This window comes from Oncorhynchus clarkii, unplaced genomic scaffold, assembly GCF_045791955.1.
Source record: "Oncorhynchus clarkii lewisi isolate Uvic-CL-2024 unplaced genomic scaffold, UVic_Ocla_1.0 unplaced_contig_165_pilon_pilon, whole genome shotgun sequence".
Classification (NCBI taxonomy): Eukaryota; Metazoa; Chordata; class Actinopteri; order Salmoniformes; family Salmonidae; genus Oncorhynchus; species Oncorhynchus clarkii.
The window spans coordinates 2,974-64,595 of record NW_027258596.1 but is presented as its reverse complement, the minus strand read 5'-3'; the positions used below and the strand labels follow the sequence as shown (position 1 = coordinate 64,595).

Genomic DNA, 61,622 nt, shown 5'->3' with positions numbered 1-61,622 from the left:
TGTTGTATGTAACCGTATCAATGTTGGACCCCAGGAAGAGTAATGGGGATCCGTAATACATCTAAATGACCAAAGAATTCCAGGTGCAGGCTGGTAATGCTTTCACAAGCTGATATAACTAGTTTAACCTAGGCCCAGTCGTATGGTGTTTTACACTATAACAGGTGAAATTTAGAAGCCACTCAAGCAATTGTTACATTTTGGTTTTAAGTGGAACCATTTTGTGCCCTCTTGAGTATCATGTACCATATTCTTCAATTCTGAATTAAATAGTTGTGAACCTGTAGAGATTTACCACTAGACATTCTGTTTGACGTTCTGTCTGCTAATGATTTCTTTCCCCCAGTCTGTTCCACCCTGATTACCATATATACACGCACAGTGCTGGAGTAGTGTCAGAGAGAGAGAGGCAGACTCTGCCCCATCCATCTGGATGTGGGAGGCCAAGGCCTATTTGTTCCAGAGTGATTGTCTAGGAGTGTGTTTAGACGGTAACTATCTAGGAGTGTGTTTAGACGGTAACTATCTAGGAGTGTGTCTGTAAATTGGCCCTGTGTGTTGACAGCACTCTGCCAGACCTCACCCTGGGCATTCTGCTGGAGTCACCAAGGACACCTCTCTACCTCTCTCCTCTACTCCTTTCCGCCCCTCCACCCTACCTGGTGACCAGTTTGTCCGCTTCACCTCAGAAAGAACAGCTGTTTAGAATCCAAACTGAACCATGCACACAAATATCTCACTTTGTGTGTGTGAGCAGTTAATTAAATACAATTACCACAGTCCTCATTCTCATTCATTGTATTTTTTTTCGTCATATATTTCTTACGTTTGATTTTATAAATATACACTGCTCAAAAAAATAAAGGGAACACTAAAATAACACATCCTAGATCTGAATTAATTAAATATTCTTAAATACTTTTTTCTTTACGTAGTTGAATGTGCTGACAACAAAACCACACATTATCAATGGAAATCAAATGTATCAACCCATGGAGGTCTGGATTTGGAGTCACACTCAAAATTAAAGTGGAAAACAACACTACAGGCTGATCCAACTTTGATGTAATGTCCTTAAAACAAGTCAAAATGAGGCTCAGTAGTGTGTGTGGCTTCCACGTGCCTGTATGACCTCCCTACAACGCCTGGGCATGCTCCTGATGAGGTGGCGGATGGTCTCCTTAGGGATCTCCTCCCAGACCTGGACTAAAGCATCCGCCAACTCCTGGACAGTCTGTGGTGGATGGAGCGAGACATGATGTCCCGTCTGGGGAACGGGCGGGCCAGTCCATAGCATCAATGCCTTCCTCTTGCAGGAACTGCTGACACACTCCAGCCACATGAGGTCTAGCATTGTCTTGCATTAGGAGGAACCCAGGGCCAACCGCACCAGCATATGGTCTCACAAGGGGTCTGAGGATCTCATCTCGGTACCTAATGGCAGTCAGGCTACCTCTGGCGAGCACATGGAGGGCTGTGCGGCCCCCCAAACCGGTCATGCTGGAGGATGTTGCAGGCAGCAGAACGTTCTCCACGGCGTCTCCAGACTCTGTCACGTCTGTCACGTGCTCAGTGTGAACCTGCTTTCATCTGTGAAGAGCACAGGGCGCCAGTGGCGAATTTGCCAATCTTGGTGTTCTCTGGCAAATGCCAAACGTCTCGGGCCCTCATGGAGTCTGTTTCTGACCGTTTGAGCAGACACTTGCACATTTGTGGCCTGCTGGAGGTCATTTTGCAGGGCTCTGGCAGTGCTCCTCCTTGCACAAAGGCGGAGGTAGCGGTCCTGCTGCTGGGTTGTTGCCCTCCTACGGCCTCCTCCACATCTCCTGATGTACTGGCCTGTCTCCTGGTAGCGCCTCCCATGCTCTGGACACTACGCTGACAGACACAGCAAACCTTCTTGCCACAGCTCGCATTGATGTGCCATCCTGGATGAGCTGCACTACCTAAGCCACTTGTGTGGGTTGTAGACTCCGTCTCATGCTACCACTAGAGTGAAAGCACCGCCAGCATTCAAAAGTGACCAAAACATGAGCCAGGAAGCATAGGAACTGAGAAGTGGTCTGTGGTCACCACCTGCAGAACCACTCCTTTATTGGGGGTGTCTTGCTAATTGCCTATAATTTCCACCTGTTGTCTATTCCATTTGCACAACAGCATGCGACATTTATTGTCAATCAGTGTTGCTTCCTAAGTGGACAGTTTGATTTCACAGAAGTGTGATTGACTTGGAGTTACATTGTGTTGTTTAAGTGTTCCCTTTATTTTTTTGAGCAGTGTATATTATATCTATGTCCATTTTATATTTCAGGTAAACAAGACTACAAGAAGACCAAGTCAGCTCTGAAGTTGACGAAGTTGAAGGCTGAGGCGAAGAAGAGTGCTCCTGGAATAAGGGTCTGTATGTCTCACCCTCCTCTCTGTGATGAAATGGTTTTATGCCCACTGGTCACGAACACACACACACCGTCTAATCTGCCATTTTATATTAAGAAGCATTATCTATTAACTTCCATTTAACCGTTGAAAACACCTTGAGACTTAGGTCTCATTTGCCCCGGGAAAAATACAGAAAATGTAATAAGTAGCATATATTATATAAACATGACTAATATTATTTAGCTCCTTTGTTAGCAGTAAGCTGTAGTTTATATTATAATCTGTTCAGGGTTTCTGTTAGCCGCTTTTGGCCCCCAAAAGTAGATGCAAAGTGTTGTTTTTTAAAATTATATGACTGTGTCGTCTGACTATCATTAAATGTGAATACTTATTTTATCAAATCAATTCTCTGTGTAATAATAATTCTTATTACGTGATTAACTAGGACGTCGGCACCACGGGAAAATGTTTTCCCGAATCTACTATTTTCATATCTTCTCAAGTCTTCTACTAATGTATTATTATGACATCATCAGTTCTCATTACTGAACGTCGCAAACCCTTGGATATCTGTACAAAATTATGAATCAGCAAAATACAAAATTGGCTTAATTATTAATTTACTAACTTACTAATCAAATCACAGAAATACATGAAACACACTCGAGCGGGAAACTCAGAACTACACTCATAGAAATTGCTAATACCTTACAAGAACGACCGCTCATTCGAAAATAAATTGCAATTGACATATTTACGAGTATTTGTCTTTTCTCTCTCTGTGGTCGCTGGTCCATCTGCTGGAGAGTATTGACAGAAAGGTGTGTTCCCCAGGAGTCACAGTCTATCGTAGTTGTTATAATGGATACTTCAGAGTACCATTCGGGAACTGTTCTTAGAGTGGCTGCTTTTACTAAAGTATTTGAACAGTTGCAGTCTAAATAATTGTTATTTTAGTTTGTAGATTTATTTTCCATTTCAACGTGGGAATGATCTCCACGTTCTCTGGTCTTGTCCTTTTGGTAGAGTTATCGTGCCAACCATTTCAACATGGGAATGATCTCCACGTTCTCTGGTCTTGTCCTTTTGGTAGAGTTGTCATGCCAACCATTTCAACATGGGAATGATCTCCACGTTCTCTGGTCTTGTCCTTTTGGTAGAGTTGTCGTGCCAACCATTTCAACATGGGAATGATCTCCACGTTCTCTGGTCTTGTCCTTTTGGTAGAGTTGTCGTGCCAACCATTTCAACATGTAGCTACCGCTTCATATCTTCTGGTCTTAAAAATTCAACCATTTTGCAACCTTAGTTTACACCGTGGTCTGGTGTGAATTGCGTCACGTGTACATGAATAGAAAAGGGGCGGGTCTCATCATGTTTGGGCACACCTGGGCGTGGCTACTGACTGTGAATAAATTACCATAAAACATCCAATTCTCATTTAGAAGACTGAATCACATTTGGTTTTCTTTTGAAAAGTATTCTTCTACTTATTCATCCATTTTTGTATACAACATTCAGAAGTAAACCTGACAGCTGGGAAATGTGCACTTTAAGAGATATAGTTGTGGGTTTCCTGTCCTACATGAGATCACCAAATGAAACATACTCGACATGACTGTCCCTTTAGTGTCCCAAATTCTCAAAAATAATTAGGAGTTTTCTAAAGAGAAGCTGTTTGTTCTCTGTAGGCTCTCTCTCTCCGTGCTCTCTCTCCGTGCTCTCCCTCCGGGCTCTCCCTCCGGGCTCTCCCTCCGGGCTCTCCCTCCGGGCTCTCCCTCCGTGCTCTCCCTCCGTGCTCTCCCTCCGTGCTCTCTCTCCGTGCTCTCTCTCCGTGCTCTCCCTCCGTGCTCTCCCTCTGTGCTCTCCCTCTGTGCTCTCCCTCCGTGCTCCATGGCAGCGAAGAGAGTTTCTAAGCAGGAATTTATGACTGTTGTAAAACTTGATGTGGGTGAGTGAGGGGGCGGGGGGGGGGGGGGTCCACAATTTACACCCCGAAAGGGCCACCTTGTGACATCTGTTGCTGCCCAAAATGACCGAGAGGGAAAAAAAACAACTTTGCTTTTTATTCACTGATGAAAATACCAGTTGAAGTACAATTTTTTGACCACCATGCTTATCTGTGTGTAGGTTCATTTGCATAATTAAATTTGCCTTTCGTTAGCCATCATGTATCTTATTTATCCAACACCACCATCACACACTCACAGCATACAGAGCCTGGGAGAGATTTCTCCTGTTGCTGCCGGAGTAGAACATGTGCAGCAATTCCAGATGCAGTCGCACGTTAACAGTTTTCATTAAAAAAAAAATAGCTGCGATTTTTCAATTTCTCAACTGGTAATTGAAGTGCGTCTCCCATTTCACAATTCAACAGTCCATCAGAGCGTCATCCACCACTACAAGGTTAGCTGGAGGCATTTTGAAAACATACTTCATTGTTTTGAAACCTGAAAAGTTTTTTATTTCATATTATCAGGCTATATACAAAATCCAACCATGGAAACGTGGAGGCAATTATTTTATAAAGACTTTGTGTTTTAACGGGAAAACGTCCAATTTATCCCACCGTTCTGCATAACAGTTTGTGCTTTTCCATCTGTGCATTTTTCTGGAACAGTTTTCATATCAACAACGTTCATCAATGTCACGTTGGTTAATCTGAAACATCTTCATTTAAAATGATAAATAATAAAAATTAAAGTCAATGTGAGATCCTCCGTGTCGAAGCGTTGATCCGTTGGCGACTAAAGAGAGGAGAGCATTTCTCAAAATGCTCGGAGCAATTATTTTGTTATTTATCAATCCGTATATTTGAGTTTAACCATAATAGTTGTATTATTAGTTGTGTCTTTTTCTGGAGGATAACATTCATTGTAACCAGCTTTGTATGGATTGTTTTTAGGAAAGGGTGATATGTTGAACAAAGTTTAATTTTCAGTTAATTGGAAAATGAGAAGTTGCGGTAGGTATGAAGGCTGAGCCTTATAATCTACTGGCAAACCAATTAATGTGAAGCTTTTAATGAGAGGTTTAATGCTTTAATATTGTATAATTTAATAATTTCAGCCTCCAAAATTATCATTATATAAATATGCATGTTTAATCCTGTCTGGTTTAGCATTCCAAATAAAATGAAATATTTTTAAGTTGTCTGGAGTAGGCATTAGCAAGTAAAGTGTGATCGGACCAGAGAGGTAATCATTCCATAAATAGACAATATTTTCTAGTTTACTTTGATACTGTAGTTATATCGATACGCATAAAGGCGTTTCCCGTATAATACGTGTTACAGAAACAAATGGATCCCACCATGTCGAACAAACAAATTGTCTGTCTGCATTTATAAAATCGTATTTCATGTTTCCATCAGCTATTACTTTCCTATGTATTTCATCCACATGACATGGAAACCTGGTTATTAACAAATAAAGTAAAAAATGTGTTATTATTATTATTTATTATTGTTATTATTATAATAGTACCAGTCCACAAGGTGGCACAGCACCTATCTTAGTCTTTAGGGAGAAACCTTGGTGAAATTCAGACACCTTCCATATTCATGAGAGCAGGGTTGGGTTGCTGGGGTTGGTAAGTGTTGTCTCTCCTTTTTTCTCCTCCTGGGTGTATATAAATGTTACTCTTGAGCGATCAGGAGTTTTGTCTTTGTTCCTTGTGTGTGGTTGGACTCGCTAAAAACTAAAGCTTCCATGTCTCCATTAAAACTTCTCGACTGGCGTAGTGGTATGTTTGGGGACTCTTCCATCAGTCTGTTTTTGCTTGTTTTTTATCTTCAATATATTGACAGCACAGAGATCCTTGATGAAAATGTGCTCAGACTGGGGCGAAGGTTAACCTTCCAACAGGACAACGACCCTAAGCTCACAGCCAAAACAATCCAGCAGTGGCTCAGTCTCCTTGAGTGGCCCGGACTTTTGCTTTGTCATTGTGTTGTGAAAAAACAATTTAATTTAATTAATTTTAGAATAAGGCTGTAACGTAACAAAATGTGGGAAAAAAATTGAGGTTTGTAAATACTTTCCGAATGCAGTGTGTGTGTGGGGACACCCCTTCAAATTAGTAGATTCAGCTATTTCAGCCATACCCGTTGCTGACAGGTGTATAAAATGGAGCACACGGCCATGCAATCTCCATAGACAAACATTTGCAGTAGAATGGCCTTACTGAAGAGCTCAGTGACTTTGAACGTGGCATCATCATCACCTTTCCAACAAGTCAGTTCGTCAAATTTGTGTCCTGCTAGTGCTACCCCGATAAACTAAGTGCTGTTATTGTGAAGTGGAAAAGTCTAGGAGCAACAACGGCTCATCTGCAAAGTGGTAGGCCACACAAGCTCACAGAACGGGACCACCGAGTGTTGAAGCGCGTAGCTCATGAAAATCGTCCTCGGTTGCAACACTCACTACCGAGTTCCAAACTGCTAGAACTGTTCATCAGGAGCTTCATTGCCACCACCTGTTGTGCTGATCAAGGCTTCCTGGCAGAGGACAGCCATTGACCCGATTGGTGCTGCCACCTGGGGATGGAAGTGTATCCTGGTGTTGCCTAACCGTGTGCTATATATCAAAACTGTGTGTGTGTGCGTGCGTAAACTGTGCAACTTTTATATCACTACATCGCAGTGACTGAGCAGCCGCACACAAGCCGAAGATCACCATGTGCAATGCCAAGCGTCAGCTGGAGTAGTGTAAAGCTCGCCTCCATTGGACTCTGGAGCAGTGGAAACGCGTTCTCTGGAGATATAAGTCACGCTTCATCATATGGCAGTCCGATGAACTAATATTTGGCGGATGCCAGGAGAACACTACCTGACCCAATGCATAGTGCCAACTGTAAAGTTTGAAGGAGGGATAATGGCCTGGGGCTGTTTTTCATAGTTCGGGCCCCTTAGTTCCAGTAAAGGGGAATCTTAATGCTTCAGCATACAATGACATTCTAGATGATTCTGTGCTTCCAACTTTGTGGCAACAGTTTGGGGAAGGCCCTTTCCTGTTTCAGCATGATAATGCCCCCGTGCACAAAGCGAGGTCCATACAGAACTGGTTTGTCGATCGGTGTGGAAGAACTTGACTGGCCTGCACAGAGCCCTAACCTCAACATCAGTGCCCGACCTCACTAATGTTATAGCAGCAAAGGGGGGACCAACTCCATATTAATGTCCATGAATTTGGAATGAGATGTTGGATGAGCAGGTGTCCACATACTTTATACAGTACAGTGTGACTGGTACACGGGCGAGAGGACGGGGGGGGTACACGGGCGAGAGGACGGGGGGAGGACGGGTACACGGGCGAGAGGACGGGGGGAGGACGGGTACACGGGCGAGAGGACGGGGGGAGGACGGGTACATGGGCGAGAGGACGGGGGGAGGACGGGTACACGGGCGAGAGGACGGGGACGGGATACACGGGCGAGAGGACGGGGACGGGATACACGGGCACGAGGCGATACACGGGCGAGAGGACGGGGATGGGGGGGGGTACACGGGCGAGAGGACGGGGATGGGGGGTACACGGGCGAGAGGACGGGGATGGGGGGTACACGGGCGGGATGGGGGGGTACCGGTCAAAAGTTTGCTTGCACCTACTCATTCAAGGGTTTTTCTTTATTTTTACTATTTTATTATTATTTATTTTTCCTACTTTGTATTATAATAGTGAAGATATAAAAACTATGAAATAACACACATGAAATGTAGCGACCTAAAAAGTATTATGACAGCTTTGCACACTGTTGGCGTTCTCTCAACCAGCTTCATGACATAGTCACCTGGAATGCATTTCAATTAACAGGTGTGCCTTGTTCAAGGTTAATTTGTGGAACTTCTTTCCTTCTTAGTGCGTTTGAACCAATTAGTTGTGTTGTGACAAGGTAGGGGTGGTATACAGAAGATGGTATTTTACCAAATAGGGATAAGTCCATATTATGGCAAGGACAGCTTAAATAAGCAAAGAGAAACGACAGTCCATCATTACTTTTAAGACATGTAGGTCAGTCAATTCTGGATCATTTCCATAACTTTGAAAGTTTTTTCAAGTGCAGTCGCAAAAACCATCAAGCGCTATGATGAAACTGTCTCTCATGAGGATCGTCACAGGAAACCAAGACCCAGAGTTACCTCTGCTGCAGAGGATACGTTTATTAGAGTTAACTGCACCTCAGATTGCAGCCCAAATAAATGCTTCACAGAGTTCAAGTAGCAGACACATCTCAACATCAACTGTTTGGAGGAGACTACAGCAATTTGACCATGAAGGCCTGATTCACACAAAGAAACCTCCACTAACCACTACCGTGACGGAACACAGAGGAACCGCCCGACCGGGGCGGAACGCAGACACACATTAACACACAGCTTCTACTTCCTGAACTGTCCACAGTAGTGTTGGGAGGGAGGGTTCATGAAATGTAACATCCAATTCAATGTTATTAGTTGTATGTGTCATGGGTACAGGTCATGTTAAAGTTGATATATGCTGGTTTGAGAGATACTGGTCTTCATCAAGCATTCCCTTAATCCCATTAGATTAGTCGTGAAATACTAATGTTCTTAGTGATCAACTGGAACGGGGAATCAAAGGGAACAGTATTCCTCTGGGAGGAAGATGGAAGCTATTTAAATACCCAAATATTGGTTTGGAATGTAGATAATGGAATGGATATGGCCTCCCCTTCAATTTAGTATTTTAACAGAAATCATGTTTTTACATTTATTTTAGAGCGGTCATCTCCCTGTTTGTCTTTGAGGCCGTGGGCTTCATTTTTTTATTACATTGTTAGCCTGATTTTGGGGAACACCACCCTCTCTCGCTGACGGTTACGGCTTTGTTGGGCCTGTTTTTTGTGTGAGACGATTTGAGGACCCCTTTTCTCTGTGTGTTCTGGTCTCCGCTGCAGCTGGTGTCTCCTAGGGTTCCAGCTGGCCAGGCAGCCAGGCGGGCAGACAGGCTGTCCTGGAGCCCAGAGCGTGTGTGTGGCAGGCAGGTACGGCCAGCTGCTCCATGGGGCTGGTGGATCTTGGCATGCTCCGAGAGCTGCTGTGCTGTGACCAGGTGGTGTGGTGATGTTCGGCGAGCCAAGGAGCGGGAACCCACCTGCTGTGGTCTCTCTCTCAATTCAATTCAGTAAATGCTTTATTGGAATTAATGGCTGGTTGCCACTGTTGCCAGAGCAATGTATTGTGCATGAGTGCTATGGGGCGATAGTCATTTAGACATGTTACCTTGGCATTCTTATGCACAGGGACTATTGTTGTCCTCTTGAAACATGTAGGTATTTCAGACTGGGTCAGGGAGAAGTTGAAAATGCTCTCGCATGGTTCAGTGTTAATTGGCTCGGAAGTGAGCATAGAAGGCATTTAGCTTGTCTGGTAGGCACGCATCACTGGCCAGCTCACGGCTGGGTTTCTCTTTCTACACCATGATAGTTTTTAAGCCACATGCGACGAGTGTCAGAGCCGGTGGATTCCTTCTCAGCCGTATTGACACTTTGCCTGTTTGATTGTTCGGTGGAGGGCATAGCGGGATTTCCTAGAAGTGTGTCAGTGCGGATGTTGCCTGTAATCCATGGCTTCTGGTTGGGATATGTACGTACGGTCACTTTTGGGACGACGTTGTTGATTCACTTATTGATGAAGCCCGGTGACTGAGCTGGTAATGCCATTGGATGAATCTTGGAACATATTTCATTCTGCTAGTGAAACAGTTCTGTAGCTTAGTATCCGCTTATAAGCAGGAATCAGGAGGATTTATGGTCAGATTTGCCAAATGCGGGAAGAGTGAGGGTATATATGTGTCGCTTTTCTTCGCTGTTCGTTTTTTTTTTTTGCCTCTAGTTGCATAGATGACATGCTGGTAGAAATGATAGATTTCAGTTTTCTTGCATTACAAGAAATGTTATATTTTTGTTCAGTATAGTTGAGAGAAAAACACTGCTCTTACTAGTATCTCTGCTCTTAAGTTTTACACATCGGCCTTTTTAAAATTTGCACCCTTAAGTAGGCTCCACCCACATCCGTTCACAATGCGTTTTCATAAATAAGATCAAGTCAAACGTTTGGACACCTCATCATTAAAGGGTTTTTCTTTATTTTTAGTACTTTCTACAATATAGTATTTTGAGCTTTTTTGAAGCTGGTGTACAAAACCATAAGTAAAAGATGCAATAACAAAACTTAAGAACGGGAAACACAGACATAGCGTACAGAGTAGATCTACCACTTCTTAGACTGGCTTTCAATGAGAATGATAGATCTATAATGCACATTTCTTTGTGAATATGGGTCGCCCAAAAAAAAGTAACATTGACTTTTTACATTTTTTTTATTGCCCCCCCCCGACGCAGCCGTTCTGTCCTGCCGATGTAAAACACGGGATATGATGCTTCCCACGGGAGCATCCTATGTCTTAGACCATTAAACCATGAGGAAATTCCCTGTTGTCTGAAAAAAGAGACTGGTTTTGAGGTACGCAGGAAGGGCTACCACATCATGTGACCATGAGCAATTATTCTGTACAGGCTTCCTTCTTTTCACTCTGTCATTCAGGTGTCGTGTCTTTACTATCATTAACTGAAGACTTTTAGTTTTTTTTAAAGATTCTCTGTAATTAGCATTTCGTGATTAACTAATCAGGCAAATGTAATTAACTAGGAAGTCGGGGCACCAAGGAAAATATTCAGATTACAAAGTTATAATTTTCCTAATATAACTCTTCAGATATTTTAATACCTGATCAATTAGTCTTCTTAATGAATGAATTATTTATTTTACCTCACGTTAGTCTCATTCCAAACGTTGTAAATTGTTGGTTATCTGCACGAACCCAGTCTTCACTATGAGTCATCCATACATCAATTGTCTTAAATAATTTATTTACTAACTAAATAAATTCACAGAAATGCATAAACCAACAGTAGATAGTTACAAGGAAATGATGACGGAGTTTCCCAAGTGGGATAAACCAGCATCGCGGCTAGGTGCACAAAAGGGAAGTGGGGGTCGACTGAGAAGACGACACACAGTTGATAATTATAACAATTGAAATGCTAATCCTTTGCACATGAACGCTCACTCATTCGGGAACAATTGCAATCAATATATATTTACGCTCAGTGTGTCGTCGGGGTCTCTGTTGAAAAGTTTGTTTCTGTTGGAGAGTGTCCGTCCTCTCTGTTGTGGTTAGAATGGGTAGTTCAGAGTGACATTCATTCATGTCGTTATAGGATAGATGTTTCGGCGGTTGTCGGTCTTCGCGTTCAATGATACCGAATTCCTAGCTGCAGACTAGTAATTAATATCAAAGACTTGTTCTTATTCTGTCGGTATCGATAGTCTAAGAGTTTAACCACGTGGGATGGTTAAAAGATTCAGCAATCTACTTGAACCTTATTTCCCTCTATGATAGAGGTACTGGTCTCGTCTCAACCCTTAGCGCTCTCATAATTTGAGGTAAGCTCGGTCTCAAACCTTGGCCCACGCGTTATCGAGGTAAGCTGGTCTGGTGATAGAAAAACCCAGGTGGGGGTTTTATTCGGAACATAGAAAAGGGCTCATGACGCCGGGTCCTGTCTGTGCCCCTGGGATTTTATTCGGAACATCGAAAAGGGCTGTCTCATGACGCTGGGTCCTGCCCCTGGGGGCGTGCCAAGGATTTAGTGAAACTTTTTAGGAAATTGGAGTTTCCTCCATTAAACAGTCCAAAATCACATGACACAATTTCACAAACAGTTCCATCCTCACTCATTCATTTTATACAATAATTAGATGTAAGCCTCATATCTGAGGCTATTATATAAACAGCGTTATGTGGCCGTATTGTCTCCCATGAGTTTCACAAATTGTACCAAACGGACCAGTTCTTAGCTTCACCAATCTTTTATACCTTCTCCAGAACATAAATGTTGTTCGGACCTCAAGTTCTGTGAGGTGGAAGAAATTCCTTTGTTCTCTCTATGAAACTTCACTCTCTTTCTATACTGTGGCCATGAGGAGATAATCCCCGGCAACTGAATTAGGAAGGTCGCCTGTATTTTTTATTGACTGGGTGTATTGATACACCGTCTAAAGTGTAATTAATAACTTCACCGTGCTCAAAGGGATTTCCAACGGCTATTTATTTTTTCCCCATCTACCAATAGGTTCCCTTCTTTGTCAGTCATGGAAAACCTCCCTGGTCTTTGGATGAATCTGTGTTTTTAAATGCATTGCCTTATAGATAATTGTGGGGTACAGAGATGAGGTAGTCATTGAAATTGGTACTCCTGAACTTATTTATGCTTGCCATAACAAGGGGTTGAATACTTATTTTTTTTTATTTTATTTAATTCATTTATAAAATCATAAACCCGCTTTGACACTATGGATGTGTGTGTGTGTAGGCCAGTGACACAAAATATTATGGACTAGATTCAAGACTATATTTCAGATGCATCAAGACATTTGGCGCTCTTTTTTGGAGGGGATGTCTATCAACGTAGACCGGCCTAATTCGGCCCTACATGCATTTGTTGGCGTTTCAAATATTTCTACAGTATCTCTGTTGGATTGCTTGTCCCATTTAGTGTAGCTATGATACCACACGTCCATACAGAGCAGTGAACTGAATAATACTCTCTTCTCTGAGTGAACACAAATTAACTCCACACTTGTTTTCCGAATACTTACATGGCAAAAGTTTAGACACACCTACTCATTCCTTGGTTTTCCGTTATTTTTGCTTATTTCTACATTGTGGAATAATAGTGAAGACATCAAAACTATGAAATAACACATATCGTGTAGTAACCCCCCAAAAAGTGTTAAACAAATCAAAATATATTTTATATTTTTGATTCTTCAAAATAGCCACCCTTTGCCTTGATGACAGCTTTGCACACTCTTGGCATTCTCTTAACCAGCTTCATGAGGAATGCATTTCCAACGGTCTTGAAGGAGTTCCCACATATGCTGAGCACTTGTTGGCTGCTTTCCCTTCACTCTGCGGTCCAACTCATCCCAAACCATCTCAATTGGGATGACGTCGGTTGATTGTGGAGGCCAGGTCATCTGATGCAGCACTCCATCACTCTCCTTGGTCAAATAGCCCTTACACATCCTGGATGTGTGTTGGGTCATTGTCGTGTTGAAAAACAAATGAAAGCAATTTGACCGTGAAGGACTGATTCACGCAATCTCCTCTGAACAGTTCATGTGTCTGTTACTTGAACTCTGTGAAGCATTTATTTGGGCTGCAATGTCTGAGGCTGGTAACTCTAATGAACTTATCCTCTGCACCAGAGGTAAATCATGTCTCTGACCTACTCATCGTCAGCCTTGTCATTCCACCCCGTCTCTGAAAGATGGCAGTACTGCTGCAGCATATTGACGATTATGTAGGTTTAGCTAGAGATGTGAATATCAGCATTACACTTTTGTGTGTGTTGAAAATAACTAAGCTTTATGATTGCAGATATGTGAATATTTAGAATAAATTCACATCCTTTTTTATTAGGGCCTTGGTTTGCATTGTATACGTCTAAAAAGAGCGATAATGTAGGTGCTGGTATCTTTCTGCATATTGAAATGGTCTCACCATTTTAGTACATTTTAATGAATAACATACTTGAATGAAAGGCCTGCTTGAATGAAAGGCCTTCTGCAAAACAACTAGCCCAGAGCAGCACCTTTTCAGCTATCTCGACACAGTATAGCAATGCCCCTGAATGAACCATTTGAATGAACAAAACACTTGAATCACTTCAGTTTTAATTACAAAGTTTGGTAATGACTTCTTAAAACAAAGGTTGAGAGGAGAGTGGACCCATGTGGACCCGTGTGGTCTCTAGTGGACTCTAGTGGACCCTAGTGGACTCTAGTGAACCCTAGTGGACTCTAGTGGACCCTAGTGGACCCGTGTGGTCTCTAGTAGACCCGTGTGGACTCTAGTGGACCCGTGTGGACTCTAGTGGACCAGTGTGGACTCTAGTGGACCCGTGTGGTCTCTAGTAGACCTGTGTGGACCCGTGTGGACCCGTGTGGTGTCTAGTGAACCCGTGTGGACTCTAGTGGACCTGTGTGGACCCGTGTGGACTCTAGTGGACTCTAGTGGAACTGTGTGGACTCTAGTGGACCCGTGTGGACCCTAGTGGACCGTGTGGTCTCTAGTGGACCCGTGTGGTCTCTAGTGGACCCGTGTGGACTCTAGTGGACCCGTGTGGTCTCTAGTGGACTCTAGTGGACCCGTGTGGACTCTAGTGGACCCGTGTGGTCTCTAGTGGACCCGTGTGGACTCTAGTGGACCCGTGTGAACCCGTGTGGTCTCTAGTGGACCCGTGTGGTCTCTAGTGGAACTGTGTGGACTCTAGTGGACCCGTGTGGACCCTAGTGGACCGTGTGGTCTCTAGTGGACCCGTGTGGTCTCTAGTGGACTCTAGTGGACCCGTGTGGACTCTAGTGGACCCGTGTGGTCTCTAGTGGACTCTAGTGGACCCGTGTGGACTCTAGTGGACCCGTGTGAACCCGTGTGGTCTCTAGTGGACCCGTGTGGACCCGTGTGGTCTCTAGTGGACCCGTGTGGACCCGTGTGGTCTCTAGTGGACCCGTGTGGTCTCTAGTGGACGCGTGTGGACCTGTGTGGTCTCTAGTGGACCTGTGTGGTCTCTAGTGGACCCGTGTGGTCTCTAGTGGACCCGTGTGGACCTGTGTGGAATCGTGTGGACCCTAGTGGACCTGTGTGGTCTCTAGTGGACCCGTGTGGTCTCTAGTGGACCCGTGTGGACCCTAGTGGACCCGTGTGGACCCGTGTGGACTCTAGTGGACCCGTGTGGACTCTAGTGGACCCGTGTTGACTTTAGTGGACCCGTGTTGACTTTAGTGGACCCGTGTGGTTTCTAGTGGACCCGTGTGGACCCTAGTGGACCCGTGTGGACTCTAGTGGACCCGTGTGGACCCGTGTGGTCTCTAGTGGACCCGTGTGGACCCGTGTGGTCTCTAGTGGACCCGTGTGGACTCTAGTGGACCCGTGTGGTCTCTAGTGGACCCGTGTGGACCCGTGTGGACCCGTGTGGACTAGTGGAACCGTGTGGACTCTAGTGGACCCGTGTGGACTCTAGTGGACCCGTGGCTGGTGAGAGTTGTAATGTGGTGTAAAAGGTATTAAAGGAGCACATAGAAACCCATTTGAAGTTGGAAACCACTCAGTTCCAGCAACCATCCAATTAACAGCACAATTAAACACTTCAACTCTACTTTTAAATTATGAAAATTGATTTGTGAACATTGAAAAAGTTCATCTCAATCAGTGTGGGACACAAATAATAATATTAATAATGACTACTATTAATAATGACCTCTAGATTAGTTGTGATATGGTGTCCTCAGTCACTGTTTAATACAGTATTAATAATGACCTCTAGATTACAGTTGTGATTCGGGGTCATCGGTCACTGTTTGATACAGTATTAGTATTGACCACTAGATTACAGTTGTGATTCGGGATTAACATGAGGTCGAAAAACTTGAGCACCTTGCAGCTCAGAGCTGTTGTTCAAGCATCTCATTTTTGATGCTGTTAAAACCACAATGTTTTTAGTGATTTGATCTTAAGTGCTAATTCCTCATGTGGAATTGGAAAGTGGGTTTTGATTTAATTCTAATATTTAGACGTTTTTCTTAAATCAGATTTTAATTTTAAGTTTATTTCTTTGTCGTTTTTTTTCCAAAATGTTGTTTCCAGATGTTTGTCATCCCTCTCTTTATAAATCCATGTGGTCTTTGTACCTTAACTTTAGGCACGACAGTTTTACACTGAGTGTACAATGCATTAGGCACACCTTCCTAATATGGAGTTGCACCCCCTTACCCCCCCTTTTGCCCTCAGAACAGCCTCAATTTGTCGGGGCATGGACTCTACAAGGTGTCGATAGCGTTCCACAGGGATGCTGGCCCATGTTGACTCTACAAGGTGTCGATAGCGTCCCACAGGGATGCTGGCCCATGTTGACTCTACAAGGTGTCGAAAGCGTCCCACAGGGATGCTGTCCCAAGTTGACTCCAATGTTTCCCACAGTTGTGTCAAGATGACTAGATGTTCTTTGGGTGGTGGACCATTCTTGATTCAACAGTTTCCCATGTGTATGTGTAAAACCCTGCAGCGTTGCAGTTCTTGACACACTCAAACCGGTGTGCCTGGCACCTACTACCATACACGGTTTAAAGACAATTCAATCTTTTGTCTTGCCCTTTGAATGGCGCAAACACACAATCCATGTCTCAAGGCTTAAAAATCCTTATTTAACTGGTCTCCTCTTCATCTACACTGATTTGAAGTGAATTTAACACATTCAGCATCAAACAATTTCTCTTTTTGAGGCTTCCAATTAGAACGGGTTATTTTTCATAAATTTGCATAAATGTGCTTTTTGTTTTTTGCTTTATGGTCTCATTGATTTTTTTCACAACCACACTTACACCATTCAAAAGTTTGGGTCACTTAGAAATGTCCTTGTTTTTGAAAGAAAAGCACTTTTTTTTGGCCATTAAAATAACAGTGTAGACATTGTTCATTTTTAAAATGTTTATTTATCCGTTATTTTACCAAGTTGACTGAGAACACGTTCTCATTTGCAGCAACGACCTGGGGAATAGTTACAGGGGAGAGGAGGGGGATGAATGAGCCAATTGTAAACTGAAGATTATTAGGTGACCGTGATGGTTTGAGGGCCAGATTGGGAATTTAGCCAGGACTCCGGGGTTAACACCCCTACTCTTACGATAAGTGACATGGGATCTTTAATGACCTCAGAGAGTCAGGACACCCGTTTAACATCTCATCCGAAAGACGGCACGCTACACAGTGACATCAATAAGGGATCATAGCTTTCACCTGGTCATTCTATCTCATGGATATATCATTATTTTAAAATCGCAGATTGCCTTTTTTTAACTATATACTTGTCTCTCCCCTTTCTGTGATTGCAGGATGCTTTCCTGGTCGTCTTAGCCATCCTGGTGTTCATGCTCTGTGTGTATGCGTTCTTCTACCTCAACCTGAGCACTGAACTGGACATGGACCTGGATGTGGACTAAAGCAGGAGAGGACAACTTAACCTCGGGCTCGGGGTCTTGCTGGGCTGGGCTATTGTCAGTCTCTGTCAACGTGGCTCATTGACTATTGTCAGTCTCTGTCAACGTGGCTCATTGACTATTGTCAGTCTCTGTCAACGTGGCTCATTGACTCATCTGGATGCAAATTTGACTCAATTATTTTTTTTGTCTGATTCCGTTTCATTTTTTTTTCCTAATTTCTGTTTTCTCCATTTTGTTTTCCCTGGGTTTTTTTTAGGCTTTTGTTCTCAAAATCACACTTTTATAGAACATTCAATTTTAGTTGTGGTCCAGAACGATGCTTAAACCATGTCAGGAGACCACTTGAGGTCTGGGAAAAATAAATAAATATATAATTTTTCGATGTAAGCGCACACCAGCAATAGACTGTTTGATAAGCGATGATACTGTAGCGTTCATGTGATGGCAGAGTTTGCAAAACAATTGGCCACTGGATTGTCGCGATTGTCATTCTACCAATTAGGCATAATCTACTTTTTGTAGTTAACATTTAATTGATAAGTTGTTGTTGTTTTTTGGTGGGGGGAGCTTTATCATCTACCAAGAAGACTGTTGACATTAGCATCATCTCTAACAGCTACACAGAGACACATGCGCGAACACAGACGGGGCTGTTGCCTCTTCAGAAATATGAATCACTGATGCGTTTTTATTTCATGTCTTTATATGAATGAATATTAATGAATGTTATAAGTTCAATAAATTTTGTAATATTGTTGAATTCGGTTTTTAATATCTGCATTATGTCTGCTGTTCTCCGCAACAGAGATTTTATACATACATCCTGTCCCGGACAAACTCCTCTGGATCACCATCTGAAGAGTCTTTCTGATTAACAGAGGAGACTTCCCAACCTCTACCTGGCACTAACAGAAGGGGAAACACGGATATGGTGTTCTACGTGACACTAAAGACCATCTGCCTTTGTAGGAGATGATGGTGATGATGATGATGATGGTGATGATGATGGACCTTGGAGATGACCGTATCTTGATTGTTCGAATACCCACTACACTGGCCACTCTTCTTCGCGTTTTCATTATTATACATATATTTTTATACAGATTTCTTGTTTTTTTTTTCATTTTATTTATTTATTTCACCTTTATTTAACCAGGTAGGCTAGTTGAGAACACCTTTATTTAACCAGGTAGGCTAGTTGAGAACACCTTTATTTAACCAGGTAGGCTAGTTGAGAACACCTTTATTTAACCAGGTAGGCTAGTTGAGAACACCTTTATTTAACCAGGTAGGCTAGTTGAGAACACCTTTATTTAACCAGGTAGGCTAGTTGAGAACACCTTTATTTAACCAGGTAGGCTAGTTGAGAACACCTTTATTTAACCAGGTAGGCTAGTTGAGAACACCTTTATTTAACCAGGTAGGCTAGTTGAGAACACCTTTATTTAACCAGGTAGGCTAGTTGAGAACACCTTTATTTAACCAGGGAGGCCAGTTGAGAACACCTTTATTTAACCAGGTAGGCCAGTTGAGAACACCTTTATTTAACCAGGTAGGCCAGCTGAGAACACCTTTATTTAACCAGGTAGGCCAGCTGAGAACACCTTTATTTAACCAGGTAGGCCAGTTGAGAACACCTTTATTTAACCAGGTAGGCTAGTTGAGAACACCTTTATTTAACCAGGTAGGCTAGTTGAGTGCAAATGAGGTAAGTTAAGGCAATAAATAGGCCATGGTGGCGAAGTAATTACAATATAGCAATTAAACACTGGAATGGTAGATCGGCAGAAGATGAATGTGAAGGTAGAGATACTGGGGTGCAAAGGAGCAAAATAAATAAATAAATACCAGGGTGAGGTAGGTAGATAGATGGGCTGTTTACAGATAGGCTAAGTACAGGTGCAGTTTCATTGCCCCCTTTTGTTTGACTGTAATACCATCTGAATAGTAACGTTGTCCAGTTGCCTTCATAAACTATTAACACCTCTTGACTTTTCCTGCATTTTGTTGTGTTACAAAGTGTCCTTAAGAGTCTATTGACGCACCCGTGTGCATCAATCGAAATAACATAACAAAATCCCCATCAAAATCTGTTTGTTTAAGAGATGTCTGGGTTTTTTTGTACTGTGTCTCGATCCACCGACTCCATCTGTCAGACATCCTGAAAAGCTTATTATTAGGTCTAAAAAATTGCAGATCCGTGTCACATTGGGCTAGGCAGGTTACCGGAAGGTTTATTTAATTTAAAAATGGAAAAGAGATTGAAAACAAATTGAAATATATACAAAAAAAATGAAAAATGTAAAAAGTACAAACCACGTCTGCACTGCTACGCCATCATGTCCACTTGGTAAGCAAGTCTAGTGTAGATGTGGCTTTATGTTTTCGGTTATTGTCCTGCTGAAAGGTGAATTCATCTCCCAGTGTCTGTTAGAAAGCAGACTGAACCAGGTTTTCCTTCTCCAGCTGCTGAGTCAGGAAGGATGCCTGTATCTTTATAGTGACTGGGTGTAATTGATAACTTCACCATGCTCAAAGGGATATTCAATGTCTGTCTATTTTTGGGTACCCATCTACCAATAGGTGCCCTTCTTTGCGAGGCATTGGATATACCTCCCTGGTCTTTGGTTGAATCTGTTAATGAAATTCGCTGCTTGACTGGGGGACCTTACAATTATCTGTATGTGTGGGGTACAGAGATGAGGTAGTCATTCAAAAATCATGTTAAACACTATTACTTCACACTGAATTCATGCAATATTTTTTGTGACTTGTTAAGCACATGTTTACTCCTAAACTTAGGCCTGCCATAACAAAGGGATTGAATACTTATTGATTCAAGACATTTCAGCTTTGGATTTTTTTTAATAATAATTTGTAAAAAATATCAAACATTTGTGGGTATTGTGTGTAGGCCAGTGACAACAATGTAATACATGTTATATTCAGGTTGTAACTCAACAAAATGTGTAAAAAGTTAAGGAGTGAATATTTTCTAAAGGTCCATTGAAACTAGTTTTGTGTCCCGCATGCCTCCCTATATAGTACACTACTTTAGACCAGAGCCCTATGGAACCCTATTCCCTATATAGTACACTACTTTAGACCAGAGCCCTATGGAACCCTATTCCCTATATAGTACACTACTTTAGACCAGAGCCCTATGGAACCCTATTCCCTATATAGTACACTACTTTAGACCAGAGCCCTATGGAACCCTATTCCCTATATAGTACACTACTTTAGACCAGAGCCCTATGGAACCCTATTCCCTATATAGTGCACTACTATAGACCAGAGCCCTATGGCACCCTATTCCCTATATATTACACTACTTTAGACCAGAGCCCTATGGAACCCTATTCCCTATATAGTACACTACTTTAGACCAGAGCCCTATGGAACCCTATTCCCTATATAGTACACTACTTTAGACCAGAGCCCTATGGAACCCTATTCCCTATATGGTACACTACTTTAGACCAGAGCCTTATTCCCTATATAGTGCACTACAGCCCTATGGCACCCTATTCCCTATATAGTACACTACTTTAGACCAGAGCCCTACGGAACCCTATTCCCTATATAGTACACTACTTTAGACCAGAGCCCTATGGAACCCTATTCCATATATAGTACACTACTTTAGACCAGAGCCTTATTCCCTATATAGTGCACTACTATAGACCAGAGCCCTATGGTACCCTATTCCCTATATAGTACACTACTTTAGACCAGAGCCCTACGGAACCCTATTCCCTATATAGTACACTACTTTAGACCAGAGCCCTATGGAACCCTATTCCCTATATAGTACACTACTTTAGACCAGAGCCTTATTCCCTATATAGTGCACTACTTTAGACCAGAGCCCTATGGCACCCTATTCCCTATATATTACACTACTTTAGACCAGAGCCCTACGGAACCCTATTCCCTATATAGTACACTACTTTAGACCAGAACCCTACGGAACCCTATTCCCTATATAGTACACTACTTTAGACCAGAACCCTATGGCACCCTATTCCCTATATAGTACACTACTTTAGACCAGAACCCTATGGCACCCTATTCCCTATATAGTGCACTACTTTATACCAGAGCCCTATGGCACCCTATTCCCTATATAGTACACTACTTTAGACCAGAACCCTATAACACCCTATTCCCTATATAGTACACTACTTTAGACCAGAGCCCTATGGAACCCTATTCCCTATATAGTACACTACTTTAGACCAGAGCCCTATGGAACCCTATTCCCTATATAGTACACTACTTTAGACCAGAGCCCTATGGAGCCCTATTCCCTATATAGTACACTACTTTAGACCAGAGCCCTATGGAACCCTATTCCCTATATAGTACACTACTTTAGACCAGAGCCCTATGGAACCCTATTCCCTATATAGTACACTACTTTAGACCAGAGCCCTATGGAACCCTATTCCCTATATAGTACACTACTTTAGACCAGAGCCCTATGGAACCCTATTCCCTATATAGTACACTACTTTAGACCAGAACCCTATTCCCTATATAGTACACTACTTTAGGAGCCCTATTCCCTATATAGTACACTACTTTAGACCAGAGCCCTATGGAACCCTATTCCCTATATAGTACACTACTTTAGACCAGAGCCCTATGGCACCCTATTCCCTATATAGTACACTACTTTAGACCAGAACCCTATTATTCCCTATATAGTACACTACTTTAGACCAGAGCCCTATGGAACCCTATTCCCTATATAGTACACTACTTTAGACCAGAACCCTATGGAACCCTATTCCCTATATAGTACACTACTTTAGACCAGAGCCCTATGGCACCCTATTCCCTATATAGTACACTACTTTAGACCAGAACCCTATAACACCCTATTCCCTATATAGTACACTACTTTAGACCAGAGCCCTATGGAACCCTATTCCCTATATAGTACACTACTTTAGACCAGAGCCCTATGGAACCCTATTCCCTATATAGTACACTACTTTAGACCAGAGCCCTATGGAACCCTATTCCCTATATAGTACACTACTTTAGACCAGAGCCCTATGGAACCCTATTCCCTATATAGTACACTACTTTAGACCAGAGCCCTATGGAACCCTATTCCCTATATAGTACACTACTTTAGACCAGAGCCCTATGGAACCCTATTCCCTATATAGTACACTACTTTAGACCAGAGCCCTATGGAACCCTATTCCCTATATAGTACACTACTTTAGACCAGAGCCTTATGGAACCCTATTCCCTATATAGTACACTACTTTAGACCAGAGCCCTATGGAACCCTATTCCCTATATAGTACACTACTTTAGACCAGAGCCCTATGGAACCCTATTCCCTATATAGTACACTACTTTAGACCAGAGCCCTATGGAACCCTATTCCCTATATAGTACACTACTTTAGACCAGAGCCCTATGGAACCCTATTCCCTATATAGTACACTACTTTAGACCAGAGCCCTATGGAACCCTATTCCCTATATAGTACACTACTTTAGACCAGAGCCCTATGGAACCCTATTCCCTATATAGTACACTACTTTAGACCAGAGCCCTATGGAACCCTATTCCCTATATAGTACACTACTTTAGACCAGAGCCCTATGGAACCCTATTCCCTATATACACTACTTTAGACCAGAGCCTACACTACTTTAGACCAGAGCCCTATGGAACCCTATATAGTGCACTACTATATAGTACACCCTATTCTTATAGACCAGAGCCTTATGGAACCCTATTCCCTATATAGTACACTACTTTAGACCAGAGCCCTATGGAACCCTATTCCCTATATAGTACACTACTTTAGACCAGAGCCTTATTCCCTATATAGTGCACTACTTTAGACCAGAGCCCTATGGCACCCTATTCCCTATATAGTACACTACTTTAGACCAGAGCCCTATGGAACCCTATTCCCTATATAGTACACTACTTTAGACCAGAGCCCTATGGAGCCCTATTCCCTATATAGTACACTACTTTAGACCAGAGCCCTATGGAACCCTATTCCCTATATAGTACACTACTTTAGACCAGAGCCCTATGGAACCCTATTCCCTATATAGTACACTACTTTAGACCAGAGCCCTATGGAACCCTATTCCCTATATAGTACACTACTTTAGACCAGAGCCCTATAACACCCTATTCCCTATATAGTACACTACTTTAGACCAGAGCCCTATGGCACCCTATTCCCTATATAGTACACTACTTTAGACCAGAGCCCTATGGAACCCTATTCCCTATATAGTACACTACTTTAGACCAGAGCCCTATAACACCCTATTCCCTATATAGTACACTACTTTAGACCAGAGCCCTATGGAACCCTATTCCCTATATAGTACACTACTTTAGACCAGAGCCCTATATATTCCCTATATAGTGCACTACTTTAGACCAGAGCCCTATGGAACCCTATTCCCTATATAGTACACTACTTTAGACCAGAACCCTATAACACCCTATTCCCTCTATAGTACACTACTTTAGACCAGAGCCCTATGGAACCCTATTCCCTATATAGTACACTACTTTAGACCAGAGCCCTATGGAACCCTATTCCCTATATAGTACACTACTTTAGACCAGAGCCCTATGGAGCCCTATTCCCTATATAGTACACTACTTTAGACCAGAGCCCTATGGAACCCTATTCCCTATATAGTACACTACTTTAGACCAGAGCCCTATGGAACCCTATTCCCTATATAGTACACTACTTTAGACCAGAGCCCTATGGAACCCTATTCCCTATATAGTGCACTACTTTAGACCAGAGCCCTATGGCACCCTATTCCCTATATAGTACACTACTTTAGACCAGAGCCCTATTCCCTATATAGTACACTACTTTAGACCAGAGCCCTATGGCACCCTATTCCCTATATAGTACACTACTTTAGACCAGAACCCTATGGAACCCTATTCCCTATATAGTACACTACTTTAGACCAGAGCCCTATGGCACCCTATTCCCTATATAGTACACTACTTTAGACCAGAGCCCTACGGAACCCTATTCCCTATATAGTACACTACTTTAGACCAGAACCCTATAACACCCTATTCCCTATATAGTGCACTACTTTATACCAGAGCCCTATGGAACCCTATTCCCTATATAGTACACTACTTTAGACCAGAACCCTATAACACCCTATTCCCTATATAGTACACTACTTTAGACCAGAGCCCTATGGAACCCTATTCCCTATATAGTACACTACTTTAGACCAGAGCCCTATGGAACCCTATTCCCTATATAGTACACTACTTTAGACCAGAGCCCTATGGAACCCTATTCCCTATATAGTACACTACTTTAGACCAGAGCCCTATGGAACCCTATTCCCTATATAGTACACTACTTTAGACCAGAGCCCTATGGACCCTATTCCCTATATAGTACACTACTTTAGACCAGAGCCCTATGGAACCCTATTCCCTATATAGTACACTACTTTAGACCAGAGCCCTATGGAACCCTATTCCCTATATAGTACACTACTTTAGACCAGAGCCCTATGGCACCCTATTCCCTATATAGTGCACTACTTTATACCAGAGCCCTATGGCACCCTATTCCCTATATAGTACACTACTTTAGACCAGAACCCTATAACAACCTATTCCCTATATAGTACACTACTTTAGACCAGAGCCCTATGGCACCCTATTCCCTATATAGTACACTACTTTAGACCAGAGCCCTATGGAACCCTATTCCCTATATAGTACACTACTTTAGACCAGAGCCCTATGGAACCCTATTCCCTATATAGTACACTACTTTAGACCAGAGCCCTATGGCACCCTATTCCCTATATAGTACACTACTTTAGACCAGAGCCCTACGGAACCCTATTCCCTATATAGTACACTACTTTAGACCAGAACCCTATGGCACCCTATTCCCTATATAGTACACTACTTTATACCAGAGCCCTATGGAACCCTATTCCCTATATAGTACACTACTTTAGACCAGAACCCTATAACACCCTATTCCCTATATAGTGCACTACTTTATACCAGAGCCCTACGGAACCCTATTCCCTATATAGTACACTACTTTAGACCAGAACCCTATAACACCCTATTCCCTATATAGTGCACTACTTTATACCAGAGCCCTACGGAACCCTATTCCCTATATAGTACACTACTTTAGACCAGAACCCTATAACACCCTATTCCCTATATAGTGCACTACTTTATACCAGAGCCCATCTTCAAATAATATTTTTGCAGGAATCTCCTTGCGAATGATTTTGCCGAAGATTGTATCACCGCCGGGCTGGGCAACCTGAGCTTTTGCTATCTCAAAAAGTAGTGTACTATATAGGGAATAGGGTTCCGTAGGGCTCTGGTATAAAGTAGTGCACTATTTAGTATATAGTACACTACTTTAGACCAGATCCCTATAACACCCTATTCCCTATATAGTACACTACTTTAGACCAGAGCCCTATGGAACCCTATTCCCTATATAGTACACTACTTTAGACCAGAGCCTTATGGAACCCTATTCCCTATATAGTACACTACTTTAGACCAGAGCCCTATGGAACCCTATTCCCTATATAGTACACTACTTTAGACCAGAGCCCTATGGAACCCTATTCCCTATATAGTACACTACTTTAGACCAGAGCCCTATGGAACCCTATTCCCTATATAGTACACTACTTTAGACCAGAGCCCTATGGAACCCTATTCCCTATATAGTACACTACTTTAGACCAGAGCCCTATGGAACCCTATTCCCTATATAGTACACTACTTTAGACCAGAGCCCTATGGAACCCTATTCCCTATATAGTACACTACTTTAGACCAGAGCCCTATGGAACCCTATTCCCTATATAGTACACTACTTTAGACCAGAGCCCTATGGCACCCTATTCCCTATATAGTGCACTACTTTATACCAGAGCCCTATGGAACCATATTCCCTATATAGTACACTACTTTAGACCAGAGCCCTATGGAACCCTATTCCCTATATAGTACACTACTTTAGACCAGAGTCCTATGGCACCCTATTCCCTATATAGTACACTACTTTAGACCAGAGCCCTACGGAACCCTATTCCCTATATAGTACACTACTTTTGACCAGAACCCTATGGCACCCTATTCCCTATATAGTACACTAATTTAGACCAGAACCCTATGGCACCCTATTCCCTATATAGTACACTACTTTAGACCAGAGCCCTATGGAACCCTATTCCCTATATAGTACACTACTTTAGACCAGAACCCTATAACACCCTATTCCCTATATAGTGCACTACTTTATACCAGAGCCCTACGGAACCCTATTCCCTATATAGTACACTACTTTAGACCAGAACCCTATAACACCCTATTCCCTATATAGTGCACTACTTTATACCAGAGCCCTACGGAACCCTATTCCCTATATAGTACACTACTTTAGACCAGAACCCTATAACACCCTATTCCCTATATAGTACACTACTTTAGACCAGAGCCCTATGGAACCCTATTCCCTATATAGTACACTACTTTAGACCAGAGCCCTATGGAGCCCTATTCCCTATATAGTTCACTACTTTAGACCAGAGCCCTATGGAACCCTATTCCCTATATAGTACACTACTTTAGACCAGAGCCCTATGGAACCCTATTCCCTATATAGTACACTACTTTAGACCAGAGCCCTATGGAACCCTATTCCCTATATAGTACACTACTTTAGACCAGAGCCCTATGGAACCCTATTCCCTATATAGTACACTACTTTAGACCAGAACCCTATAACACCCTATTCCCTATATAGTACACTACTTTAGACCAGAGCCCTATAACACCCTATTCCCTATATAGTACACTACTTTATACCAGAGCCCTATGGCACCCTATTTCCTATATAGTACACTACTTTAGACCAGAGCCCTATGGAACCCTATTCCCTATATAGTACACTACTTTAGACCAGAGCCCTATGGCACCCTATTCCCTATATAGTACACTACTTTAGACCAGAGCCCTACGGAACCCTATTCCCTATATAGTACACTACTTTAGACCAGAACCCTATGGCACCCTATTCCCTATATAGTGCACTACTTTATACCAGAGCCCTACGGAACCCTATTCCCTATATAGTACACTACTTTAGACTAGAACCCTATAACACCCTATTCCCTATATAGTGCACTACTTTATACCAGAGCCCTACGGAACCCTATTCCCTATATAGTACACTACTTTAGACCAGAACCCTATAACACCCTATTCCCTATATAGTGCACTACTTTATACCAGAGCCCTACGGAACCCTATTCCCTATTTAGTACACTACTTTAGACCAGAACCCTATAACACCCTATTCCCTATATAGTGCACTACTTTATACCAGAGCCCTACGGAACCCTATTCCCTATATAGTACACTACTTTAGACCAGAACCCTATAACACCCTATTCCCTATATAGTACACTACTTTAGACCAGAGCCCTATGGAACCCTATTCCCTATATATTACACTACTTTAGACCAGAGCCCTATGGAACCCTATTCCCTATATAGTACACTACTTTAGACCAGAGCCCTATGGAACCCTATTCCCTATATAGTACACTACTTTAGACCAGAGCCCTATGGAACCCTATTCCCTATATAGTACACTACTTTAGACCAGAGCCCTATGGAACCCTATTCCCTATATAGTACACTACTTTAGACCAGAGCCCTATGGAACCCTATTCCCTATATAGTACACTACTTTAGACCAGAACCCTATGGCACCCTATTCCCTATATAGTACACTACTTTAGACCAGAGCCCTACGGAACCCTATTCCCTATATAGTACACTACTTTAGACCAGAGCCCTATGGAACCCTATTCCCTATATAGTACACTACTTTAGACCAGAACCCTATAACACCCTATTCCCTATATAGTACACTACTTTAGACCAGAGCCCTATGGAACCCTATTTCCTATATAGTACACTACTTTAGACCAGAGCCCTATAACACCCTATTTCCTATATAGTACACTACTTTAGACCAGAGCCCTATTGCACCCTATTCCCTATATAGTACACTACTTTAGACCAGAACCCTATGGAACCCTATTCCCTATATAGTACACTACTTTAGACCAGAACCCTAAGGCACCCTATTCCCTATATAGTACACTACTTTAGACCAGAGCCCTATAACACCCTATTCCCTATATAGTGCACTACTTTAGACCAGGGCCTTATAGAACCCTATTCCCTATATAGTGCACTACTTTAGACCAGAGCCCTATAACACCCTATTCCCTACATAGTGTACTACTTTAGACCAGAGCCCTATGGGGAATAGGGTTCCATTGGGAAGCATCAAAAATGTGGACTGACTGCAACCTAATCATATTCCTGTCACTTCTCCTCACTGCCTAAGGATGTTGTCAGGATTTTCTAGTCATGTTGCTGCCTAATGTTGTGACTTAACATTAACATTTCATCTGAATACTTATTGATCTATTTACCTAACTGTTTCATTTTGAATTAATTATGTAACAATGAACTCATTAGGATCTGGGGCACCACGAGAGTGTTTCTTTAAAGAGTTACCATCTCCAGAATTAAATTCTAAAAGGTCTTTACCTATGACATTTATAAACACTGAACTTATTAACCTCGTATCATATCATCATTCTGAACAGTCGTAGCCTCCTTGCATCTGCAACAACAAAAAAACAAGCCTTATGATTCAGTACTACACAAATTGGTTTATTTATTTACTAGCTAATTAGATGTGAAGACAGGATAAACATACACACTTAGCATCGGTTATTGACTGGAGACTTAATATGCTGAAAACGGAATGACAACATGGCTGCTTGTTAAAGAAGAGAGGGAGAGAGAGGGACAGAGACACTTAACATTGGTACATTCAGAAACTACTCTCACCTACAGTAACCATATACTTTGCGCACGAACCGCCGCCCGCTTTGAGTAAGATCATGAATATATTTAAGTGAAATGAATCTCTCTCAGTGGGCAGCCTTGGAAAGGGAGTTGGGCCTTTATGGTGGGGTGCGGGTACAGTAGCATGTAATCTGATTGTCTGAAATGGTTCCGACAAGTCTTTTACTGTTCTGCTGTTGTTGTCCGATATCCTGTGACTTCTGTCTCAGCCCTGACCCCTGTCTCAGCCCTGACCCCTGTCTCAGCCCTGACCCCTGTCTCAGCCCTGACCCCTGTCTCAGCCCTGACCCCTGTGTCAGCCCTGACCCCTGTGTCAGCCCTGACCCTTGTCTCAGCCCTGACCCCTGTCTCAGCCCTGACCCCTGTCTCAGCCCTGACCCCTGTCTCAGCCCTGACCCCTGTCTCAGCCCTGACCCCTGAACAGAACTAGAGTTGACTTTCCTTCCATTCGCTCAGCCGTGTCGATGGTTCCCAGTGGGGTGATGAGAGTAGCGTAATACGATAATATTGTCGGAGAGGTGAGTTTATCGTCTCCACTTCGTGTTGAGATTGAGTTCAAACCACTTTAAATATGCAGCTGCAGCTCTATGTCTTTCTGGTCTGGTATGTTAATTATTAACCCATCATTTATACAGTTTGCAGGAAAGGGGTGGTTCCGGCAGGCTGACACGCTCTCTGACTTCACTCGGGGGGGGGCGGTAACTACTTATTGTGCGCAGTTATAAAAACTATGTTTTTATATTATATTATTTATATTATAATTATGTTATAGCTTCTCAAATCCCTCTCTTAATTAACAAAAACCCTTTTCATAATTGTTCATATTACACAACGCATAGTATGGACACTTCATACATGTAGTGAGTGACTTTCCAGTATTTTCTTGTTAACATTTTTGAATTACATCACAAAATGACAAACAAAACGACAGTGTTCAATGGATCGGACCATTTCCTACATTCTATGTTAGAAATATTGTTCCAGTATTCGCTTTTGTACGAGTTATTTTCAGTGGGAAAAGTCTGTTTAAACAAGCAAGATTACTTTGAATCTTGACAGACCTGAGTCCTTTTGATTTAGTTATTTCCTTCTTCCTCTAGGGTGAGAGTGGGTCTGATTGAAGTTATTCAATGTAAAACCTGATCTGACCTATTTGGATTCCCGTGGACAGTCATGACACTAATCATATTCCAATCACCTCTCCTCACTGCCCAAGGACGTCGTTAGGATTTGCTATGTCCTTAAGACTGTGTAGCCATGCTGCTCAGGACCTGCATTCCTGAGCACAAATGTGTGCTTACACGCACACCTACCTCTGCTTTACAGATCCCAGAGATTAGCGTATGGGATGAAACAGAAAGCTTTCCGCTGATTGGCTGAATGTGTGTGCTGAATACCAAAACACACATCATGGCTTTCCCAAAAGGCACCCTACAGTATTTCCTATAGTGCACCACTTCCTGTAGGGCTCTGGTCTAACGTAGTGCACCACTTCCCCTGGGACTCTGGTCAAACGTAGTGCACCACTTCCCCTGGGACTCTGGTCAAACGTAGTGCACCACTTCCCCTGGGACTCTGGTCAAACGTAGTGCACCACTTCCCCTGGGACTCTGGTCAAACGTAGTGCACCACTTCCCCTGGGACTCTGGTCAAACGTAGTGCACCACTTCCCCTGGGACTCTGGTCTAACGTAGTGCACCACTTCCTATAGGACTCTGGTCAAACATAGTGCACCACTTCCCCAGGGACTCTGGTCAAACGTAGTGCACCACTTCCTATAGGACTCTGGTCAAACGTAGTGCAACACTTCCTGTAGGACTCTGGTCTAACGTAGTGCACCACCTCCCCTGGGACTCTGGTCAAACGTAGTGCACCACTTCCTCTGGGACTCTGGTCAAACGTAGTGCACCACTTCCCCTGGTACTCTGGTCAAACGTAGTGCATCACTTCCTGTAGGGCTCTGGTCAAATGTAGTGCATCACTTTCCCTGGGACTCTGGTCAAACGTAGTGCACCACTTCCCCTGGTACTCTGGTCAAACGTAGTGCATCACTTCCTGTAGGGCTCTGGTCAAATGTAGTGCATCACTTTCCCTGGGACTCTGGTCAAACGTAGTGCACCACTTCCTCTGGGACTCTGGTCAAACGTAGTGCACCACTTCCCCTGGTACTCTGGTCAAACGTAGTGCATCACTTCCTGTAGGGCTCTGGTCAAATGTAGTGCATCACTTTCCCTGGGACTCTGGTCAAACGTAGTGGACCACTTCCTGTAGGGCTCTGGTCAAACATAGTGGACCACTTCCTGTAGGGCTCTGGTCAAACGTAGTGCACCACTTCCTGTAGGACTCTGGTCTAACGTAGTGCACCACTTCCTGTAGGACTCTGGTCAAACGTAGCGCAACACTTCCTGTAGGACTCTGGTCTAACGTAGAGCACCACTTCCTGTAGGACTCTGGTCTAACGTAGTGCACCACTTCCTGTAGGACTCTGGTCTAACGTAGTGCACCACTTCCTGTAGGACTCTGGTCTAACGTAGTGCACCACTTCCTGTAGGACTCTGGTCTAACGTAGTGCACCACTTCCTGTAGGACTCTGGTCAAATGTAGTGCATCACTTTCCCTGGGACTCTGGTCAAACGTAGTGGACCACTTCCTGTAGGGCTCTGGTCAAACATAGTGGACCACTTCCTGTAGGACTCTGGTCTAACGTAGTGCACCACTTCCTGTAGGACTCTGGTCTGACGTAGTGCACCACTTCCTGTAGGACTCTGGTCAAATGTAGTGCATCACTTTCCCTGGGACTCTGGTCAAACGTAGTGGACCACTTCCTGTAGGGCTCTGGTCAAACATAGTGGACCACTTCCTGTAGGGCTCTGGTCAAACGTAGTGCACCACTTCCTGTAGGACTCTGGTCTAACGTAGTGCACCACTTCCTGTAGGACTCTGGTCAAACGTAGCGCAACACTTCCTGTAGGACTCTGGTCTAACGTAGCGCACCACTTCCTGTAGGACTCTGGTCTAACGTAGTGCACCACTTCCTGTAGGACTCTGGTCTAACGTAGTGCACCACTTCCTGTAGGACTCTGGTCTAACGTAGTGCACCACTTCCTGTAGGACTCTGGTCTAACGTAGTGCACCACTTCCTGTAGGACTCTGGTCTAACGTAGCACTATGAAGGGAATTTGAGACGCCACATCTCATCCTCACCGGCTTTCACAGAAACTATTAGCATTATTATTATTATTAATATGCAAATACTCATTTGGTTCTTCTTTGATAATGGAAGTCAATGCATAAAAGATGTAGAGACCTAAGTCGTATGACGACAGGATCCATGTAGAGACCTAGGTCGTATGACGACAGGATCCATGGAGAGACCTAGGTCGTATGACGACAGGATCCATGTAGAGACCTAGGTCGTATGACGACAGGATCCATGTAGAGACCTAGGTCGTATGACGACAGGATCCATGTAGAGACCCTAGGTCGTATGACGACAGGATCCATGGAGAGACCTAGGTCGTATGACGACAGGATCCATGGAGAGACCTAGGTTGTATGACGACAGGATCCATGGAGAGACCTAGGTCGTATGACGACAGGATCCATGGAGAGACCTAGGTCGTATGACGACAGGATCCATGGAGAGACCTAGGTCGTATGACGACAGGATCCATGGAGAGACCTAGGTCGTATGACGACAGGATCCATGGAGAGACCTAGGTCGTATAACGACAGGATCCATGGAGAGACCTAGGTCGTGTGACGACAGGATCCATGGAGAGACCTAGGTCGTATGACGACAGGATCCATGGAGAGACCTAGGTCGTGTGACGACAGGATCCATGTAGAGACCTAGGTCTTGTGACTACAGGATCCATGTAGACTTCTTATCATATCCTTATATTTTCCTCTAAAGACTGAAGAGAATATAAAGTAGTAATTATTTATTACCTGAGGAGGTAGTATTTATGATTACTTGACGGTACCTCTTCTTACCTTGGTCTGTTGTGCGAGGAGGTTCAGTACTCTGTGAAGCATTTATTTGGGCTGCAATTTCTGAGTAACTAATGAACTTATCCTCTGCAGCAGAGGTAACTCTGAGTCTTCCTTCCTTGTGGCGGTCCTCATGAGAGCCAGTTTCATCATAGTGCTTGATAGTTTATGCAACTGCACTTGAAGAAACTTTAAAAGTTCTTGAACTTTTCTGGATTGACTGACCTCCATGTCTTAAAGTAATTATGGACTGTCGTTTTTCTTTGCTTATTTGAGTTGTTTTCGCACTATGGGACTCCCGAGTGGCGCAACGGTCTAAGGCACTGCTTCTCAGTGCTAAAAGCGTCACTACAGACACCCTGGTTCGAATCCAGGGTGTATCACAACCAGCTGTGATTGGGAGTCTCATAGGGCGGTGCACAATTGGCCCAGCGTCATCCGGGTTTGGCCAGCCTAGGCCATTGTTGTAAATAAGAATTTGATCTTAACTGACTTGCCTAGTTAAATAAAGTATTAAAAAATACAATTATTATTATTATGGACGTGGTCTTTGGACAGGCAGCTTCATTAAATAGTACACGCAAAACATCCGTCTCAATGTATAAAGAAGTGACTCCTTGATGCTGGCCTTCTAGGCAGAGTTGCAAAGAAAAAGCCATATATCAGACTGGCCAATAAAAATAAAATATTAAGATGAGCAAAAGAACACAGACACTGGACAGAGGAACTCTGCCTAGAAGGCCAGCATTCCAGAGTCGCCTCTTCACTGTTGACGTTGAGACTGGACAGAGGAACTCTGCCTAGAAGACCAGCATTCCAGAGTCGCCTCTTCACTGTTGATGTTGAGACTGGTGTTTTGCGGGTACGTCTGTTTCTTTAACTAGACACTCTAATGTACTTGACCTCTCGCTCAGTTGTGCACCGGGGCCTCCCACTCTTTCTATTCTGGATAGAGACAGTTTGCGCTGTTCTGTGAAGGGAGTAGTACACAGTGTTGTACGAGATCTTAAGTGTATTGGTAATTTCTCGCATGGAATGGCCATTTCTCAGAACAAGAATAGACTGACGAGTTTCAGAAAAAAGGTATTTTTTTCTGGCCATTTTGAGCCTGTAATCGAACCCACAAATGCTGATGCTCCAGATACTCAACTAGTCTGAAGAAGGCCAGTTTTTTTGCTTCTTTAATCAGAACAACAGTTTTCAGCTGTGCTAACATAATTGCAAAAGGGTTTTCTAATGATCAATTCACCTTTTAAAACTACAAACTTGGATTAGCTAACAACGTGCCATTGGAACACAGGAGTGATGGTTGCTGATAATGGGCCTCTGTACGTCTATTTAGATATAAAATCTGCCTTTTCCAGCTTCATTGACAACATTAACAATGTCTACACTGTATTTCTGATCAATTTGATGTTATTTTAATGGACAAAACAATTTGCTTTTCTTTCAAAAACAGGACATTTCTAAGTGACCTCAAACTTTTAAATGGTAGTGTATATACAGTTGAAGTCAGAAGTGTACATACACCTTAGCCAAATACATTTAAACTCAGTTTTTCACAATTCCTGACATTTAATCCTAGTAAAAATGCCCTGTCTTAGGTCAGTTAGGATGACCACTTTGTTTTAAGAATGTGAAAGGTCAGAATAATAGAAGAGAGAATGATTTATTTCAGCTTTTATTTCTTTCATCACATTCCCAGTGGGTCAGAAGTTTACATACACTCAATTAGTATTTGGTAGCATTGCCTTTAAATTGTTTAACTTGGGTCAAACGATTCAGGAAGCCTTCCACAAACTTCCCAGAATAAATTGGGTGAATTTTGGCACATTCCTCCTGACAGAGCTGGTGTAACTGAGTCAGGTTTGTAGGCCTTCTTGCTCACACATGCTTTTTCAGTTCTGCCCACAACTTTTCTATGGGATTGAGGTCAGGTCTTTGTGATGGTCACTCCAATACCTTGACCTTGTTGTCCTTAAGCCATTTTGCCACAACTTTGGAAGTATGCTTGGGGTCATTGTCCATTTGGAAGACCCATTTGCGACCAAGCTTTAACTGACGTCTTGAGATGTTGCTTCAATATATCCACATAATTTTCCATCCTCATGATGCCATCTATTATGTGAAGTCCACCAGTCCCTCCTGCAGCAAAGCACCCCCACAACATGATGCTGCCACACCTGTGCTTCACGGTTGGGATGGTGTTCTTCGGCTTGTAAGCCTCTCCCTTTTTCCTCCAAACAAAACGAGTGTCATTATGGCCAAACAGTTCTATTTTTGTTTCATCAGACCAGAAGACATTTCTCCAAAAAGTATGATCTTTATCCCCATGTGCAGTTGCAAACCGTAGTCTGGCTTTTTTATGGCGGTTTTGGATCAGTGGCTTCTTCCTTGCTGAGCAGCCTTTTCAGGTTATGTCAATATAGGACTTGTTTTACTGTGGATATAGATACTTTTGTACATGTTTCCTCTAGCATCTTCACAAGGTCCTTTGCTGTTCAGAGATTGATTTGCACATTTCGCACCAAAGTACGTTCATCTCTAGTAGACAGAACGCGTCTCCTTCCTGAGCGGTATGACGGCTGCGTGGTCCCATGGTGTTTATACTTGCATACTATTGTTTGTACAGATGAACATGGTACCTTCAGGTGTTTGGAAATTTCTCCCAAGGATGAACCAGACTTGTGGAGGTCTACAATTATTTTTCTGAGGTCTTGGCTGATTTCTTTTGATTTTCCCATGATGTCAAGCAAAGAGGCACTGAGTTTGAAGGTAGGCCTTGAAATACATCCACAGGTACACCTCCAATTGACTCAAATGAAGCTTCTAAAGCCATGACATCATTTTCTGGCATGTTCCAAGCTGTTGAAAGGCACAGTCATCATAGTGTATGTAAACTTCTGACCCACTGGAATTGTGATCCAGTGAATTAAGTGAAATAATCTCTGTAAACAACTGTTTAAAAAATGACTTGTGTCATGCACAAAGTAGATGTCCTAACCGACTTTCCAAAACTATAGTATAACAAGAAATGTGTGGATTGGTTGAAAAACAAGTTTTAATGACTCCAATTTAAGTGTATGTAAACTTCGGACTTCAACTGTATGTGTATGTATATATATATATATATCACACACGCATTACTGTAACACACACACTACCGTAACACACACACACTACCGTAACACACACACACTACCGTAACACACACACACTACTGTGACACACACTACCGTAACACACACACACTACTGTGATACACACTACCGTAACACACACACACTACCGTGACACACACACACTACCGTAACACACACACACTACCGTAACACACACACACTACTGTAACACACACACACTACCGTAACACACACACACACTACCGTAACACACACACACTACCGTAACACACACACACTACTGTAACACACACACACTACCGTAACACACACACACACTACCGTAACACACACACACACTACCGTAACACACACACACTACCGTAACACACACACACTACCGTAACACACACACACACTACCGTAACACACACACACACTACCGTAACACACACACACACTACCGTAACACACACACACTACCGTAACACACACACACTACTGTAACCCATTAAGGCAGTTTCTAAAATCTAGATGATATAGAATAAATGTCTGGAACATGACTACAATGGATGGTGGTGGGTAGTCTTTCATTTCCAGCTAACACATATATAATCCTGTATAACACACCAGTCACTTCCTGTCTCTAGTGCTTCCTAAGTTCCAGGTAACAGCTGGGAGGTGTTCGCACATCACCTCCCTCATCATCAGCCACAGCTGGCCAATAGGCAGTTAACAGTAGGAGGCGACTAATAACCTTCCTAGTTGCACTGTCCCCTGTACATTTGTGAAAGCTCAATGGTCTTTTTTCTAAGGATGAGTCCCAAATGGCACCCTATTCCCTACATAGTGCAAATGGCACCCTATTCCCTACATAGTGCACACATTTTTGGTCAGAGCCCTATGGACCCCGGTTAATTGTAGTGCACTAAAAAGGGAAAATGGTTCCGTTTGGGAGACAGACTAAATGTATTGTATTAAGAGTGCCCGTCCCACGCGAGGCACTAAGGTTCCCACCTTATATATTATCCCCGTGGAGTTCTGCAGGTTAACAATGAAGCCTGTATTTTAACAAAATACAGGAGAGCAACTTTACGAGTATTACAAATGACTCACATTTACTGAATGATGAATGATGAAGGTAAACGGCTTATGTTCCTACAGCTAGTTAGGATTAGTTAGGATGGTGGACACTTTTATGATCGTGAATCTTGAGGACTGCAGATACTGTGGGGACATACTTGAAAATATTAGGACAAGTTCCATGGTTAAGTTTTAAGCATCGGGCAAATTAAAATCGTTGACTGTGTGTCACGAGACACGTGAACGCTACGTTGTAGCTGGTCCCATCAGATAACCTGGCACACGTTAGCCCGATGCTAGCCTCAACAGCTGGCAGGAATTCTTCACTGAAGTAACTTCCTCATCCAAATGTGTCTGTGTGCTAGTATGTCCCCTGACTCTAACCCCTGTGTGTCTAAGACTACAGTACCTTCTCCTGGGGCATTACAGCTAATCTGAACCTATATAATAACAAGAATCTGACGACTGCTTGAGTATATTGATCTATAATAGTCTAACAGGTTGGTGCCTGTATTGATCTATGATAGTCTCTAGCAGGTTGGTGCCTGCATTGATCTATGATAGTCTCTAACAGGTTGGTGCCTGTATTTATCTATAATAGTCTCTAACAGGTTGGTGCCTGTATTGATCTATGATAGTCTCTAACAGGTTGGTGCCTGTATTGATCTATGATAGTCTCTAACAGGTTGGTGCCTGTATTGATCTATGATAGTCTCTAACAGGTTGGTGCCTGTATTGATCTATGATAGTCTCTAACAGGTTGGTGCCTGTATTGATCTATAATAGTCTCTAACAGGTTGGTGCCTGTATTGATCTATGATAGTCTCTCTAACAGGTTGTTGCCTGTATTGATATATGATAGTCTCTCTAACAGGTTGGTGCCTGTATTGATCTATGATAGTCTCTAGAACAGCTTGGTGCCTGTATTGATTTCATTCAGCCCAGTCATTATCAGAGCTCCAGTACTCAGCATCTATCAGAGTAAGGAACAGGTTCACAACATCCCACTGTCCGGTGGTAATTACTAATGACCTATTAAAATGTGTGTGTATTGGATTGGTGCTCGTCATGTCTGTATATGTTGTGGCTTGAATGTTGGGTTTGTGTGTGTGTGTGTGTGTGTGTGTGTCTTTTGTAAGTGTGTGTGTGTTCCCACCATACATCTGCATAGAAATGAATCACGTATCGCAGTTTCGTAGCATTTAAAGCGACCTTAACTTGTGTTTCTTTTGGATTCATTAAAGCTGAAGTAGCCAACAGCCATAGTACCTCACTACCTGTTTATGTGCCAAATTAACTGTCTGTGGTGGACTGGGCTAGTCTCGTTAGTCACTATGTCACCAAGAGTAATTACACCTGCACGGGTCCACCCCTCATAGGCACACACACCCACCCCTCGCCTTATAGGCAGACACACACAAACCCCTCGCCTCATAGGCAGACACACACAAACCCCTCGTCTCATAGGCAGACACACACAAACCCCTCGCCTCATAGGCAGACACACACACACACAAACCCCTCGCCTTATAGGCAGACACACACAAACCCCTCGTCTTATAGGCAGACACACACAAACCCCTCGTCTTATAGGCAGACACACACAAACCCCTCGCCTTATAGGCAGACACACACAAACCCCTCGCCTCGTAGGCAGACACACACACACACAAACCCCTTGCCTCGTAGGCAGACACACACACACAAACCCCTCGCCTCATAGGCAGACACACACAAACCCCTTGCCTCATAGGCAGACACACATACACACCCACCCCTCGCCTTATAGGCAGACACACACAAACCCCTCGTCTCATAGGCAGACACACACAAACCCCTCGTCTCATAGGCAGACACACACAAACCCCTCGTCTCATAGGCAGACACACACAAACCCCTCGTCTCATAGGCAGACACACACAAACCCCTCGTCTCATAGGCAGACACACACAAACCCCTCGTCTCATAGGCAGACACACACAAACCCCTCGCCTCATAGGCAGACACACACACACACAAACCCCTCGCCTCATAGGCAGACACACACAAACCCCTCGCCTCATAGGCAGACACACACAAACCCCTTGCCTCATAGGCAGACACACACACACACAAACCCCTCGTCTCATAGGCAGACACACACACACACAAACCCCTCGCCTCTTTGGCAGACACACACACACACACAAACCCCTTGCCTCGTAGGCAGACACACACACACATAAACCCCTCGCCTCATAGGCAGACACACACAAACCCCTCGCCTCATAGGCAGACACACACACACAAACCCCTCGCCTCATAGGCAGACACACACACACACAAACCCCTCGCCTCATAGGCAGACACACACACACATAAACCCCTCGCCTCATAGGCAGACACACACACACATAAGAATGAAGAGGTTCCCTCCTCTCAGTCTACTGTAGGGATCTGTACAGAATGAAGAGGTTCCCTCCTCTCAGTCTACTGTAGGGATCTGTACAGAATGAAGAGGTTCCCTCCTCTCAGTCTACTGTAGGGATCTGTACAGAATGAAGAGGTTCCCTCCTCTCAGTCGCCTGTAGGGATCTGTACAGAATGAAGAGGTTCCCTCCTCTCAGTCTCCTGTAGGGATCTGTACAGAATGAAGAGGTTCCCTCCTCTCAGTCTACTGTAGGGATCTGTACAGAATGAAGAGGTTCCCTCCTCTCAGTCGCCTGTAGGGATCTGTACAGAATGAAGAGGTTCCCTCCTCTCAGTCTCCTGTAGAGATCTGTACAGAATGAAGAGGTTCCCTCCTCTCAGTCTCCTGTAGGGATCTGTACAGAATGAAGAGGTTCCCTCCTCTCAGTATCCCGTAGAGATCTGTACAGAATTAAGAGGTTCCCTCCTCTCAGTCTACTGTAGGGATCTGAGAAGACTTTTGAATCTGTGGAGTAAAGGTTTTGTCTTCATTCACCCTTCCCCTATTATTTCTGCATTAAATTCGTTTTCACACCATCCAGTAGATGGCAGCATGCACCTTTAACATTGTTCCCTGACTATCATAATACCGTAAAAGAAGTAACTTTAGTACATCGTGGCCAGATATTGGATTATTGTACCAGTGTTGAATGTCCAAACTGAAATAGTTAACTAGCTATTATCGTAAGGAAATTATTATTTAAGATAAAAAGTTGTTTCTTTGTTTATTGCTGGGCAGTGATATTAGCTATCTAGCTAGCTAACGTTAGGTCACAGACAACTTGCTAGTTATCTAGATAGCTAACTTTAGGTCACAGACAACTTGCTAGTGACCTAGCTAGCTAACGTTAGGTCACAGACAACTTGCTAGTGATCTAGCAGAGCTAACGTTAGGTCACAGACAACTTGCTAGTGATCTGGCTAGCTAACGTTAGGTCACCGACAACTTGCTAGTTATCTAGCTAGCTAACGTTAGGTCACAGACAACTTGCTAGTTATCTAGCTATCTAACGTTAGGTCACAGACAACTTGCTAGTGATCTAGCTAGCTAACGTTAGGTCACAGAGAACTTGCTAGTGATCTAGCTAGCTAACGTTAGGTCACCGACAACTTGCTAGTTATCTAGCTAGCTAACGTTAGGTCACCGACAACTTGCTAGTTATCTAGCTAGCTAACGTTAGGTCACAGACAACTTGCTAGTTATCTAGCTAGCTAACGTTAGGTCACAGACAACTTGATTGTTATCTAGCTAGCTAACGTTAGGTCACAGACAACTTGCTAGTTATCTAGCTAGCTAACGTTAGGTCACAGACAACTTGCTAGTGATCTAGCTAGCTAACGTTAGGTCACAGACAACTTGCTAGTGATCTAGCTAGCTAACGTTAGGTCACAGACAACTTGCTAGTGATCTAGCTAGCTAACGTTAGGTCACAGACAACTTGCTAGTGATCTAGCTAGCTAACGTTAGGTCACAGACAACTTGCTAGTTATCTAGCTAGCTAACGTTAGGTCACAGACAACTTGCTAGTTATCTAGCTAGCTAACGTTAGGTCACAGACAACTTGCTAGTGATCTAGCTAGCTAACGTTAGTTCACAGACAACTTGCTAGTGATCTAGCTAGCTAACGTTAGGTCACAGACAACTTGCTAGTTATCTAGCTTGCTAATGTTAGGTCACAGACAACTTGCTAGTTATCTAGCTAGCTAACGTTAGGTCACAGACAACTTGCTAGTTATCTAGCTAGCTGGGCCCGGTTTCCCAAAAGCATCTTAAGGCTACGTTCATTATTTGAACCTTCATGGGTGCATCGTGAGATCCCTGAGCTGTTTCCCCCTACCCAGATGTAAATCCCTCCCCTCTACCCAGATGTAAATCCCTTCCCTCTACCCAGATGTAAACCCCTCACCTCTACCCAGATGTAAATCCCTCCCCTCTACCCAGATGTAAACCCCTCACCTCTACCCAGATGTAAACCCCTCACTTCTAACCAGATGTAAACCACTCACCTCTACCCCGATGTCTAATGTAAACCACTCACCTCTACCTAGATGTAAACCCCTCACTTCTACCCAGATGTAAACCACTCACCTCTACCCCGATGTCTAATGTAAACCACTCACCTCTACCCAGATGTAAACCCCTCACCTCTACCCAGATGTAAACCCCTCACCTCTACCCAGATGTAAACCCCTCACCTCTACCCAGATGTAAACTAATCACCTCTACCCAGATGCAAATCCCTCCCCTCTACCCAGATGTAAACCCATCACCTCTACCCAGATGTAAACCCATCCCTTCTACCCAGATGTAAATCCCTCCCCTCTACCCAGATGTAAATCCCTTCCCTCTACCCAGATGTAAACCCCTCCCCTCTACCCAGATGTAAACCCCTCCCCTCTACCCAGATGTAAATCCCTCACCTCTACCCAGATGTAAACCCCTCCCCTCTACCCAGATGTAAACCCATCACCTCTACCCAGATGTAAACCCCTCCCTTCTAAACCCATCCCTTCTACCCAGATGTAAATCCCTCCCCTCTACCCAGATGTAAATCCCTTCCCTCTACCCAGATGTAAACCCCTCCCCTCTACCCAGATGTAAACCCCTCCCCTCTACCCAGATGTAAATCCCTCACCTCTACCCAGATGTAAACCCCTCCCCTCTACCCAGATGTAAACCCATCACCTCTACCCAGATGTAAACCCCTCCCTTCTACCCAGATGTAAATCCCTCCCCTCTACCCAGATGTAAATCCCTTCCCTCTACCCAGATGTAAACCCCTCCCTTCTACCCAGATGTAAATCCCTCCCCTCTACCCAGATGTAAATCCCTTGACTCTACCCAGATGTAAACCCATCCCCTCTACCCAGATGTAAACCCCTCCCCTCTACCCAGATGTAAATCCCTCCCCTCTACCCAGATGTAAATCCCTCCCCTCTACCCAGATGTAAACCCCTCACCTCTACCCAGATGTAAACCCCTCACCTCTACCCAGATGTAAATCCCTCCCCTCTACCCAGATGTAAATCCCTCACCTCTACCCAGATGTAAACCCCTCACCTCTACCCAGATTTAAATCCCTCCCCTCTACCCAGATGTAAACCCCTCACCTCTACCGAGATGTAAACCCCTCACCTCTACCCAGATGTAAACCCCTCACCTCTACCCAGATGTAAACCCCTCACCTCTACCCAGATGTAAATCCCTCCCCTCTACCCAGATGTAAACCCCTCACCTCTACCCAGATGTAAATCCCTCCCCTCTACCCAGATGTAAACCCCTCACCTCTACCCAGATGTAAATCCCTCCCCTCTACCCAGATGTAAATCCCTCACCTCTACCCAGATGTAAACCCCTCACCTCTACCCAGATGTAAATCCCTCACCTCTACCCAGATGTAAACCCCTCACCTCTACCCAGATGTAAACCCCTCACCTCTACCCAGATGTAAACCCCTCCCTTCTACCCAGATGTAAATCCCTCACCTCTACCCAGATGTAAATCCCTCCCCTCTACCCAGATGTAAACCCCTCACCTCTACCCAGATGTAAATCCCTCACCTCTACCCAGATGTAAACCCCTCCCCTCTACCCAGATGTAAATCCCTCACCTCTACCCAGATGTAAACCCCTCACCTCTACCCAGATGTAAATCCCTCACATCTACCCAGATGTAAACCCCTCACCTCTACCCAGATGTAAACCCCTCACCTCTACCCAGATGTAAACCCCTCACCTCTACCCAGATGTAAATCCCTCACCTCTACCCAGATGTAAACCCCTCACCTCTACCCAGATGTAAACCCCTCACCTCTACCCAGATGTAAACCCCTCACCTCTACCCAGATGTAAATCCCTCACCTCTACCCAGATGTAAACCCCTCACCTCTACCCAGATGTAAATCCCTCACCTCTACCCAGATGTAAACCCCTCACCTCTACCCAGATGTAAACCCCTCACCTCTACCCAGATGTAAACCCCTCACCTCTACCCAGATGTAAACCCCTCACCTCTACCCAGATGTAAACCCCTCACCTCTACCCAGATGTAAATCCCTCACCTCTACCCAGATGTAAACCCCTCACCTCTACCCAGATGTAAATCCCTCACCTCTACCCAGATGTAAACCCCTCACCTCTACCCAGATGTAAACCCTTTTCCAGTCGCTTAGACTGTTTCAGTTCTGATACTGGTTATTTCACAAAAGCCTGTGTTTATCTTGTGAGAATGACATCACAATGAAAAACATCAGAGAAAGAGCCAACCCTGTAAATTCATTGGCTGATGAGAATATATACGAACATCCATCTGTTCTGATACATTTCATTAAAGCCGCGCTATGCAGAAATCGCTCTGCCAATTTCCTGGTTGCTAACGTTTGAATAGTTCCAGTTTATGTGTCAACACAAGCGAGTATAGTGTAGAGAATCATTGTACCGTCTAAACTGCTGTGAAATATATTTAACAAAAAAATATAGTATTTTCATCTATTTGAAGCTGTTGGACAAAACCTAAAGTAAAAGATACAACAACAAAAAAATTAAATTTAAAGCATAGAAACAGAGTACATAGAACAGATTTACTGCTTCTGAGACTGGCTTTCAAGGAGAATGACAGATTTATAAGTCACATTTCTTTGTGAATTTGGTCAGCTCTCCCAAAAAGTTACATATTGCAGTTTTAACATCTGCTACAGAAATACATGGAGAGAGAGATGGGGGGGGGGGAGGATAAAGAGAGATGGGGGAGGGACAGATGGAGAGGGAGAAAGAGAGAGAGGGGGAGGGAGGTGGGGAGAAAAAGAGGGAGCATGCAGAGAGAGAGAGAGAAAAGTAGAGGGGGAGATGGATGACCTCTTCAGCTGTCTGAGTATGCAGGGGATGCTCCCATGATGCTCCCTGGTACGGAACCAGCTCGGGAAGAGACCAGGCCTGTGATCTGTCTGTCTCGCCCACAGACGGCCTGTCTCCTTGGGATAGAGAAGTGGGGAGGAGGGTGTCTGCACCTGACTGCGTACCTGGAAACAGACAGACAGGGGTTTAAAGGTTAGGAGGAGGCCGCAGGGAGGAGGCCGCAGAGGAGGCCGCAGGGGAATGGAGGAGGCCACATGGGGAGGAAGGAGGCCACAGGGGGAGGGAGGAGGCCGCATGGGAGGGAGGAGGCCGCATGGGGAAGAGAGGAGGCCACAGGGGAGGGAGGAGGCCAAAGGGGAGGGAGGAGGCCACATGGGAAGGGAGGAGGCCACAGGGGAAGGAGGAGGCCGCAGGGGAAGGAGGAGGCCGCAGGGGAAGGAGGAGGCCACAGGGGAATGGAGGAGGCCACAGGGGAATGGAGGAGGCCGCAGGGGAATGGAGGAGGCCACATGGGAGGGAGGAGGCCACAGGGGGAGGGAGGAGGCCGCATGGGAGGGAGGAGGCCACAGGGGAGGGAGGAGGCCAAAGGGAAGGGAGGAGGCCACAGGGGAAGGGAGGAGGCCACAGGGGAAGGGAGGAGGCCACAGGGGAAGGGAGGAGGCCACAGGGGAAGGAGGAGGCCGCATGGGAGGGAGGAGGCCACAGGGGAGGAGGCCGCAAGGGAAGTAGGAGGCCGCAGGGGAGGGAGGAGGCCGCATGGGGAGGGAGGAGGCCGCATGGGAAGGGAGGAGGCCACAGGGGAAGGGAGGAGGCCACAGGGGAGGAGGCCACAGGGGAGGAGGCCAAAAGGGTGTCTTCTCCGTTAACCAGGAGTTTTGGTTGTGTGTGTATGTAAAGGACCTGTGTGTCTGTACAGCCCTCCCCTCCCCTCTCCCCTCTCCCCCTCCCCTCCCCTCCCCGCCCTCTCCTCTCCTCTCCTTTATAAGGATCCGCATTAGCCGACACCAATGGTGTCAGCTAGTCTAACTGGGGTCTGACACATAACCAAATAAACATCACAGGCAAAATACTTTACAATTTACACACATTTAAAAACATTAACACATACTGTACATGTCAGTACATACACACAAGTTCTGTCAGTCAGATCCAATGACCTCTCCTCCTCATGTGCTTTTGTGTCTGTTCGCCTCGTGTGAATCGCTCTGTATTCGTCTTCCTTTGGGAGATGCAGTTCAAGGGACAGACATTACCACCAAGGATGAATGGGACATCAATTGCTACACAGAAATGTCTGGTCGACGGTCAATCTAAATTGGTTTTGTGTCGTTTCAATTCGGTCGATTATTTTCTGTAAATGTTCTCCCCCTTTTCTTCTCCTGCATGTTAGCAAAGAGATTCCAAACTGCTCAGGTTTAACATTAAGCCATGATAACAACACATAAATACAATCCAACAACAGAAACCCATTCAGTCAATGTTCCATATGCAGCTGAGAGAGAGAGAGAGAGAGAGAGAGAGAGAGAGAGAGAGAGAGAGAGAGAGAGAGAGAGAGAGAGAGAGAGAGAGAGAGAGAGAGAGAGAGAGAGAGAGAGAGAGAGAGAGAGAGAGAGAGAGAGAGAGAGAGAGAGATTGGAGACAGCAGGCTCAGTAGAGAGAGAGAGAGGGGTTTGGAGACGGTAGACTCAGTAGAGAGAGAGAGGGGGGTTGGAGACAGCAGACTCAGTAGAGAGAAAGAGAGAGGGGTTTGGAGACAGCAGGCTCAGTAGAGAGAAAGAGAGAGGGGTTGGAGACAGTATTCTCAGTAGAGAGAAAGAGAGAGGGTTCGAGAGAGAGAGAGGTTGGAGACAGCAGGCTCAGTAGAGAGAGAGAGGGGGGTTGGAGACAGCAGACTCAGTAGAGAGAGAGAGAGAGGGGTTTGGAGACAGCAGACTCAGTAGAGAGAAAGAGAGAGGGGTTTGGAGACAGCAGGCTCAGTAGAGAGAAAGAGAGAGGGGTTGGAGACAGCAGGCTCAGTAGAGAGAAAGAGAGAGGGGTTTGGAGACAGCAGGCTCAGTAGAGAGAGGGGTTGGAGACAGCAGGCTCAGTAGAGAGAGGGGTTGGAGAGAGCAGGCTCAGTAGAGAGAGAGAGCGGGGTTTGGAGACGGTAGACTCAGTAAAGAGAAAGAGAGAGGGGTTGGAGACAGCAGGCTCAGTAGAGAGAGAGAGGGGGGTTGGAGACAGCAGACTCAGTAGAGAGAGAGGGGTTTGGAGACAGCAGACTCAGTAGAGAGAAAGAGAGAGGGGTTTGGAGACAGCAGGCTCAGTAGAGAGAAAGAGAGAGGGGTTGGAGACAGTAGGCTCAGTAGAGAGAAAGAGAGAGGGGTTCGAGAGAGAGAGAGAGAGAGAGAGAGAGAGAGAGAGAGAGAGAGGTTGGAGACAGCAGGCTCAGTAGAGAGAGAGAGGGGTTTGGAGACAGCAGACTCAGTAGAGAGAAAGAGAGAGCGGTTTGGAGACAGCAGGCTCAGTAGAGAGAAAGAGAGAGGGGTTGGAGACAGTATTCTCAGTAGAGAGAAAGAGAGAGGGTTCGAGAGAGAGAGAGAGAGGTTGGAGACAGCAGGCTCAGTAGAGAGAGAGAGGGGGGTTGGAGACAGCAGACTCAGTAGAGAGAGAGAGAGAGGGGTTTGGAGACAGCAGACTCAGTAGAGAGAAAGAGAGAGGGGTTTGGAGACAGCAGGCTCAGTAGAGAGAAAGAGAGAGGGGTTGGAGACAGTATTCTCAGTAGAGAGAAAGAGAGAGGGTTCGAGAGAGAGAGAGAGAGAGAGGTTGGAGACAGCAGGCTCAGTAGAGAGAGAGAGGGGGGTTGGAGACAGCAGACTCAGTAGAGAGAGAGAGAGAGGGGTTTGGAGACAGCAGACTCAGTAGAGAGAAAGAGAGAGGGGTTTGGAGACAGCAGGCTCAGTAGAGAGAAAGAGAGAGGGGTTGGAGACAGCAGGCTCAGTAGAGAGAAAGAGAGAGGGGTTTGGAGACAGCAGGCTCAGTAGAGAGAGGGGTTGGAGACAGCAGGCTCAGTAGAGAGAGGGGTTGGAGAGAGCAGGCTCAGTAGAGAGAGAGAGCGGGGTTTGGAGACGGTAGACTCAGTAAAGAGAAAGAGAGAGGGGTTGGAGACAGCAGGCTCAGTAGAGAGAGAGAGGGGGGTTGGAGACAGCAGACTCAGTAGAGAGAGAGGGGTTTGGAGACAGCAGACTCAGTAGAGAGAAAGAGAGAGGGGTTTGGAGACAGCAGGCTCAGTAGAGAGAAAGAGAGAGGGGTTGGAGACAGTAGGCTCAGTAGAGAGAAAGAGAGAGGGGTTCGAGAGAGAGAGAGAGAGAGAGAGAGAGAGAGGTTGGAGACAGCAGGCTCAGTAGAGAGAGAGAGGGGTTTGGAGACAGCAGACTCAGTAGAGAGAAAGAGAGAGGGGTTTGGAGACAGCAGGCTCAGTAGAGAGAAAGAGAGAGGGGTTGGAGACAGTATTCTCAGTAGAGAGAAAGAGAGAGGGTTCGAGAGAGAGAGAGAGAGGTTGGAGACAGCAGGCTCAGTAGAGAGAGAGAGGGGGGTTGGAGACAGCAGACTCAGTAGAGAGAGAGAGAGAGGGGTTTGGAGACAGCAGACTCAGTAGAGAGAAAGAGAGAGGGGTTTGGAGACAGCAGGCTCAGTAGAGAGAAAGAGAGAGGGGTTGGAGACAGCAGGCTCAGTAGAAAGAAAGAGAGAGGGGTTTGGAGACAGCAGGCTCGGTAGAGAGAGGGGTTGGAGACAGCAGGCTCAGTAGAGAGAGGGGTTGGAGAGAGCAGGCTCAGTAGAGAGAGAGAGCGGGGTTTGGAGACGGTAGACTCAGTAAAGAGAAAGAGAGAGGGGTTGGAGACAGCAGGCTCAGTAGAGAGAGAGAGGGGGGTTGGAGACAGCAGACTCAGTAGAGAGAGAGGGGTTTGGAGACAGCAGACTCAGTAGAGAGAAAGAGAGAGGGGTTTGGAGACAGCAGGCTCAGTAGAGAGAAAGAGAGAGGGGTTGGAGACAGTAGGCTCAGTAGAGAGAAAGAGAGAGGGGTTCGAGAGAGAGAGAGAGAGAGAGAGAGAGAGAGAGAGAGGTTGGAGACAGCAGGCTCAGTAGAGAGAGAGAGGGGTTTGGAGACAGCAGACTCAGTAGAGAGAAAGAGAGAGGGGTTTGGAGACAGCAGGCTCAGTAGAGAGAAAGAGAGAGGGGTTGGAGACAGTATTCTCAGTAGAGAGAAAGAGAGAGGGTTCGAGAGAGAGAGAGAGAGGTTGGAGACAGCAGGCTCAGTAGAGAGAGAGAGGGGGGTTGGAGACAGCAGACTCAGTAGAGAGAGAGAGAGAGGGGTTTGGAGACAGCAGACTCAGTAGAGAGAAAGAGAGAGGGGTTTGGAGACAGCAGGCTCAGTAGAGAGAAAGAGAGAGGGGTTGGAGACAGTATTCTCAGTAGAGAGAAAGAGAGAGGGTTCGAGAGAGAGAGAGAGAGAGAGGTTGGAGACAGCAGGCTCAGTAGAGAGAGAGAGGGGGGTTGGAGACAGCAGACTCAGTAGAGAGAGAGAGAGAGGGGTTTGGAGTCAGCAGACTCAGTAGAGAGAAAGAGAGAGGGGTTTGGAGACAGCAGGCTCAGTAGAGAGAAAGAGAGAGGGGTTGGAGACAGCAGGCTCAGTAGAGAGAAAGAGAGAGGGGTTTGGAGACAGCAGGCTCAGTAGAGAGAGGGGTTGGAGACAGCAGGCTCAGTAGAGAGAGGGGTTGGAGAGAGCAGGCTCAGTAGAGAGAGAGAGCGGGGTTTGGAGACGGTAGACTCAGTAAAGAGAAAGAGAGAGGGGTTGGAGACAGCAGGCTCAGTAGAGAGAGAGAGGGGGGTTGGAGACAGCAGACTCAGTAGAGAGAGAGGGGTTTGGAGACAGCAGACTCAGTAGAGAGAAAGAGAGAGGGGTTTGGAGACAGCAGGCTCAGTAGAGAGAAAGAGAGAGGGGTTGGAGACAGTAGGCTCAGTAGAGAGAAAGAGAGAGGGGTTCGAGAGAGAGAGAGAGAGAGAGAGAGAGAGAGAGAGGTTGGAAACAGCAGGCTCAGTAGAGAGAGAGAGGGGTTTGGAGACAGCAGACTCAGTAGAGAGAAAGAGAGAGGGGTTTGGAGACAGCAGGCTCAGTAGAGAGAAAGAGAGAGGGGTTGGAGACAGTATTCTCAGTAGAGAGAAAGAGAGAGGGTTCGAGAGAGAGAGAGAGAGGGGGGTTGGAGACAGCAGACTCAGTAGAGAGAGAGAGAGAGGGGTTTGGAGACAGCAGACTCAGTAGAGAGAAAGAGAGAGGGGTTTGGAGACAGCAGGCTCAGTAGAGAGAAAGAGAGAGGGGTTGGAGACAGTAGGCTCAGTAGAGAGAAAGAGAGAGGGGTTTGGAGACAGCAGGCTCAGTAGAGAGAGGGGTTGGAGACAGCAGGCTCAGTAGAGAGAGGGGTTGGAGAGAGCAGGCTCAGTAGAGAGAGAGAGCGGGGTTTGGAGACGGTAGACTCAGTAAAGAGAAAGAGAGAGGGGTTGGAGACAGCAGGCTCAGTAGAGAGAGAGAGGGGGGTTGGAGACAGCAGACTCAGTAGAGAGAGAGGGGTTTGGAGACAGCAGACTCAGTAGAGAGAAAGAGAGAGGGGTTTGGAGACAGCAGGCTCAGTAGAGAGAAAGAGAGAGGGGTTGGAGACAGTAGGCTCAGTAGAGAGAAAGAGAGAGGGGTTCGAGAGAGAGAGAGAGAGAGAGAGAGAGAGAGAGAGAGAGAGAGGTTGGAGACAGCAGGCTCAGTAGAGAGAGAGAGGGGGGTTGGAGACAGCAGACTCAGTAGAGAGAAAGAGAGAGGGGTTTGGAGACAGCAGGCTCAGTAGAGAGAAAGAGAGAGGGGTTGGAGACAGCAGGCTCAGTAGAGAGAAAGAGAGAGGGGTTTGGAGACTGCAGGCTCAGTAGAGAGAAAGAGAGGGGGGTTGGAGACAGCAGGCTCAGTAGAGAGAGGGGGGTTGGAGACAGCAGGCTCAGTAGAGAGAGAGGGGGTTGGAGACAGCAGGCTCAGTAGAGAGAAAGAGAAGGGGGTTGGAGACAGCAGGCTCAGTAGAGAGAAAGAGAGGGGGGTTGGAGACAGCAGGCTCAGTAGATAAATATAATTATCTGAATGACGAGATTCTGTTGTCACAAGAAAAGGGCAACCAGTGAAGAACTGTAAATACAACCCATATTTATGTTCAATTTTTTCTCCTTTTTGTACTTTAAAAACCTCTTCATCCTACCCCCTCCTTTTTTGAAAATTCTGTTAAAAATCGCGCAACTTTTCAGCGTCCTGCTACTCATGCCAGGAATATAGTATATGCATATGATTAGTATGTGTGGATAGAAAACACTCTGAAGTTTATAAAACTGGTTAAGTCACGGCTGTGACTATAACAGAGCTTGTGTTTCATTGAAAAACGCAAGAAAAACTGCTCTCTGAAAGCAAAAAATAATTTCCATAAGTCACTTCCACCAGTTGTTAAAGGAGAACAGAATTTAATGGGAATTTGCCTGCACCGTCTACAAATTCCGCACGATGGCGCCATTGTACTAATTTTCAATCGAATTAATTGTTGGAAAATCCATCTGTCTGACCCCAAGTTCTCCAGTCTTCACCCGGATGCAGTTTAGCGAGAGATCAGATTGCATTGTTGTTGAAGTGAGGACCTATTGAAGAGACATCGCCCTGTAATCGTTTTGATAGATTATAAACGTTTACTAATACCTAAAGTTGGATTACAAAAGGATTTCGAAGTGTTTTGTGAAAGTTTATCGTCGACTTTTTTAATTTTAAAAAATTACGCAGCGTTTAAAAACGATGAATTTTTCTGAATGACACTACTTCTATACAAAGCTATTTTGGGTATATATGGACCGATTTAAACGAAAAAAAGACCCAATAGTGATGTTTATGGGGCATATAGGAGTGCCAAGAAAGAAGCTCGTCTAAGGTAATGAATGTTTTATATTTTATTTCTGCGTTTTGGGTAGCGCCGGCTATCGCAAAATCTGTTGTTTACGTGTCGAGCTGGCATTTTGGGGGGTGCATGCTATCAGATAATAGCTTCTGATGCTTTCGCCGAAAAGCATTTTAAAAATCTGACTTGCTGGCTAGGTTCACAACGAGTGTAGCTTTAATTCAATACCCTGCTTGTGAATTTTGATCAAGGTTTGAGTTTTAACGAGTACATTTAGCATTTAGCGTAGCGCATTTGCATTTCCAGGTGCCTACTTGGGACATATGCGTCTCAAGTAGGAGCAAGAAGTTAACTATTTTCACATTGTTACAACAATGTAAACTTTTGTGAGTGTAATGTTTGGCGTTAGTTGGTGAATTCCAATCCCTCTTTAGTCACACCCTTATCTGTTTCACCTGTCTTTGTGATTGTCTCCACCCCACCAGGTGTCACCCATCTTCCCCATTATCCCCTGTGTATTTATACCTGTGTTCTCTGTTTGTCTGTTCTCAGTTCGTCTTGTTCATCAAACCTACCAGCATTTCCCCCCCCTGCTCCTGTCTTGTCTACAGTTCCTGCATTTGAGTTTTCCCGTTTTTGACCTTTCTGCCTTCCGTAACCCTGAGCCTGACCCTCAGACTGACCCTGAGCCTGACCCTGAGCCTGACCCTGAGCCTGACCCTGACCCTGCCGTCCTGTACCTTTGACATCCCGTGTTCGAATTAATAAACTTTTGTTAATTCGACACTGTCTGCACCTGGGTCTTAACTTCAAACCTGATACCTTAGTAGGGTCAGGATGGTGGATTCCATATCCCTCTCTAGTAGGGTCAGGATGGTGGATTCCATATCCCTCTTTAGTAGGGTCAGGATGGTGGATTCCATAACCCTCTCTAGTAGGGTCAGGATGGTGGATTCCATATCCCTCTCTAGTAGGGTCAGGATGGTGGATTCCATATCCCTCTTTAGTAGGGTCAGGATGGTGGATTCCATATCCCTCTCTAGTAGGGTCAGGATGGTGGATTCCATATCCCTCTCTAGTAGGGTCAGGATGGTGGATTCCATATCCCTCTCTAGTAGGGTCAGGATGGTGGATTCCATATCCCTCTCTAGTAGGGTCAGGATGGTGGATTCCATATCCCTCTCTAGTAGGGTCAGGATGGTGGATTCCATATCCCTCTCTAGTAGGGTCAGTATGGTGGATTCCATAACCCTCTTTAGTAGGGTCAGGATGGTGGATTCCATATCCCTCTTTAGTAGGGTCAGGATGGTGGATTCCATATCCCTCTCTAGTAGGGTCAGGATGGTGGATTCCATATCCCTCTTTAGTAGGGTCAGGATGGTGGATTCCATAACCCTCTCTAGTAGGGTCAGGATGGTGGATTCCATATCCCTCTCTAGTAGGGTCAGGATGGTGGATTCCATATCCCTCTCTAGTAGGGTCAGGATGGTGGATTCCATATCCCTCTTTAGTAGGGTCAGGATGGTGGATTCCATAACCCTCTTTAGTAGGGTCATGATGGTGGATTCCATAACCCTCTTTAGTAGGGTCAGGATGGTGGATTCCATATCCCTCTTTAGTAGGGTCATGATGGTGGATTCCATAACCCTCTTTAGTAGGGTCAGGATGGTGGATTCCATATCCCTCTTTAGTAGGGTCAGGATGGTGGATTCCATATCCCTCTTTAGTAGGGTCAGGATGGTGGATTCCATATCCCTCTTTAGTAGGGTCAGGATGGTGGATTCCATATCCCTCTTTAGTAGGGTCAGGATGGTGGATTCCATATCCCTCTCTAGTAGGGTCAGGATGGTGGATTCCATATCCCTCTTTAGTAGGGTCAGGATGGTGGATTCCATATCCCTCTTTAGTAGGGTCAGGATGGTGGATTCCATATCCCTCTTTAGTAGGGTCAGGATGGTGGATTCCATATCCCTCTTTAGTAGGGTCAGGATGGTGGATTCCATATCCCTCTCTAGTAGGGTCAGGATGGTGGATTCCATATCCCTCCTTAGTAGGGTCAGGATGGTGGATTCCATATCCCTCTCTAGTAGGGTCAGGATGGTGGATTCCATATCCCTCTCTAGTAGGGTCAGGATGGTGGATTCCATATCCCTCTCTAGTAGGTTCAGGATGGTGGATTCCATATCCCTCTTTAGTAGAGTCAGGATGGTGGATTCCATATCCCTCTCTAGTAGGGTCAGGATGGTGGATTCCATATCCCTCTCTAGTAGGGTCAGGATGGTGGATTCCATATCCCTCTTTAGTAGGGTCAGGATGGTGGATTCCATATCCCTCTTTAGTAGGGTCAGGATGGTGGATTCCATATCCCTCCTTAGTAGGGTCAGGATGGTGGATTCCATATCCCTCTTTAGTAGGGTAAGGATGGTGGATTCCATATCCGTCTCTAGTACGGTCAGGATGGTGGATTCCATATCCCTCTTTAGTAGGGTCAGGATGGTGGATTCCATATCCCTCTTTAGTAGAGTCAGGATGGTGGATTCCATATCCCTCTCTAGTAGGGTCAGGATGGTGGATTCCATATCCCTCTCTAGTAGGGTCAGGATGGTGGATTCCATATCCCTCCTTAGTAGGGTCATGATGGTGGATTCCATATCCCTCCTTAGTAGGGTCAGGATGGTGGATTCCATATCCCTCTCTAGTAGGGTCAGGATGGTGGATTCCATATCCCTCTCTAGTAGGGTCAGGATGGTGGATTCCATATCCCTCTCTAGTAGGGTCAGGATGGTGGATTCCATATCCCTCTCTAGTAGGGTCAGGATGGTGGATTCCATATCCCTCTTTAGTAGGGTCAGGATGGTGGATTCCATAACCCTCTTTAGTAGGGTCAGGATGGTGGATTCCATATCCCTCTCTAGTAGGGTCAGGATGGTGGATTCCATATCCCTCTCTAGTAGGGTCAGGATGGTGGATTCCATATCCCTCTCTAGTAGGGTCAGGATGGTGGATTCCATATCCCTCTTTAGTAGGGTCAGGATGGTGGATTCCATATCCCTCTCTAGTAGGGTCAGGATGGTGGATTCCATATCCCTCTTTAGTAGGGTCAGGATGGTGGATTCCATATCCCTCTCTAGTAGGGTCAGGATGGTGGATTCCATATCCCTCTCTAGTAGGGTCAGGATGGTGGATTCCATATCCCTCTCTAGTAGGGTCAGGATGGTGGATTCCATATCCCTCTCTAGTAGGGTCAGGATGGTGGATTCCATATCCCTCTCAGGATGGTGGAGTAGGGTCAGGATGGTGGATTCCATATCCCTCTTTAGTAGGGTCAGGATGGTGGATTCCATATCCCTCTTTAGTAGGGTCAGGATGGTGGATTCCATATCCCTCTTTAGTAGGGTCAGGATGGTGGATTCCATATCCCTCTTTAGTAGGGTCAGGATGGTGGATTCCATATCCCTCTCTAGTAGGGTCAGGATGGTGGATTCCATATCCCTCTTTAGTAGGGTCAGGATGGTGGATTCCATATCCCTCTCTTAGTAGGGTCAGGATGGTGGATTCCATATCCCTCTTTAGTAGGGTCAGGATGGTGGATTCCATATCCCTCTCTAGTAGGGTCAGGATGGTGGATTCCATATCCCTCTCTAGTAGTAGGGTCAGGATGGTGGATTCCATATCCCTCTCTAGTAGGGTCAGGATGGTGGATTCCATATCCCTCTCTAGTAGGGTCAGGATGGTGGATTCCATATCCCTCTCTAGTAGGGTCAGGATGGTGGATTCCATATCCCTCTTTAGTAGGGTCAGGATGGTGGATTCCATATCCCTCTCTAGTAGGGTCAGGATGGTGGATTCCATATCCCTCTCTAGTAGGGTCAGGATGGTGGATTCCATATCCCTCTCTAGTAGGGTCAGGATGGTGGATTCCATATCCCTCTCTAGTAGGGTCAGGATGGTGGATTCCATATCCCTCTCTAGTAGGGTCAGGATGGTGGATTCCATATCCCTCTCTAGTAGGGTCAGGATGGTGGATTCCATATCCCTCTCTAGTAGGGTCAGGATGGTGGATTCCATATCCCTCTCTAGTAGGGTCAGGATGGTGGATTCCATATCCCTCTCTAGTAGGGTCAGGATGGTGGATTCCATATCCCTCTCTAGTAGGGTCAGGATGGTGGATTCCATATCCCTCTCTAGTAGGGTCAGGATGGTGGATTCCATATCCCTCTCTAGTAGGGTCAGGATGGTGGATTCCATATCCCTCTCTAGTAGGGTCAGGATGGTGGATTCCATATCCCTCTCTAGTAGGGTCAGGATGGTGGATTCCATATCCCTCTCTAGTAGGGTCAGGATGGTGGATTCCATATCCCTCTCTAGTAGGGTCAGGATGGTGGATTCCATATCCCTCTCTAGTAGGGTCAGGATGGTGGATTCCATATCCCTCTCTAGTAGGGTCAGGATGGTGGATTCCATATCCCTCTTTAGTAGGGTCAGGATGGTGGATTCCATATCCCTCTCTAGTAGGGTCAGGATGGTGGATTCCATATCCCTCTTTAGTAGGGTCAGGATGGTGGATTCCATATCCCTCTCTAGTAGGGTCAGGATGGTGGATTCCATATCCCTCTCTAGTAGGGTCAGGATGGTGGATTCCATATCCCTCTCTAGTAGGGTCAGGATGGTGGATTCCATATCCCTCTCTAGTAGGGTCAGGATGGTGGATTCCATATCCCTCTTTAGTAGGGTCAGGATGGTGGATTCCATATCCCTCTCTAGTAGGGTCAGGATGGTGGATTCCATATCCCTCTTTAGTAGGGTCAGGATGGTGGATTCCATAACCCTCTCTAGTAGGGTCAGGATGGTGGATTCCATATCCCTCTCTAGTAGGGTCAGGATGGTGGATTCCATATCCCTCCCTAGTAGGGTCAGGATGGTGGATTCCATATCCCTCTCTAGTAGGGTCAGGATGGTGGATTCCATATCCCTCTCTAGTAGGGTCAGGATGGTGGATTCCATATCCCTCTCTAGTAGGGTCAGGATGGTGGATTCCATATCCCTCTTTAGTAGGGTCAGGATGGTGGATTCCATATCCCTCTTTAGTAGGGTCAGGATGGTGGATTCCATATCCCTCTCTAGTAGGGTCAGGATGGTGGATTCCATATCCCTCTTTAGTAGGGTCAGGATGGTGGATTCCATATCCCTCTTTAGTAGGATGTCAGGGGTCAGGATGGTGGATTCCATATCCCTCTTTAGTAGGGTCAGGATGGTGGATTCCATATCCCTCTTTAGTAGGGTCAGGATGGTGGATTCCATATCCCTCTCTAGTAGGGTCAGGATGGTGGATTCCATAACCCTCTTTAGTAGGGTCAGGATGGTGGATTCCATATCCCTCTCTAGTAGGGTCAGGATGGTGGATTCCATAACCCTCTCTAGTAGGGGTCAGGATGGTGGATTCCATATCCCTCTCTAGTAGGGTCAGGATGGTGGATTCCATAACCCTCTCTAGTAGGGTCAGGATGGTGGATTCCATATCCCTCTCTAGTAGGGTCAGGATGGTGGATTCCATATCCCTCTCTAGTAGGGTCAGGATGGTGGATTCCATATCCCTCTTTAGTAGGGTCAGGATGGTGGATTCCATATCCCTCTTTAGTAGGGTCAGGATGGTGGATTCCATATCCCTCTTTAGTAGGGTCAGGATGGTGGATTCCATATCCCTCTCTAGTAGGGTCAGGATGGTGGATTCCATATCCCTCTTTAGTAGGGTCAGGATGGTGGATTCCATAACCCTCTCTAGTAGGGTCAGGATGGTGGATTCCATATCCCTCTCTAGTAGGGTCAGGATGGTGGATTCCATATCCCTCTCTAGTAGGGTCAGGATGGTGGATTCCATATCCCTCTCTAGTAGGGTCAGGATGGTGGATTCCATAACCCTCTCTAGTAGGGTCAGGATGGTGGATTCCATATCCCTCTTTAGTAGGGTCAGGATGGTGGATTCCATAACGATTTACACCAAACCTACTGGTTTACTAGTGAATTACTGCTACTAACACGATTTACACCAAACCTACTGGTTTTACTAGTGAATTACTGCGACTAACACGATTTACACCAAACCTACTGGTTTACTAGTGAATTACTGCGACTAACACGATTTACACCAAACCTACTGGTTTTACTAGTGAAGTACTGCGACTAACACGATTTACACCAAACCTACTGGTTTTACTAGTGAATTACTGCGACTAACACGATTTACACCAAACCTACTGGTTTACTAGTGAATTACTGTGACTAACACGATTTACACCAAACCTACTGGTTTACTAGTGAATTACTGCGACTAACACGATTTACACCAAACCTACTGGTTTACTAGTGAATTACTGCAACTAACACGATTTACACCAAACCTACTGGTTTACTAGTGAATTACTGCGACTAACACGATTTACACCAAACCTACTGGTTTACTAGTGAATTACTGCGACTAACACGATTTACACCAAACCTACTGGTTTACTAGTGAATTACTGCGACTAACACGATTTACACCAAACCTACTGGTTTACTAGTGAATTACTGCGACTAACACGATTTACACCAAACCTACTGGTTTTACTAGTGAATTACTGCGACTAACACGATTTACACCAAACCTACTGGTTTACTAGTGAATTACTGCTACTAACACGATTTACACCAAACCTACTGGTTTTACTAGTGAATTACTGCAACTAACACGATTTACACCAAACCTACTGGTTTACTAGTGAATTACTGCAACTAACACGATTTACACCAAACCTACTGGTTTACTAGTGAATTACTGCAACTAACACGATTTACACCAAACCTACTGGTTTTACTAGTGAATTACTGCGACTAACACGATTTACACCAAACCTACTGGTTTACTAGTGAATTACTGCGACTAACACGATTTACACCAAACCTACTGGTTTACTAGTGAATTACTGCGACTAACACGATTTACACCAAACCTACTGGTTTTACTAGTGAAGTACTGCGACTAACACGATTTACACCAAACCTACTGGTTTTACTAGTGAATTACTGCGACTAACACGATTTACACCAAACCTACTGGTTTACTAGTGAATTACTGTGACTAACACGATTTACACCAAACCTACTGGTTTACTAGTGAATTACTGCGACTAACACGATTTACACCAAACCTACTGGTTTACTAGTGAATTACTGCAACTAACACGATTTACACCAAACCTACTGGTTTACTAGTGAATTACTGCGACTAACACGATTTACACCAAACCTACTGGTTTACTAGTGAATTACTGCGACTAACACGATTTACACCAAACCTACTGGTTTACTAGTGAATTACTGCGACTAACACGATTTACACCAAACCTACTGGTTTTACTAGTGAATTACTGCAACTAACACGATTTACACCAAACCTACTGGTTTACTAGTGAATTACTGCAACTAACACGATTTACACCAAACCTACTGGTTTACTAGTGAATTACTGCGACTAACACGATTTACACCAAACCTACTGGTTTACTAGTGAATTACTGCGACTAACACGATTTACACCAAACCTACTGGTTTACTAGTGAATTACTGCGACTAACACGATTTACACCAAACCTACTGGTTTTACTAGTGAATTACTGCAACTAACACGATTTACACCAAACCTACTGGTTTTACTAGTGAATTACTGCGACTAACACGATTTACACCAAACCTACTGGTTTTACTAGTGAATTACTGCAACTAACACGATTTACACCAAACCTACTGGTTTTACTAGTGAATTACTGCGACTAACACGATTTACACCAAACCTACTGGTTTACTAGTGAAGTACTGCGACTAACACGATTTACACCAAACCTACTGGTTTACTAGTGAATTACTGCGACTAACACGATTTACACCAAACCTACTGGTTATTATGAGGCCTCGTCCTCATTCAGTTTTGATTTAACTCTCTGCAGGTCTTCCTCTTTGCTTCTCCACCACGTAACCTTTTAGAAAATAAAGACTAACACAAGAGACGACCATCGATCTGCTGACAGAGGTCTCATAAGACAAACAGTTGATTAACAGCGTTAATCTCACCAACATCATCCTCCAGTTTTCTTATGTCGAGGGTCTCCTTGGCAACAGGTCAAAAGAGCTAAGCAGGCCAATATGAACATACTGTACATTTGCACACATACTTATTACCACGACAACAGAGGCCACATAGCTACATTTCAACGGGGCTAGCAAACAGCTAATCTACACACAATACATCTTCATGACATAAGCTAATGGCTAACATGGTTTTGGCTAGCAATCTTTTTGATGTGGTAAAAAGTGATAAAAACAGCTGAACAACGACATGACAGTAATCATAAAACATAAAGGAAAGTTAAACTTCCAGATGGGGCCAGTGTAAAGGCTATGAAAGACAGGATGACAAAGGGATGGAAGATGGCTACATTAAGGATGGTCAAAAACAGTAGCTAGCGAACAACAACCAGCTACTTCCTGGTTTGTTTTTTCTTTTTCTGCGATTGTGAAAATCTGGTGCAGTAAAGCTGTAGTGTTGTGACTATTTATTTACTACCAACATCAAGTAGTCAACATCTCTACCAGATTACTACAGGAAACACTACTGTTTTCATACTGAACACTATAAAACTCTACCAGATTACTACAGGAAACACTACTGTTTTCATACTGAACACTATAAAACTCTACCAGATTACTACAGGAAACACTACTGTTTTCATACTGAACACTATAAAACTCTACCAGATTACTACAGGAAACACTACTGTTTTCATACTGAACACTATAAAACTCTACCAGATTACTACAGGAAACACTACTGTTTTCATACTGAACACTGACTGCAAAACTCACGACACAATTCACGACACAATCCCTACATAGTCTCTACATATTCACTCCATTGTCACTATATAGTCACTACGTAGTCTTTACATTGTCGCTACATAGTCCCTACATTGTGTCTACTTAGTCACTACGTAATCTGAATATAGTCGCTACATAGTCTCTACTTAGTCACTGCATAGTCTCTACATAGTCACTACATGGTGTGTACACAGTCACTACATAGTCTCTACCTAGTCAGTACATCGTTTCTACATAGCCACTATATAGTCACTACGTAGTCTATACATTGTCTCTACATAGTCACTACTTAGTCTCTAGATAGTCACTACAGTCTTTACATGGTCTCTACTTAGTCACTACATAGTCTATACATAGTCACTACATAGTCTCTACATAGTCACTACATAGTCACTACATAGTCTCTACATAGTCGCTACATAGTCTCTACTTAGTCACTACTTATTCACTACATAGTCTCTACTTAGTCACTACTTATTCACTACATAGTCTCTACTTATTCACTACATAGTCACTACATAGTCACTACATGGTGTGTACACAGTCACTACATAGTCACTACATAGTCTCTAATTTGTCTCTACTTAGTCACTACATAGTCTCTACTTAGTCACTACATAGTCTCTACATAGTCACTACAGAGTCACTATATAGTCACTACGTAGTCTGTACATTGTCTCTACATAGTCACTACATAGTCTCTACATAGTCTCTAGATAGTCACTACATAGTCTCTACATGGTCTCTACTTAGTCACTACATAGTCTCTACTTATTCACTACATAGTCACTACATAGTCTCTACTTATTC

General features: G+C 44.6%; 1 protein-coding gene across 1 annotated transcript; it reads left to right on the top strand.

Moving 5' to 3' along the window:
• Window positions 1-2,311: 2,311 nt before the first annotated feature.
• Window positions 2,312-20,260, top strand: LOC139397466 (triple QxxK/R motif containing; the record flags this gene model as incomplete). The annotated part of the gene is given in 3 exon segments (XM_071144160.1): window positions 2,312-2,397; window positions 17,357-18,752; window positions 19,158-20,260. Coding segments are annotated over 2 exon segments (194 nt in total), but the record flags the coding sequence as incomplete, so codon positions are not given.
• Window positions 20,261-61,622: the final 41,362 nt, after the last annotated feature.